A 72,089-nucleotide genomic window follows, 5' to 3' on the forward strand; every position below is an offset into this window, starting at 1 on the left:
TTCATCTCCTCTCAACAACAAAAACACTCATTTTAACTGGGAAAAAAAACAGAAGTCTATAAGAAGAAACAATAACGGCATTCATATGTTCCAGTTATCTTTAAACTTATATCATTATACCAAATTATGTGCAGCAGCTTGCAAAACCTCGGTAATATCATAACCGCTAAATAACCTTTGTAATAACTGATGATTCGATTTGTTCATAAGAAGAAAGAGTTGTAATTAAAAGCTCCAGAAACAGCAAGTAAAATGGACTTTGTGATGAAGTCAAAGGGAGAGTTTTAGAAAATAAGCACAATACATAAAATTAAAATTTAAGATGTGACATTAAACGGTCTTTACTGATTACCGTCTACCATTCTGTAAATACACTGCTTCAAAAATTAAAGGAACACTTTTTAATCAGCATATAGCTTCAATTCAATTAAACTTCTGTGATATTGATCGGGTCAGTTAAGTTGCAAAGGGGCTTGTTAATCAGTTTCAGCTGCTTTGGTGTTACTGAATTTAATAACAAGTGCACCAGAGTGGCAGCAATGAGTCAACCTACTCAATTCAATTAATAATTATTGATATAGCTCCAAATCACAATAACATTCAAGGTGCTTTATATTGTAAAGTAAAGACCCTACAATAACACAGAAGGGTTTTACAGCTTTTAAGTTTTTTGCCTTCCTCTTCTTCTTAAACTGTTTTTTCACTAGTTTTGTATTTGGCTGGGGTCAGTGTCACTATAGGGCAGGGATAGCTCAGTAGGTAGAGTGGTCGTCCCATGATCGGAAGGTTGAGGGTTCGAATCCACTGAACGGCTACCCTGAGGTACCCCTGAGCAAGATACCGTCCTTACACACTGCTCCCTGGGTGCCTGCTTAGTGGCTGCCCACTGAGTGAATGGGTCAAATGCAGAGAAAAACAAGTAATTTCCCCACGGGGATGAATAAAGTATACATTATTAGTATTATTACTGCTGGTAGTAGAGGTCAATATTTCAAGCCTTAAGCGGCTGCACAGAAATCAACACATGCCTTTGCCAGAAGGTTTTCTGTGTCTCCCAGCAGTCTCAAGAGCATGGAGGATTTTCCTGGAGACACACAGTTACTCTTATGTGTTTTGAAAGTCCCCCTTTGGTTGGCATACACTTGTGCATCTAAATGCATAATCACCACTTTCCATGTGTTTGCATCTGCACTGTACATATAAGCATAGATTTTTAGTACAACATGCAACTCAGTACTGTTGCTATCAGTAGCTAGATTAGACTTTATGGGAATATCTGGATATTGAGTTGATATAGACTTCAGAGGGACTTTTCTTAACAAAGACTCAAATTAATTAGTCTTTGTTTATATTCTTGTCTTATATTTTACCCCCCAAAAAACTTCATTGCAAAAAATTTGTGTACTAAATACTGAATAACAGAGTCTAAAAACACATTTTGTTTTGTTTTGGGGGTTTTTCTAAGCTTATAATGATGTGTTAGGCAAGAAAAGTATTGTCTATTATAATATTTGACTGAAAATAAAACCGCTTTGATGGAGCTTTACTTCAAATTGTAATTTAAATTGTAAATTTTTTTGTCCACGTTGACTTATGGTGTGCTGACAGTGTGTATGTTAGATTATTTTTTCTTCAACAGGAAGGTCAGTGTTAAGACTTTTTAAGTTATCAGTTGTAAAAATTAACATTAACAATTAACATCTTGTATCTTGTTGTTGTTACTTTTTCAATACCAGCTTTCCTGTTTTAATATAAATGTATCAGCCAAAGTTAGTTGTACTGCACTGTATGTGTGATGGTTCATGTGGAAATAAAATCAGCATTAAAAAAAACAAAAACATTATCTGTATGGGTTAAAGTGGGCCAGAAGGATCCAGAATAGTATTCCAGCACCTTCACTTGAGTGAGTTATTAAATTTGACTGGAAAGTTTAACCATATGACTTTGAAATTATTATACTTTTATTTTATTTATGTATTTTTTTTGCTGCTCCCTGGCGTTGCATCCAGTTAGTAAATATCTCCAAAGTGTCCTAAGTATTAAAAATAATGACCTCCCAGCGCCAAAACATCCCTTTTTCCTTCTCATTCACTGTGATGCATTTATGGTGCACATACGGTACCTCAGCATGTAGCTAGCTCTGCTGAAGAGCATAAACAGAGTGGCAAATCGCTGCATCCTGTGGTAGAACAGTGAACCAGACCCTCACCTACTGTGGGAGGGTTACTTGTCTTTGTTGCCTTTAAAATAATAAATGATTTGCCGTTAAACCACAACATCCACAACATGCTAATGCCGACGGAAGATGGTGTTAGATTAACATGATCTTTGATTCACTGAACTGCCAATACAAATCAGTCTGATAAAATGCATACCTAATTATTTAATTAGGTATGCAGCTCTTGAAGGACAACTGCCCAGCACAATACTGTAAGACTGACTAAAGATGTGGCTGTTGACCATATATACAGATATTTAGACCGTGAGACCATAACACCATCACAGAAACAGGAAAATGGATCTTCAAATACAATTTATGAAAATGTATATGAGACCAAAACTTTGTGAGTGGACCTGCTTTCTCAGGTAAGGAGTCTTTGTCAATTTGGTCATATTTGCCAAGAGAGAAAGCCTAAGAATATCATCATCAGGTACTGGCAAGACCCAAGAAGCAGACTTTGTGGTCAGTACTCAGTTAATTGAACTTTACTATCAAGTAGGGGCTAGTGAGTGTGGGGGGTAATGGGTGCTCTGTCACAGAGGAGGGTATAAACTAGAGTGGTCTTAATTGGCGGGGAAGCAGACTATGGGTGAGAAGCTAGGTTAGACAGGTGGAGTTTCTGTGGTTGCACAGGTGGTGCAAAAAGAGAGCAGATTTGTTGGAGATTTTACCGGCCTCAAGGCCAGTAGGCTGACTGAGCCGGCAGACCAAAGGATGGAGATTTTGGATGGAGATTTTTTGTTTTGTTTTGTTTTAATTTCTGGAACTTGTGTTTCAGCTTAAATAAAGACTTGTTTTAATTTGATTCCCTTTTCTTGCATCTTGCATTTGGGTAATCTTTATTACTGCATTGGTATTTGAAATATAACAATTTTTTAAATACAAATAAATAGTTTAATTACAAAAATATTTAATTTCATATTTTAAGTGTATCGTCCTTCAGAGGAAAAAAGTAGGTAGTTATTCAAAGGCCTTATACTTTGGTCATTGGACTTTTATCCAGCCACTTCAAGGGCTCATCTCTGCCATGTAAAATGACCCAGTAAAAGATATAAAAATCTCCTTCCAGATGATATATGTATGTTTATGATATATGTTTACATAAAGAAAAGTGCTAAAACCCCTTAAAATACCCTTAAATTACAAATTGTGTTTTCAAATCCAAATAGTTGCCAATTTTGTGACATACTGAACAATCAAAGAAGTGTTTCAGAAGAACACAACATCACATCATTTGATGGCTGTTGTTTATGTGCAAAATGTGAATTTGTAACATTTGCTGTCAAATAAATATAGTGGAGTAGATGTATTTTCTTCTGAGATCTGGTGAAATACATGACTTGAATTCATGTTTTAGCAACATTACAAACGTACGATTTGTTAATGTAACTCTTTCTTTAACAGTTCCTTTTGTAGGCTATTTGTTCTCTGTTAACTGTTGATCAGAACCAGGTTAGCTTCTTCACTCGCACAAGACTTTCTGCTTTCTGCCATTTTGTTCCCAGTAGAAAGGGGAAAACATCTAGATATGACTTCCCTCCAATGATAAGGAGGCTGCTGAGATGATGCTCCACTGCTCAGCTCTGTGAAAGTGACAAACAACCATTCACAGCCTACACAATAATGCGCTGAGATGTGCTTTAGAGAAGCTTTAGGTACAAAATGCAATTTGTTAGTGAAATTGACTGTACTACAAAGATACAGTTCTATAAATATAAACTTTCTATTCTATTTATCATATCTTTGACTTCAGAGACTTCTAGTGCAGGTGTAGGAAGACAAAATAAGGTCTAATGTGCTGGAAAATAAGAAAAAAATGTGAAAATATTCAGTGTTCTAAACTGCATGAAAAGATTGGTTTGTTAGGTCGTGTGGCATGTAAAGGTTAGGACCCAAAAGCAGGACACAGATGGCAGACTTACTAACAAAAAACAAGCCATTTTATTGAGGTTAATGTAGAAATTCAGGGCGTAAGAAAGTCCAAGAAGCAAATGAGAAACAAATCCAAAAGTCCGACAGCCATGAGGAGACAAATAGACAAGAAACTAGTGTGAAATTTAACAAATAGGACCCAAAACCTTCATAAAGAAAAATAATAAAAAAAAATACAGCTCACTTTGGTAGAAATGATGGATGGTAAAACAGAAATTATAATGAAAACCATGAAGTAAAACCAGACATGAACAACTCAATTTAACAAGAAATTCTCTTTCAGAATAATACAGACATAAACATTTCAAAGAATAATTAATAAAAATTATAAAAAAAATTTTTAAAAACCCCAAACAGAAATCCAAACTGTAATACAATCACAATCATTAACTGCAAAAGTCAAACATGTGGGACAATTAGCTTAAAACAGATTATAGACTAATAATAATAATAATAATAATAATAATAATAATAATAATAATAATAATAATAATAATAATAAACTTTGTTGAAATAATACCAAAACCATTTTAGAGAGAAACTCAACTGTTTCATATGAGCCGCCATTTTTCTAATTATACGATGAGATGAAACCTAAGAGAGAAAAGATGAGCGTGAGATCAGAATACCACAATTTCTTTTGCAAGTACAGAAAAGAGGAAGAACTGAAGTTTCTCACCATTCTGCCTCTTCTTCCCCTCCTCAAGACTCTTTATGATGTTAAGGAGCTCTTCATTTCTCTTTTCAAGCAGGCTTCTGTCTCTGTTCAAAGCAATGATTCTTTCTTGTAGTTCGCTACAAGAATTTTGGTTAAAATTTCCTGGTTTTAACTGGTTGTTGCCACATAACTTTTTTGTGTGGGGTGAGTCATTCCCCTCGACTAAAACAAAGAAAGACAAGCACTGAACAAATGAAGGCAGTTTGTGGATATTTTTTCTTTCTTTTGAATTTCATAGATAAGGAATGATGCTCACATGTGAGGCGTAAAGCAAGATTGAGAGTGGCTTGTATGACACACAGCACACCAAAGCTGAGGAAAAGCAGCTGAAGGAGTCGTCTCTCTGAAAAATCGAAATCATTTTTAGTATGTTGTAATATGTGAAGCCTATTCTGTTAAAACATATGCCATTCACTGCATTCATATCTATCTATCTATCTATCTATCTATCTATCTATCTATCTATCTATCTATCTATCTATCTATCTATCTATCTATCTATCTATCTATCTATCTATCTATCTATCTATCTATCTATCTATCTCTCTCTCTCTCTCTCTCTATATATATATATATATATATATATATATATATATATGTCATTACTGTCATTACCTTTATTATTGTCCATCCCGCATTTCCCATTGCATCTTTGCAGCTCATTTCTAGTCTCCATTTTCTCCATTACCTGCAACACTCTGAAGGCATCAACAGGAACAAAACTTCAGTGCTGTCTGATCATTGAACTGTTTGTCCTCTGTTGGTGTATTTCTTCAGCAATGATGGGTGAGGAAATATACTCATGCATTGTGGTTAACAGATTTGGAAATGGTAAAAATAGGGGAAGCAAACTGAAAGTCTAACAAATGATGAATCTAAGCCTTAAAGTATGTTGTCATGCTCAAGGGCACTTCAAATTGGGGAACAAAACTTTAACCCACCTGACGTATACATATCCTTTTCCACATAATGTCATATCTGCCATTAGGTTAATTTTTTTCACAATCACTGCTGACACTAAATTCTCTTCATCACGTCATCTTTGGCTGACAACTGTACATTGTTTGAATGACTGGGAAATGATAAATGGTTTTTCAACATATCTTACAAAAAACACGTTTAATATATGTGTCATGGTCCTGAGTCTGTGACCCAGCATTTGTGTTTGGACTTTTGGTTTATTTAATATTCTGAGGTTGAGATTCTGTTCCTTATGTTGGTTACTATAATTAACCCTCTGTTTAATATTTGTATTCTTAGGCCGCATTAGTTTTCCCATCTATTCTTTAGGTTCCCCCCCTGCTCCACGCCCCATGTGTAGTCATGTCTGGTTGTTTACATTTACAGTGTGTCCCTCGCTCTCTCTTTGGTTTGTAAGTCACATCTCAGTGCTTGTTCCCCTGTCTCATTAGTTATTGTCCAGCCATGTTCCTCAGGTGTTTCCTCTCTGCTCTGATTCACTCGTGTCTTTATATTGTGTGCATTTTCTTGTGTTTGTTGTCATGATCTCCCTCATCCCCCGCAGCTGTGTATTTGACTCATTAGTGTTCACTTGTTTAGTTCCTAGTGTTTCAGAGGTTTCCTGTTTGGGGCAATCGTAGGCTCAGTTCCCTAGTTTTCCTGTTTCCTCAGCCAAAGAGAGACAAGGCTTCCACCACTGCCGCTCTTCTCGTGCAGACCAACAACCTGCGACAAGAGTGTGTCTGCATCACTTTCCCCTCAAAAACTGCCAGGTATCACCACCTGAATAATCTAAGACTGTTTGTGTTTCTCATCCTTCATCCCTAAGTCTATTGCTTCACCTGTTCCTGCTCCCATGGTGGCTTGAACCCAGCCTTCCCCTGCACCTGTACCTGTTGCTCGGGTGAGGGTGGCTGGGACCCAGCCTGTCCTTGTCCATGATCCCAGAGTGGTTTAGACCCAGCCTTGCCCTGCGCCCACTCCAGTTCCCCAAGTGAAGGTGACTGTTCCAGTACCCAGAAAAGCTACAACTCAGCTTGTCCCTGCACCCGTACCAGTTCCTCGGGTGCAGGGAAAGCTAGTGTTCATCCATCAAATGCTCCTGTGCCTACTTCCAGCCGAGGCCCAGTCAACCTCAGCACCCGTACCAGTTCCTCAGACGGGGGTCACTGGCCTCCAGCAGGTTTCTCCACCCATACCAGCTCCTAGGATGAGGCCAGCCGAGGTCCAGTCCACTCTTGTACCCGTACCTGTTCTTGGGTGGGAGAGGCCTGTGTCCGGCAAGTTCCTCCTCCTTTCCCTGTTCCTAGGGTGACAGTGGCAGGACCCAGACTGTCCCTGCACCCATACCTGTTCCTCAGGTGGGGAAGGTAGACTTCAGTTCTGTGTTCTGTGGTGCCTACGTTTTCAACTTATTTACTCGCGTAAAACTGAAAAAGTACAGGCTCTGAAATGTACTCAAAGCAAGAAAGGAAAAAATAACTCTTTGTAAGAAGCTTTGTGCAAAGCTAAACAAACCCTTGTGCTATATTAATCTAATCTAAAAAAAATAGTATTAATAAATTAAAATACAACCTTTACATCAGTTTTAACTTGAATTCTAATTCAATCAGCTTGAATCAATTAAGTAGAAAATGAGCAAAAGAGAAAAATTAAAAAATACACTGAACAAAAATATAAACGCAACACTTTTGTTTTTGCTCCCATTCCCCATGGGATGGACGTAGAGACCTAAAATTCAGTCCAGATACACAATATAACCATCCCTCCCAAACAGTGGTCACAAATCAGTCCAAATGTGTGGTAGTGGGCACATCTGCCATATTGAGATAATCCATCCCACCTCACAGGTGTGCCACATCAGGATGCTGATCTGACATCATGAGTAGTGCACAGGTGTACCTCAGACTGCCCACAACAAAAGGCCACCCTGGAATGTGCAGTTTTGTCTCACAGCAAAATGCCACAGATGCCACAAGCAATGAGGGAGCGTGCAATTGGCATGCTGACAGCAGGAATGTCAACCAGATCTGTCGCCCGTGCATTGAATGTTCATTTCTCAACCATAAGCCGTCTCCACAGGCGTTTCAGAGAATATGGCAGCACATCCAACCGGCCTCACAACCGCAGACCTCGTGTAACCACACCAGCCCAGGACCTCCACATCCAGCAGGTTCACCTCCAAGATCGTCTGAGACCAGCCACCCAGACAGCTGCTGGAACAATTGGTTTGCACAACCAAACAATTTCTGCACAAACTGTCAGAAACCGTCTCAGGGACGCTCAACTGCATGCCCGTCGTCCTCATCGGGGTCTTGACCTGACTCCAGCTCGTCGCCGTAACAGACTTGTGTGGGCAAATGCTCACATCCGATGGCGTCTGGCACGTTGGAGAGGTGTGCGCTTCACGGATGAATCATGGTTCACATTGTTCAGGGCAGATGGCAGCTGAGAATGTCCCAGTTCTTGCATGGCCAGCATACTCACCGGACATGTCACCCATTGAGCATGTTCGGGATGTGCTTGACCGGCGTATACGACAGCGTGTACCAGTTCCCACGAATATCCAACAACCTCGCACAGCCATTGAAGTGGAGTGGACCAACATTCCACAGGCCACAATTGACAATCTGATAGACTCCATGCGACGATGTGTTGCACTGCATGAGGCAAATGGTGGTCACACCAGATACTGACCGGTTCTGGGTCCCCAGACCCCCAATAGCGCAAAAAACTGCACATTCCAGGGTGGCCTTTTGTTGTGGGCAGTCTGAGGTACACCTGTGCACTACTCATGATGTCAGATCAGCATCCTGATGTGGCACACCTGTGAGGTGGGATGGATTATCTCAATATGGCAGATGTGCCCACTACCACACATTTGGACTGATTTGTGACCACTGTTTGGGAGGGATGGTTATATTGTGTATCTGGAATGAATTTTAGGTCTCTACGTCCATCCCATGGGGAATGGGAGCAGTAACAAAGGTGTTGCGTTTATATTTTTGTTGAGTGTAGCTATATTTTCTGTTGGGTGAGTTTGACTGGCACTACTGTTTATGGTGTCATTATACTAAACAGTATGAAGGTGAATTAATCTTAGCATTATTTTAACTTCTGTAGTTTCACTTCAAATTCATCTCTGCTATACTTAATGTAACCTAACTCTGACCATGAGCACACCATCCACTGTGCACCACTCAAACACAATGCTTTATTTTAAATTCATCATATTAATGCAAGCTAACTAGATTATCCTGAACTATGGTGCATTTTCATGAAACCTTTAAATGACACATTAGCCTACCTCAGTTGGTTTCGCAGCAGCTTTATGAGCACTTAGATGTAAGATTTAAATTTCCAGTTTATTTCATTTCATTTAATTTCTTTATTTATTTCACACATGGTTCAACAGTGTTTCGTTTCCCACATACAGATCCTCCTTCCCATTAATATAACACTGCACCCATGGGTGAAAAGGAGCAGGAAGAAGAATAAATTCTTGTTAGCACCTGCCCCTTATGTGCAATCCAATTATTCTTACAAGAGGACGCCAGTAACCCCCAAAAATCCCTCTAACGTGTATTTTTATGTAACAATGCAAAACTAAACAACAAATCTGTATAATCAGCAATATACAGCACTAAATGGCAATGAAAATTTTTCCTTCCACATTTAGCCCAAATTACTTTCATGTTCTTCATATTGATTTATCCTTTTAAGTATATAACACATTTTAAAACGGTGCATGTTTGTACACCTCTTGAGATTATCTTGAAGAGAATTCCATATTCTTATACCCTTAACTGTAGGACACATTTGTCTTTGTGTGGTCCTAGCAAACTGATGCTTAAAGTCAAACTTCCTTCTACTGTCCCCACTTCCTGAACACAATACAAACACATACCACTTAGCAGAGGTTAAATCTAATCTCTTCCTCCTCTCCTACACTGTCTTTATCTTTCTCCATCACTGAGTGAAGTTAACTTTTATTTCTCTCCCTGTGAAATACAGCAGCTGTACTTTTAGCAAGCAACACACTGTGTAACAAACTGTAAACAGAAACTGTGTTCACCAATGTTTGTTGATTGGATATAAATGTTGCATTTGAAATTACTTGCTTTTCTCGCTCCTCTTCTGTAGTGCTAGATAGTTGATGAAGTACGCAACTATAACTTACAGACATGTGCACTCGTTCCAGTCTACTTTGACTCTGACTATGGTAAATGGGTTTGGCTCCTCCTTCTCTTTTATGCTACATACCAGCCTGTTTTGAAAATGTAGGCAGTAAAAAGTTCTCATATTTCTTTAACAAGGGAATAAAAGTAAAAAGTTGAATAGATTACTAAAAATTCTACTTAAGTACAGTATTAAAAGTATTTGTACTTCATTACTTCCCTCCTTTGCTGCAAATAAACCTCATAATTCAGAAATTATTGGTCATGCTTGGGAAAATAATTACTGGAAATCTTAATTAAAATGTTCAGGCACCTCTGATGGAGAGTTGTACTTCAAACTAATTTTTAATTTAAGCTTGTTAAGAAATATATATATTAAGAATAAACTCTGAAGAATAAACTGAGGAGCCGAACATTTAGAATGACAAATTAACTGATGACAAAACTTACAAAACCTAACATAATGCTCTGGAGGTTTCTTACACTATGAATGTGTTATGATTCATTGATTTTTTTAAAATTTGCATTCTGTAACAGCATACCAATTTTGTGCTTTTGGTGAAGTGAAGTATTAACCAGTTTGTAGCGCCGCTTGCTGTGTGGATAACAGTGTCTAGAGTAACTTTTAAGGTTAAAGATAATAATGAACCAAATAAAGGTCTCCATTATAAAAATTCAGGCAAATTATAAGATGCAAATAGATATATAGAAATATCTTTGTTTCTTCTGTTCACATAACTGTTTTAAAATAAATGTAGTTACAATCAAACTAACCAGACCGGCAGTAACACAGCCTTAAGAGACAAACATGAAAAAACAAATATTTTTCTTTTGAGTAAGTACAACAGATAAAGAAATAATGTTCTGATAATAGAATGTGTGACAGAAGTAAAGGATGTGGATGGTAAAGTGTCATTTTGATAAAGTACTGATTTTAAAAAAACAAACAATAAAAATGAAAAAACAAAAAGACAGGACATCTGCTGCTTGCTAGACACTTTTATATGCGTCTCTTCCTTCCTGTCCAAATGAGGTTAAAAGTGTGATGACATTTCTTGAAAAAAAAAAAAAAAAGACAAATGAGGAAGAAAGTATTTTCCTGTGTAAGCAACTTGAAAAACAATGCACAGTGACTAACGGTTGTGCAAGGTCACATCAATTTCTGTTAAACATGAAAGGCCATAGAGATGAATCTGGTATGGTTCCGGATATTAGAACCCTCAGCTCTCCAGCCAGGAGTGTTGGCTTGAACCGGATCACTGATGAAAGCGTTGAAGCTGCTGCATCTGTGTCAGGTAAGACACAAATGAAATTTTAGTGGTTTTTTTTACACTTTTTAGTGTGTGTAATGAATGTGTGTGTGTGTGTGTGTGTGTGTGTGTGTGTGTGTGTGTGTGTGTGTGTGTGTGTGTGGTCCTTTACAGGAGGAAAGCTGCATAAATGGATTGCTGGGAGCTTTTGTCTCTTATGTATCCTACAGGCTGCTCTCAATGTTTCCCTGCGTCTGGCTCTGCGTAAGATGGCTTTAATTATAACTTAAATACTCATGTTAATAAATGTTGTTATTGTGGAAACAGACAACAGAATGGTCTATCACCACTGTTGCCATCTTATGTATAAATGATGCATGATGTCCCTAAGCTAGTTTATTGTTACGGTTATTTAAAAGAATAGTTTTAAAGAAAAATGTTGTGTTGGGTGGTCATAATCTGATATTTTGCTAATCTCTACACTAGGTACTGATGTTACCTGTGAAAATCGAACTAATGTAGAAGACAGTTTGAAGAAGATCAACTTTGGTAAACATCATGGGGATAAAAGCCCTCTAATAGTCACAAATAAATGCTTATTAAATATTGTGCACACATAATTTGTCAGGTTTTATAAATGCCACATAATAATTCAATAAAGCTGCCAGAAATATGGATAAAATTTTACAGTGTGCAAATAAGCACGAACTATATACACTACCAATCAAAAGTTTGGACACACCTTCTCATTTAATGGTTTGTCTTTATTTTTACTACTTTCTACATTGTCGTCGTCATCATAGTTTATGTATATATCACCTTAAAAACGCGCAAGGCTTACCAAAGTGCTGAATAACAGAAATATAAGAGATACAATAGGAATAATAAATACAATAAAATAATAAACATTGTAAAAACAATAAAATATAAGTAAATACAAGTCAGAGTCAAAAGCCAGTGAATAAAAATGCGTTTTTAATCTGAATTTAAAAACCAGCACTGATGTTGATTGACTAATGTGAAGAGGAAGATTAGATTGTAGATACATACTGAAGATATCAAATATATGAAGCAAGATATATGGAAGAATGTAGGCAAGAAAAAAAATGATAAAGAACTTGATGTAAGTTTTAGATTGCTGAAAGAAGCCACCCTTTGCTTTGTTGACAGTGCTGCTAACCCTTGGCCTTCTCTTACTTAGCTTTATGATCACCTGAAATAGTTTTCACTTCACAGGTGTGCCTTGTTTGGGTTCATTTGTGGAATTTCTTACCTTCTTAATGGGGTTGCGACCATCAGTTATCTTGTGCAGAAGTCAGTTTGGTACACAACTGACAGCCTATTAGAATTCATGCTATAGCAAGGACCAATCAGCTAAGTAAAGAGAATCGACAGTCCATCATTACTTTAAGAACTGAAAATAAGTCAGTTATTAATTTGTTAAAACTTTGAATGTGTCCCCAAGTGCAGTCACAATACCATACCATACACTTTGCGTTTAGTCGGACCAGCATTTATTTTTCAACAGGACAATGACCCCAAGCACACCTCCAGGCTGTGTAAGGGCTATTTGACCAAGAAGGAGAGTGATGGAGTGCTGCCCCAGATGGCCTGGCCTCCACAGTCACCTGATCTGAACCCAGTCGAAGAGATGGACCGCAGAGTGAAGGCAAAGGGGCCAACAAGTGCTCAGCATCTTTGGTAACTCTGTTGGAAAACCATTTCAGGTGACTACCACATGAAGCTCATCGAGAGAATGCCAAGAGTGTGCAAGTTATCAAAGCAAAGGGTGGCTATTTTGAAAAATCAAAAATATATAACACATTTTGAGTTATTTAACCCTTTTTGTTTACTACATAATTCCATATGTGTTCATTCATAATTTTGATGCCTTCAGTGAGACTACAATGTAAATATTCATGAAAATACAGAAAAACCATTACATGAGAAGATGTGCCCAAACTTTTACCTGGTAGTGTATACTTTCATACATTTATGCAATACATTCAGTTTAAAATGATGTTTTTATCATGCTCTGCTTATGTTTCAAGTGTTGGTAAGCTCTCTAAAAATATCAGCTTTGCAGGATTCTATGAATAAGGAGCGAGAAGAGCAGGAGAGGCAACTCGATTATATTGGTGAATACACGTGTTTCCATTAGTTATCAGAAAACTGGCAATGTATGTAACAGCTCGTCTCTCTTATCTTATGGCAGCTTCACAGCTGAATTTCCTGACAAAAGAGAGAGAGGAGTTGAAGAGGAAGCTAGAGGACTTTGGTAAGTGTGAGCATGAAACTCATACTCATACTCATAACATGATCATATCGTTTTCTTGCTGCCAGGATTGCACAACCAGTTATTGGGTATAGGTGAAAATGCTCTTTATGATTTCCTTACTGTACTGCCTTATGCAGAATTTTCTGAATCGTTTTAGTCATTGCTGACATCACTGTTGGGTTTTGTTTAGTTTCTGTTCTTCTAAGTCACGTCTGTTTTTGTATTTCATCTTTCTATGTTCCCTGGTTTCCCTCCTATCTTCCCTCTGTGTCAGGTTCATTTTATTTTCCCACTTCTGTTGTTTCTACGTGTTGTGTTGTGTTTACTTCCCCATCTCATTATGTCAGTTGTGCCACCTATCCCCTCGTTATCAGGAAGATATATTGTGTCTGTCTCCCTCTGTCTATTGTGGCACCATCCCTCAGCTCTCACATCTGTGTGTACACTAGCTCTTTACCTCCCTCCTCCAGGTATCTTCTAGTGCTTTTGATCTTGTGTAGTTTGGGCTTTCATCAATAAATGTTCATTTTAAGTTTACTCCTTCCTTCTGTGTCTCTGCATTTTGGTTCCACAAATAACCAGCTCAAACAACAACACATGACAGGGGATATACCCATTCACAGCACTATACACTATATACACAATACCAAACAAACACATTCAAATGAAAACTATGTTGTATCTTTTAACATTTGACACTTATTTCACAGGTGTTATTTAGGTTTGTACAATACTGTAACTACAGTTCATTCTTTCTTCTCATGAAAGCTCACTATGCGCAACAAGGTTGGCTGTATTTCAACAGCAGTTTCTATTATATTTCTTCAATCACGAAAACTTGGCAAGACAGTAGAGATGACTGTTTGCAGAGAGGCGCAGTCTTGGCGATCATCAGCAACACAGAAGAACAGGTATGTTCATTTATGATATAATTAGATAACAGAGTGAAACATTTAAGTAAAACAAAAATGTGTGTGACATCATTTCAATGGTTGATTGCTGCATGTTTATGTTTATGTGTAAGGAATTCATAAGGCTGCAGCAGAAGGTAATGTGGATTGGACTGACTGACAGAGAGACAGAAGGAGTTTGGAAATGGGTGGATGAGACTCCATTGACGGCAAGGTTTCCACTTTAAAAATTTATCAAATTAAATAATTCCTCTATTTACATGTTTAGATTGTAAATATCATGAACTTGTTGATTTTAAGTTGTTTCTAATTTGCACGTGTTTGTGTTGCGATTTTGTCCTCTTTATCTTTCAGCTTCTGGTACTCTGGGGAACCCAACAATTTTAAACGCAGAAATGAAGATTGTGTAGTAATAAATCACTACTATGATTATGAAAACAACTGGAATGATGCTGCATGTGAAAACCTAAACTTTTGGCTCTGTGAAAAAGACATGTGAAACATGTGGGTTACAGTTTTGCTTTGTTCCTGCTAAATAGTTTTAATAAAATATCCTGCATTAAAAAAGTCTAAAATGTGAATGTTCCCCTTTAAGCCCTTTGTGAAACAGTAAAAGTAAAGATCTGTGTATTGTTATATCTCACTCAAGTGTTCATACAGGTTAATCAGGACTTAACAATTAACAGATCTTTGGGGCCTACTTTCCAGGCCACTAAATCTTAACCCAGTTAAATACCAAGTGCACAGATTATAGAGAAGAACTGCTGATAGCAGGTGTGTGATTTGTTTTTGACTGCAAAGCCACCCTGGCAAGTACATATTCAGTGGACGCAGGATTGACATACAGGGGACCCTGGTCCCCCAACTAAAATACTATGAAGTATGTTTATACAGTGTAGCCATGTCAAAAACTGTTTTTACAAATGAACTCATTCTCGCAGCTGGAAATACTCTGATTTAAGCCTTGCAGAAGCCAGAAAACATAAACTCACTGTAAATTAATTTGACAATTTTCTGCCATATTCTTATGTGGTGCAACTCGGACATTACATGGTTTTTATTAAAAGTTTAAACTTGGGAATATATTTTCCTCGATGTGGCCTCTAAGATAAAATGACTTTGAAACCTCTTGCATAGAGGAACCAGGGACCATAACAAAAACTGGCTCAACTAACAAACCATAACTTAAGATAGAACTACAGCAAAGCAGGAAGCTCTGTGCTTAAAACTGCAGATGCTGTCAAAAATGAAAGAAAGATAAGGAGGTTCGCTATATCCAACGAGGATGGATATACTTCAAACACAGTTTATATTACGTTTCATCTATTGAAAACACCTGGAATGACAGCAGAGAGGACTGTCTGCAGAGAGGGGCAGACCTGGTGATTATCATCAGCAGAGAGGAACAGGTACAGTATATAGGAGCAAAATCTGTTTCTGAGACACAAAGACAAAAGTGTCTCAGTATTTCTATATAAGAGAAAAGTCCTGGAATGATGTACCATGTGACAGTAAAAAAGTCTGGATTTGTGAAAAAAATGTAGAGATAATTTAACCCACCAGAAAAGATGTAAGATGTAAAATCATGACAAATATATGTAGTCATATAATATCACCATTGATTTCAGGTAGTCAGCTGATTTTAAGTGAAAGCAGAGAGGCAGAAGAAAAGACAACCAACATAATACTTTGTTTATAAAGTTGGTGTGCAGGCTGTTGTCTGTATATTATATAATCTTATATAAAGCTTCTCCAGCTTTTCTCAACATATTCCAGAAAAAAACCTGAGTGCCATAAACATGTGGACTGATCTGTGTGAGGGAGGAGGGAGGTAGTGACGTGGCATTTCAAACCATATAGTTTTATCCTTCCACACTGAGTAGTAAAATCTCCATCTTACTTACTTTTTTTTTTTTTTTTTAATTTAAGACAACTCAAATGACCAGAGCTGATCAGCTTTTTGAATGAAAAGTACTAGTAACTTACTTAAACTGAGTTCTAAAAACAAGTTGATAAAAACTCAGTCTACTTGATATTTTTAGTTAAACACATTATTAGATTTTACAGTGTGAAAAGAATTTAGATGATGTTCAAATTTTCATTTAAAAATATATATCTTTACCTAAATGTGAATGGATTTTGCCACAATTAAACAAATATGTAGGACTACTTTCTTCCATTTGCCTAATATCACTAAAATTAGAAACATCTGGTCTCAAAGTGACACTGAAAAATTCTATAGAGTCTAGTGTCCTACTTTAGATTTTTGCATTTTCTTTTTAGTGTTCTGACTATTTAGTAGGTTCTCGCCCCTGTGTCCTCTCCTTGTATCTGTGAGTTCCCTTGACTAGTTTCTCCTCCTTGTGTTTAATTTCCATTTTTTCCCCAGCCCGTTATGTCTGTGCTCTCCTCATGTTCTCTCTCCCCCTCTGCGTACTTCCTGTTTTACTTTGATAGTCTCCCATCAGTGTACGTCCTGTCGTGTTTTCTCCTGCCCTGTCTTGATAAGATTATCAGTGTCACCTGTGTTCCCCGTTTGCTCCCACATCCCTTGTTATCCTTCTGTGTATTCATGTCTGCGTCTCCCTCATTTCTGTCGCGTCCTCCCTCATAGCTGTGTGTGATTCTCCCCGTGTCTCCTAGTGCATATTATAATTAGTTTTTCCCAGTTTAATTTTGTATTGTTTATATTGCCTGTTTCCCAGCAATAAAGGTGTGCTTTTTAGTGATGGGCAGATGAAGCTTCATGAAGCACTGAAGCTTTTCATCCAATTGGTTCACCCCAGCGCAAAACTTCTTGAAGCTTCATTTGCTCTAGTAGGACATCTACTGGACGTAAAAATATTAGTTGGCATGAATTTGAAGAGTGTGGCCTTTTGCACACAGCCTGTAAATGTCAACAACAAAAGGAGTGTGTAAAACATGTATATTGTATTGATGGCAGTATACTGTGTATATTTATACTGCCAGTATGGAAAATGATCATTTGGAAATGCTTAAAATGGAAATGATCATTTACTGTGAGGTGAGGTGTGGTTGGGGTGTGGACAGTAGTTGTGCTTTTGTAACGTTGAGGTATGGACAGCTACACACTGAGGCGTCAGTCCTGCCTGTTCACATTTTATTCTGTAAAAACTAAATTTTCACTGCTTTTATGACCTTTTTAGTGGGGAGAACATAGCTAGGATTTAATGATTTAACAAATCTTATAAATCCTTTGTCCTCCACAATGCTAAATGGCTGGGAGTCCTCAATCACCATGCTAACCAGGTTTTCATCTATTTGAGATTGTTCTCCTGAGGAAAGACAATAAAGACAAAGCACAGATATAAATAACCACACACGTAACTTATTACAGTTGTATAATATTGTTTCATTTAGTAACATTACTGCATGCTATATTATCATGGCATTTGATGGCTCACCTGGTCTTGCTCCACAATCGGTGTTCCCCTTATTCTCATGCAAAGCTCTGTAGTGCCTAAGCATGGATGAGGTGTTGTTGTTATATCCCAGCTCCCTGGCACATAGCAAACACTTCACCTTGTACAAAAGTAAAGACAGCTTAACATAAATTGTATCGCACCATCAGTATTATGAAAATACATCTTCTGTAGAAATTTACATACCTTGTTGGGAGGAATAAGATCAAAATGTTCCCACACAGGGGAGGACATCCTCCTCTTCTTAGCTGCCTCCATTCTCTCCTGACTTTCTCTCCTCACTCTCATAAACCTCCAAACTGTCTCCAAACTCTCACTAACCGCAACTCTCCATCAAACACCTACATTTTTGAATGAAGTCTGAGGGGTTTGTATCGCTGTCATATCTCGCGGCAAAGTTCGAACCACTTCATAAACCAGTCATGTGGTACAGCCAGGCAGCGAGGCTTCGGACGTCATCATTTTCAGCTCCTCCCATAAATGAAGCAAGCCTCGATACGCGCATCGCGGAAACGCCCCCTCCATTACTCGACACAAGCTTCGAAGCCTCGATACAGAACGTCACATCACTAGTGCTTTTGAGTTTAAGTTCCGTTCCCGTGAGTTTGTGTTTGGTTCCAATTCCTGCTTGCCACACAGCCATAACGTGACAGTGGACACATTCCCAGAACTCTCAGTTATCCGTTATTTTTGGCTGTATTCATTTTCCCTTTAATTCTGACAAGCTTCCATTTTCCTGCCACTGATAAGTGCATGACACTGCTACCAGCATGCTTCTCCAGAGGAATGGCATCACAAAGGTAATTTCTTTTAAACGCTTCTAGATTCAGATCCAGATTAAGTTTTACAACTTCCAGTATGACTGTTATGTACTGGTTACTTAAAGTGGCTACTGTCCACTGCACTAGTCCCAAGGCTCTATTGGTCCGGCTTATAAAGTGCTTTTAACATACGGCAGGTTGTCTAAACTGTACAGGGGAATTCAGTTAGAGAGACCATTACGCTGCTGGTCACCTTTCTGACCGATAATCTCTTGTTTGATGGTTTGTTTGTTTTTTTGTTTGTTTGTTTGTGTTTTCGTTGATTCTATACTTCTTCCTTTTTTCTCCCATGATTGAAACCAGTGTGCTGTTAAGAATGTTCAAAGCTTTATAAAAAGATATATAAACCCTTGACCTGCTGTTTCCCACCTCAAAACAATAACAGAAGTCACAGAATTTCTCTCACCAATTTTAAGAAACTCACCAATTTTTCCAAGGATTTCCTTTTGCCGCAGATGCCCAAGCAAATTTTATATTTAACTGGTCATTTAATTACTGACCTTGAATTGCTTATACTGATGTAGCCAATGCTAAGGTAGCATGATGAGTGGTGATTTTGTCTGTGTGTGAATTAATCCTACTGTCTTTCCAGTTTTAATATCTTAATATATTCCAAATGACTGAAGACAAACGCTTGAACGTTAGACCAGTTTTACCATCATTGTAAGTAAGGTTTGATTTCTCTTTCACTGGATTTTATTTTTGAGTGACTGTATGTGTAAATAGTTGCCTGTGTATTATAGACAATTCATATTGAAAAAATACTTATATAAGATCAGAATCGACAGTATATAGAGATTATATAGATTTCCAGGTGGATATTACATTCAAAAGATCAAAAGATAAGTAAAGGAAAATTGAAATGAGATTATTGAGATGCACAAAGACACATTTATGCACCCTTCTATAACATTTAATCATTATTTTTAATGTAATGTGGAATTGTAAATAGATATCATCACTTAAATACATTTTGACACTTGGATCACTTATGTAAGAAATCCTTGACATTCACCACATGTTATAAAGACTTCATATATTTGTCACAGGAATTAGCTGCATCAGCTATCAGCTGCCATAAAGGGTAACTTTCAGCTTTTCTATTCTGCTATTGTCTCTTATTTACACGTTTCTTTTTTCCCCTCACAGGTTCTAATAGAGAGCACTGAAAATAACTAAAAGGCATCATAGACTGTTATGGAACTGCTCAATGTGACGTTTCCCCCTGTTTTTTCTGTGACTTTCATTTTGCATTCTGACCTTGCTTTGTAAAACAGGGTTGAAACTCCTTTTGCGGTTGTGCTGTATGTTGTGCCCAAAAGCCCGTAAAATATAAGCTGTTTTTACTCAGGTTTTAACATTCCAGCTTTTTAGTACAAAGTTCACATGATGTCCGGTTGTGCCAATAAGTAACTGTCCACAGAAATCACTGCGAGGTAGTGAGTAGATGTCCTGTACCTGCCTCCTGCACATTCTACCAAGGCAGCTGTCTCTTACTTGAAGTAAAGGGAGTAGTTGGGTACTGAAGTAAAGTCCAAAAAGGCCCAGATGGTCAAGTTCAGGAGGCCGACCATGCTAACAGCAGCGGGGCAGGTCCGGATACCGGCCACGCAGTAGGCAGTGGCGTGGAAACAAGTCCGGGGGCCGACCGTGCGGACGGCAACAGCGGCGTGGAAACAAGTCCGGAGGCCAGCCACGTGGAAGGCAGTGGCGGCGTTCAGGAGGGCGTTCAGGAGGGCATCCACGGTGGCGGAGATGCCCAACAAGCGGCCTGGCAGATGACCGACGATGTGGAGGTGGTAGTAGGGGACCTGAAGGCTGCATGGCCCCTGCAGCCCCAGGCGAAGCGGAGGCTGGACCAGACGAGGCGGAAGCGGAGGCTGGACCAGACGAAGCTGGTGCGGACGCTGAAGCAGAAGCTGGACCAGGCGATGCTGATGCTGAAGCTGAAGTTGGACCAGGCGACGCTGATGAGGATGAAGACACGGAGGCTGGACCAGACGAGGATGATGAGGATGCGGAGGCTGGACCAGGCGAGGCTGAAGCAGAAGCGGAGGCTGGACCAGGCGAGGCTGAAGCAGAAGCGGAGGCTGGACCAGGCGAGGCTGCAGCAGCTGATGAGGAGGCTGAAGCTGGACCAGGCGAAGCAGCTGATGAGGAGGCTGAAGCTGGACCAGGCGAAGCAGCTGATGAGGGGGCTGAAGCTGGACCAGGCGAAGCAGCTGATGAGGATGCTGAAGCAGAGGCCGGACCAGGCGATGCTGAAGCAGAAGCCGGACCAGGCGATGCTGAAGCAGAAGCCGGACCAGGCGATGCTGATGAGGATGCTGGAGCCGGACCAGGCGATGCTGATGAGAATGCTGGAGCCGGACCAGGCGATGCTGATGAGGATGCTGGAGCAGATGCTGGACCAGGCGATGAGGATGCTGAAGCAGATGCTGAAACCGGACCAGGCGAGGCCGAAGACACGGGGGCTGGACCAGGCGAGGCCGAAGACTCTGAGGCCGCAGCAGGCGAGGACGATGAAGCTGCAGCAGGCGAGGACGATGAAGCTGCAGCAGGCGAGGATGATGAAGCTGCAGCAGGCGAGGACGATGAAGCTGCAGCAGGCGAGGATGATGAAGCTGCAGCTGGTGATGAGACTGCAGCTGGTGATGAGACTGCAGCTGATGGCTGGACGGGCTCCTCGGGCCCCCCAGCTGACGAGGCAGAAGGCTGGACGGGCTCCTCGGGCCCCCCAGCTGACGAGGCAGGACGCTGGACGGGCTCCTCGGGCCCCCCAGCAAAAACAGTCTCAGAACCAGCAGGTGCGGAGACCTCTGGCAGGAACGCAACAGGACCAGCAGGCACACAGGCCTCTGGCAGGGACAGAACAGGACCAGCAGGCACACGGGCCTCTGGCAGGGACAGAACAGGACCAGCAGGCACACGGGCCTCTGGCAAACACATAGCGGCCTGCAGCTGCGCAGAGCATTGACCCTGCTCAGGCAGCGACAGCCGGGTGCAGTCCTCAGCTGGCTTCTTAAACTCCAGGGGTCCAGAGTCTGATGGGGGCTGAAACCCAGCCTCTGGGGAGGCCCTGGTGTGCATCTCAGTCTCAGAACTGGCCAGCCTTTGAGGAATGTTGACATTATTATTAGATTTGTCTCTCTGCTTGGAATGGATGGGCGAGGAATAGTGTCTTTCGGGTAGAATTGACTTGTATTGTTTTACAGGTGAAGCAACTGACACAGGATGCAGGGCTGGTGGCTGCTGAACAGGAGGCTGAACTGAAGGTGACTGACATAATGGTTGTGATGACAACGGTGGTGAAGTTGGAGACTGAACGGAGGATAAGACTGGAATCCTCAAGACTGGAACTGCTGTCAAGTGTTAAAGATGTTGCAGAGATAAAACAGAAAACTGTTGAAAATGATCAGTTTTAAAGTGTAATGTATTACATGGAAAGGAAGAAAGCATTTCCTATTTAAAAACTGAAGCAATGAAAATTGGGCTCCACTCTCCTTTCACTCATAAACAACCCAAAATGCTTGAACATCTTGAAGCAGCAGCAGGATACAAATTCACCATCGGAATAATGAAAAACATAATATAAAAACTAAAACAAAATAGTGCAAAACTGAGAAAGGATTACAATTTTTCAAACTGTAATGTAATTAATCTAAGTTTATTTACTGTATATCACCCTCTGATATAAAACATGTCATCTCAAGGCAGCTAAGACTTTAAAGCTAAGACTTTACAGTGTTATATAGAACGGTGTAACTAATGAAACAATAAGAAACACATGATTCTATATTTCCAATCATTTGAAGTATTGGCTCCATATCAAATATACAAGAGTCAAATAAAATAATGTCATATAATGTTTTACTCTAATGTAAATACTTGTCTTACTTTATAATTCCTTTACTGCAATTTTTAAAACTATGCCGATAAACTGCTGTAACTGAGGTTGCTTTTATTTTAAGCATTAGTATTAGTGGTGCAGTAGTTAGCATTGTCTGTGAAGGTTCTCAGTCATCCAGGTAATCGTAGTGAAAGGAGCTTGCAAAGAAAAGCGTCTGGACTTCTTTAAGTTACTTGAAGACGTTTCACCTCTCATCCGAGAAGCTTCTTCAATTCTAAGGTCAAATGGTGGAGAGATATAAACCTAGTGGGAGTATCCCCCCACAGAGGGACAAAAGGACCCCCTGATGATCCTCTAATCGCCTGAGCCAAGGTGTGAAACTGGGTGTGGGTCCCAATCAGCCAGAGTTTCGGGTGAGTTCATTGTGAAACCTGGCCCCACCTTATCATGCGAATTCCTGAAATCAGATGGCCCAGGATGTGAGTGGGCGTTAAGGCGTCTGGGAAGGGAACTCAAAACTGGATTATAGATGGCAGAGAGTTGGTGTCGTAAACCACCGCCTCTGTTCAAAGATGGTCGCTCACAGTGGACATAGATGGCTTCTTTCACTCCTCTTTCAAACCATCTGTCCTCTCTGTCCAAAATGTGAACATTGGCATCCTCGAAAGAGTGTCCTTTATCCTTAAGATGCAGATGGACGGCTGAGTCTTGTCCTGTGGAGGTGGCTCTTCTGTGTTGTGCCATGCACTTGTGAAGTGGCTGTTTGGTCTCTCCAATGTAGAGGTCTGGGCATTCCTCGCTGCACTGTACAGCATACACCACATTGTTAAGTCTGTGTTTTGGCGTTTTGTCTTTCGGGTGAACCAGTTTTTGTCTGAGCATGTTGCTGGGTCTGAAATGCACCGGGATGTCATGCTTGGAGAAAACTCTCCTGAGTTTTTCTGATACACCGGCTACATAGGGGATGACAATGTTGTTGCGTCTGTCCTTCTTATCCTCCCTCGCTGGTGTCTGATCTTCTTTTCTGTGCCTGTTTGCTGACTTTAAGAACGCCCATTTAGGATAGCCGCACGTTTTGAATGCTTCCTTTACATGTGTGTGTACCTTCTTTTTCCCTTCAGGCTTAGAGGGAACATGTTCTGCCCGGTGGTGTAGGGTCCTAATTACTCCAAGTTTGTGTTCCAGAGGGTGATGGGAGTCAAACAGGAGGTACTGGTCCGTGTGTGTGGGCTTCCGGTAAACTTCGATGTTGAGGTTGCCGTTCTCTTCAATGTGCACAGCGCAGTCCAAGAAAGGCAAACAGTTGTCCTTTGTGTCTTCCCTGGTGAACTTGATGTTTTTATCCACAGCGTTAATGTGCGCAGTGAAGGATTCCACTTCTTGTGTCTTGATTTTGACCCAGGTGTCGTCCACATATCTGTACCAGTGGCTGGGTACTCTTCCTTTGAAAGAGCCAAGAGCCTTCCTTTCCACTTCCTCCATGTAAAGGTTGGCTACAATAGGTGACACGGGGGAGCCCATGGCACAGCCATGTTTTTGTCTGTAAAAGCCTTCGTTGTATTTGAAATATGTAGTGGTGAGGCAGAGGTCTAACAGTGTGCAGATCTGATCGGGTGTGAAGTTGGTCCTGTCCTCCAAGGAGCTGTCTTCTTGTAGTCGTTTTCTGACAGTCTCCACTGCCTCCGTGGTGGGTATGCAAGTGAAGAGAGAGACTACATCAAAGGACACCATGGTTTCATCTGGATCCAGGGTAAGTTTCTGGACCTTGTCAGTGAAGTCGGTGGAGTTCTTGATGTGGTGTGGGGTGTTCCCCACGAGAGGAGCAAGGATGGTAGCAAGGTGTTTAGCAATGTTATAAGTGGCTGAGTTTATGCTACTGACTATGGGTCTGAGTGGGACAAGCTTCCTTGTGGATTTTAGGAAGTCCGTAAATGCAGGGTATGGCATCCCCCGGGTAAAGGCGGTGATATGTAAGGCGGTCAATGATTTTGTCCTTTTCAAAGTCTTGAAGGCAAGCTATAACTTTCTTTTTGTAGCTGCTTGTGGGGTCTCGCTTTAAGGCTTCGTAGGTATTGTTGTCACTGAGGAGAGTGGTGATCTTTGTATGGTAATCTGTAGTGTTTAGGACCACGGTGCATCTTCCCTCATCTTCCCCAAGCTCCTTTGACTACGATGACCTGGATGACTGAGAACCTTCACAGACATATTGCCGTACATTTTGGGAGGAACACCCTTCAACTGGTGCGGGAGTATGAAAGGGAATCAAGGAAACTAGCGGGTTATAGGAACCATCTCCGTTTCAACCTAAGATGTAGACAAAGCAGAGTTGTTCCTAAGAGCCTGCGCCTTGGATCCACTGTCAAGGGATACAGAGCAGACTTGATTCTACAGAGAGCACAAAATCACCTTTTAAGTGAAAGGATAAGACAGGTCCATTTCACTATAGATGCCCTCCAGATCAAGATCAGCCAGACTCTGCAGGAACTGGAAACCCTTCTACCCTCTCCAATCTTAGAAGAGGTTTACAAGTTTGTGGACAAGGCCCAGCGGGCCCAACACTCTAAAGGAAAAGAAAGACAACGCAGGAAATTTCACACCTTGCTTTCAAAAACACACACTCCTCATTCTGAACCTACACAACCCAGAGAAGAAAACACACCTGAAGACAGTCAGGAGAAATGGGTTAAGAACTTTTCAGACAGGAATCTCACTGAACCTGAAAAGAGAGTATTAGCCAAAGGACTCAATTTTGCCATTTCTCCACAGCAGTTGCCCATAGTGGACCTCATCACAGCCACAGAATCTGCCATACGGATTAATAAATTATCAAAGACAGAAGCAGAGCAAATCAGGATGAAAGTCTCAGCCACCCTCTCCAGTGCCAAAGTCCCTCCGTCCAACCTCACAATACAGGAAAAGAAGGCCGTCGTGTCCCTGAGCAAAGATCACAACATCACTGTTTCACCAGCTGATAAGGGAAGATGCACCGTGGTCCTAAACACTACAGATTACTATACAAAGATCACCACTCTCCTCAGTGACAACAATACCTACGAAGCCTTAAAGCGAGACCCCACAAGCAGCTACAAAAAGAAAGTTATAGCTTGCCTTCAAGACTTTGAAAAGGACAAAATCATTGACCGCCTTACATATCACCGCCTTTATCCGGGGGATGCCATACCCTGCATTTACGGACTTCCTAAAATCCACAAGGAAGCTTGTCCCACTCAGACCCATAGTCAGTAGCATAAACTCAGCCACTTATAACATTGCTAAACACCTTGCTACCATCCTTGCTCCTCTCGTGGGGAACACCCCACACCACATCAAGAACTCCACCGACTTCACTGACAAGGTCCAGAAACTTACCCTGGATCCAGATGAAAGCATGGTGTCCTTTGATGTAGTCTCTCTCTTCACTTGCATACCCACCACGGAGGCAGTGGAGACTGTCAGAAAACGACTACAAGAAGACAGCTCCTTGGAGGACAGGACCAACTTCACACCCGATCAGATCTGCACACTGTTAGACCTCTGCCTCACCACTACATATTTCAAATACAACGAAGGCTTTTACAGACAAAAACATGGCTGTGCCATGGGCTCCCCCGTGTCACCTATTGTAGCCAACCTTTACATGGAGGAAGTGGAAAGGAAGGCTCTTTGCTCTTTCAAAGGAAGAGTACCCAGCCACTGGTACAGATATGTGGACGACACCTGGGTCAAAATCAAGACACAAGAAGTGGAATCCTTCACTGCGCACATTAACGCTGTGGATAAAAACATCAAGTTCACCAGGGAAGACACAAAGGGCAACTGTTTGCCTTTCTTGGACTGCGCTGTGCACATTGAAGAGAACGGCAAACTCAACATCGAAGTTTACCGGAAGCCCACACACACGGACCAGTACCTCCTGTTTGACTCCCATCACCCTCTGGAACACAAACTTGGAGTAATTAGGACCCTACACCACTGGGCAGAACATGTTCCCTCTAAGCCTGAAGGGAAAAAGAAGGAACACACACATGTAAAGGAAGCATTCAAAACGTGCGGCTATCCTAAATGGGCGTTCTTAAAGTCAGCAAACAGGCACAGAAAAGAAGATCAGACACCAGCGAGGGAGGATAAGAAGGACAGACACAACAACATTGTCATCCCCTATGTAGCCGGTGTATCAAAAAAACTCAGGAGAGTTTTCTCCAAGCATGACATCCCGGTGCATTTCAGACCCAGCAACATGCTCAGACAAAAACTGGTTCACCCGAAAGACAAAACGCCAAAACACAGACTTAACAATGTGGTGTATGCTGTACAGTGCAGCGAGGAATGCCCAGACCTCTACATTGGAGAGACCAAACAGCCACTTCACAAGTGCATGGCACAACACAGAAGAGCCACCTCCACAGGACAAGACTCAGCCGTCCATCTGCATCTTAAGGATAAAGGACACTCTTTCGAGGATGCCAATGTTCACATTTTGGACAGAGAGGACAGATGGTTTGAAAGAGGAGTGAAAGAAGCCATCTATGTCCACTGTGAGCGACCATCTTTGAACAGAGGCGGTGGTTTACGACACCAACTCTCTGCCATCTATAATCCAGTTTTGAGTTCCCTTCCCAGACGCCTTAACGCCCACTCACATCCTGGGCCATCTGATTTCAGGAATTCGCATGATAAGGTGGGGCCAGGTTTCACAATGAACTCACCCGAAACTCTGGCTGATTGGGACCCACACCCAGTTTCACACCTTGGCTCAGGCGATTAGAGGATCATCGGGGGGTCCTTTTGTCCCTCTGTGGGGGGATACTCCCACTAGGTTTATATCTGGGACTCTCCACCATTTGACCTTAGAACTGAAGAAGCTTCTCGGATGAGAGGTGAAACGTCTTCAAGTAACTTAAAGAAGTCCAGACGCTTTTCTTTGCAATCTCCTTTGAGTAGTTAGCATTGTTGCCTCACAGCAAGAAGAGTTTGACTCCACCATCTGGCTGGGGTGTTTCTGTGTGGAGTTTGCATGTTCTCCCTGTGTTTGCATGGGTTCTCTCCTGGTACTCTGGCCTTCTCCCACAGTCCAAAGATATGGAATTACTGGGGTTAGCCTCTTGCCCTATGATAGCTTGGACAGGCTCCAGGCCCTGCCAGGATGGATGGATGAATTTAGTTTAATAACAAGAAGGATTCTTAATGCAACTCCACCAGCAGTTGGAGACTAGAACAAAGCCTGACCACATACAACTAAGAACAGAGGAAACATGCAGGGACATCCCAAACCAGCCTGCGACCCTAACATTTTCATAACTGTACTTAATGTGCTTTGTCTCAGTAAAATATCTGAACAAATGAAGCTAACTGAAATGAAAAGTTTGTCATCCTTTCCCATCCAACAATAACAATTGTTTATTTGTTCTCACAGACAATTCTGATACAAGAGCAGATGCACCAAAAAGGATGTGAAATACTTTTTTGTGAGTATGATGTTGAAAATGTTAAAAAAAAAAATTTCATTCTTGTTATCACTTTGGTCCCTGTAATTATTTAATTATTCAGTTATTTCTGTGTAAGAATTTATTTTTTTAACATTTTCAAACGGATTTCCAACATGGATGGGTGTACTTCAGGGGCAGTTTTTATTACATTTCTTCTATTAAAAAATCCTGGAACAACAGTAGAGAGGACTTTCAGCAACGAGACGCAGATCTGGTGATTATTAGCAGTTCCTGTTTGTTTATAAGTTGTTGATATGCATCTCTGATTTCGTGAAAAAAGCTGATTCTTTAGTTTCAGATGGCACAACGGGGAGCCCAACCGTTATAATGGCCGAGATGAAGACTGTGGAGAAATGAAGATCATTAAAGATGAAAACAAATGGAATGACAGAGTGAAAATTTTTGGATCTGTGAAAAGATTGTGGATCTGTAATTGGCTATCGGACTAGTATTTTAAGCTACAGGGAAAACGGCTTATCATTATGCATGCAAGTTCAAACAAATATGGACATTAAAATCAAATTCAAGAGATTAAAAAATTATTCTGACCATAGAAATTGCATAAACATAAGGATAATGGCTGTAAAGTATATTAATGCACAACCAATAACAGGAAATATGTTGCGTTGCCACATGTTTCCTGTTTTTGTGAACATCTCCCTTAATGCACTTTCCCAGCAGCCAACAAGAGTTAGCAGCACTGTGAAATTTCTTTTACAAAGAAGGACAAGTCAGGGACTTTGCTGTGTATTAATAAATTACTGCAACAGTGAAAACTGTTCAAGTGTGTGAACAAGAAAACCTCTGACTATGTAAAACTAACATGGTTATATTAAGATGCATTTACCAGTTTTAGCTAAAAAGTCATGTTTGTATATAGTTTGCAGATATCCAACTGAACTTTATTTCTCTGTAAGACAGTATTAGCGTACTACTACATACTAAATAATAACAATTGTAACAATATTTTGTTGCCAAGACAACAATGTGGCAGGCAGAGTACTTTGATGTGTTACTCATTAAGTAAACTTCTTGCTGTGGTTAGCACTGTAACCTCAGATAAATTTGGCAAAGCCGTTCTGAATCAGCCATTTTTACTAATAAACTGTATATCACATGAAAAGGACTGGATTTCAGTTTTCTTATAAAGAACTTTATATTATATAGCACAAACTTTTCATTCCTTTAGATCAGATTTATTGGTGATTTGTTTAAAAAAAATGCAGAAAATTTTTTATAGGTTACTATGTTGTTTAAACGTTTTCCTTTTGTTTTAATAATCCTGGATCATTGTGGAACTCAGCAACCTTTGTATGGAAGTGTGATTGGATGCTTGTATGTGTATGTCATATCTTATATATGACTATGAACTCTATGCAGGTCTGTACACCTTATAGACCAGGGGTGGGCAACTCCAGGCCTCGAGGGCCGGTGTCCCTGCAGATTTTAGATGTGTCCTTGAACCAACACAGCTTATTTAAATGGCTAAATTAGCTCCTCAACATGTCCTGAAGTTCTCCAGCGGCCTGGTAGCGAACTAATCATGTGATTCAGGTGTGTTGACCCAAGGTGAGATCTAAAACCTGCAGGACACCAGCCCTTGAGGCCTGGAATTGCCCACCCCTGTTACAGACTATAGGTTTAGACTATAGGTAACAGCTACGTGCTACTATTCAAATGCACTTAAATAACTGATCATTAGTTAGTGAGAGCACTTCTATAAAAACAGAGGTTTTGCCTCTACACCCACAACTGCAGTTTGGCCCACAACAACAACCTCATCATCAAGTTTGCTGATGACACCACGGTAGCCCCCTAAAATATAAGCTGTTTTTACTCAGGTTTTAACATTCCAGCTTTTTAGTATAATGTTCAAATGATGTCCAGTTGTGCCAATAAGTAACTGTCCACAGAAATCACTGCGAGGTAGTGAGTAGATGTCCTGTACCTGCCTCCTGCACATTCTACCAAGGCAGCTGTCTCTTACTTGAAGTAAAGGGAGTAGTTGAGTACAATAAAAACTAGTAAACTATCTCAGCATGCCGTCTCATATTTAAAAGTAGATATATATGAATGTTTTTATCTTAGTGGAAATTGGAAACTGAGTTGATCTGATAAGGGAGAAGGGGTAGATGTATTCTGTGTACAGGAAGCTGTGAGCTTAAACCTGCCGATGTTGTCATAAACGGAAGAAAGAAAGGTAGATAAGGTTATTGATTAGTTCTGCATTTTCTCACTATATGCCTTTGCCATACCACAGCAAAATAAGTTTGTTCTTAAATACGAATCTGACATGGATTGTGAAAATGGAGCTGATACTTCGACCGGTAGTAAGTAATTCAATTTATTTAGAAGATTTTCATGCTGTCAATGTCGTATGTTTTATTCTAGTTTCAAGTATGAGTTTGCACTGAAAACCCCACCTTGGTAGATATTCTTGGAATCAGGTGGAGGATTTTTTATTTTTTTAAACAAACGATTAGGGAATAAACTGCATTCAAAGTTTATTTTTTCAACCACTAACACAATTAAAATTATGTAATAATTTTATTTAATAATTATAAAATATTGAATAGTTTCTTCTTTTAAAGAACTCAATATCAGGGCTTTCTTCTTCTAAATTCAGCTAAAACTGAGGCCACCGGGGGACAAAAGTGGGCACGTCTGTTTTTTCTTTTCTAGAATTCTGAGATTAAAGTCAGAATTCTGACGTTTTTCTCAGAATTCTGGAAAAGAAAAAAAGATATGCCCACTTTTTTTTTCTGGTGTCCCTAATCCTCTTCCATACTAAACAGATTCTTACTCTGGATGGCATTATCTTGGCCTCCAGGAACACTGTGAGGAACCTTGGAGTCATTTTTGTCCTTCAGTGCAGGTATTAAACAAATACGTAGGGCTGATTTCTTCCATTTGCCTAATATCACTAAAATTAGAAACATCTGGTCTCAGAGTGACACTGAAAAACTAGTTCATGCGTTTACTACTTCTAGGCTGGACTACTGTAATTCATTATTATCAGGATATCCTAAAAACTTCCTGAAAAGCTTTTAGTTGATCCAAAATGCTGCAGCAACAGTACTGACAGGGACTAGAAAAAGAGAGCATATTTCTCATATATTGGCTTCCCTTCATTGGCTCCCTGTTTATTCCAGAATCTAATTCAAAATCCTTCTCCCCGCATACACGGTCTTAAATAATCAGACAAGAATAAATAGTGCCATAGGACCCCAGTAGAGCACTTCACTCTCAGACTGCAGGCTTACTTGTAGTTCCTAGAACAGGGGTCGGCAACCCTGAGCACGCATGCCACAGCTGGCACGCGAAGGGTTAACTGATGGCACGACCATAGCTGGACTGGCCATCGGGCATTTGCCTGGTATGCCTGATGGTCATTTTTCGTTTTTATGGGCCGATGATTTTTCGTTTTTTTTTTTCTTTCTTTTTTTTGTTACTTTCGAACAGTATAAACAATGACAGGTGGTGGATTGGCCAGATGCTGGCTGATGTGTAATAACTAGGGCTATCTCGATATCCTTTAGCTGGATGGCGATATACAATATATATCTTGATATTTCTTAAAAGCCATATAGTAGGAACAAAAAGAGAGTTCTCAGTCATGCTGTGTCCCAGATCTCACACAGGCACTTTTATTAACATACAGCGCAGATGTACATCAAAAAAATTGGTCAGAAATAAATTATCAGCAATTATTAAATAATAATGCTCCATAAATAAAGTAAAACAATGTTGTTTTTGTGCATAACAAAAAGCTCACAATTGTGCCGTCAAAATGTAAACTAAAAATACGCTGAGCATAATAACAAAGACAGACAGATTTCCCAGCTGCTTTGTTCCCAAGTTCTACTGCGCGACTGACAGCCTGGAGTTTGAAATCTGCTTCGTAACCGTGTCTCTTAACAGGTACCATTTGTGGTCCTAATACACACACACAATATGGTATTATTACGGTAATATTACTCTGCAAGGCTCCTGACTACCGCAGCTGTAATGCTCCCACAATCCATCAAGCAGTGCAGCTTCGCAGCTTACCAAAGTCGCACTAAAACAATTTTTGACAGATTGCTGCCTGCCGTGTACCACATAAAATCAGTTCGCGGTCAGTAAGCACAACCAGAATTCATAAAAAAGGCGCACTGTCGATTTTTGACAAAATGAAAAGATTTTAGTGTAAGGTTATAGTTGGAAAAATACAGTATACGAGTTTTGTAAGGTAGTTTGTATCGGGGCAGGAGGTTGGGAGACTTCGCGGTCTGGGATACAGCATACAGTTTCACACACTTTTTATTTTGCACTTTATGGCGCTGTTGTAAATGGTGAAAACACTAGTACTGCTAGCTGCACGCCACCAATGCGTTAACGGGCTAACTGCTAACGCTAACCGCAACGCTAACGTGTTGTCCTCTTTGATAGCTTCTGTGTCCATCTTGTCGTTGCCTGCAGGTGAAGCAATGGGGGAGGGGGAGTTGTGTTCAGTGAAGGAGAGAGGCGAGGCAGAGTAACTTTGCGTAGAGACAATAGTGGATGAAAGAGAGACAAACTTGCGGTTCCACAAGTATAATTATAACGTAACAAAGACTATATTTTCACATCTCATATCTCGTCTAAAAATATATCAATGTATTAAAAATCTCAATATTACGGAGCCCTGCAGGGGACATGGGAGAAAAAAAAATTAAGACGGACTTTTGCGAGATCTCGCAAAACTAACTCAGGATCTCGCAAAACTTTTGCGAGATCTCGCAAAACAAACTCGGGATCTTGCAAAACTTTTGTGAGATCTCGCAAAACAAACTCGGGATCTCGCAAAACAAACTCGGGATCTCACAAAACTTTTGAAAGATCTCGCAAAACAAACTCGGGATCTCGCAAAAGTTTTGCGAGATCTCGCAAAAGTTTTAGCCGCATACTTCGGACGCTGGCTTGAAGCCGACCGGGAGGTCAAGGCACGATGTGCCGGGAAAGCGGTGTTCCTCCCGGCTGTATTAAACCTCCCGTTAACTTCGAGCTAACGGGAAGAATGCGGCTAAAACTTTTGGGAGATCTCGCAAAAGTTTTGCGAGATCCCGAGTTTGTTTTGCGAGATCCCGAATTTGTTTTGCGAGATCCCAAATTTGTTTTGCGAGATCCCGAGTTTGTTTTGCGAGATCTCGCAAAAGTCCGTCTTGATTTTTTTTCCTCCCATGTCCCCTGCGGGGCTCTGTACAATATGTCACCCAGTCCGAATAATAACCACCTGATGGGTGGATGAGGGAAAGGGGAGGCAGGAGGAGGAAAGACCCGAGGCGGCCGCTGGCCCGAGTGTCAGGTGAACTTCAGGTAAGAAGTTATGACCTGCAGTCTATCTGGATCAGATATAAACCAAGTTTAGGTGTAGTCATAGCTGGACTGGCCATCGGGCATACCGGGCATTTGCCCGAAGGGCCGATGGTGATTTTTAGTTTTTATGGGCCGATGATTTTTTATTTTTTTCCGGTAACGGTACAAACAATGAAAGGTGGTGGATTGGTCAGATGCTGGCCGGTGTGTAAAAATAACTCAGTTGTTTGGTGGTGGTTATAGCGGAGCTTCCACAGATTCAGTAACATTAGCAAGTGGTGGAGGACAGCAGGTGGATGAGAGAAAGGGGAGGCAGGAGAAGGAGAGACCTGAGGCGGCCGCTGGCCCGAGTGTCAGGTGAACTGAACTTCAGGGAAGAAGTTATGACCTGCAGTCTATTTGGGTCAGATATAAACCAAGTTTAGGTGGAGTTTATTTTCGTTTTGCTGACTTTTTACCGTCAGTTACAATAACTTGTACTGCGTACTAGCTAGCATGACGGCGTTTCTATACATCTGGGTGGGTGTTATGATGTTACTGATAGTGAACTTTATTTTATTCATAAGGTTAGTTAGTAGAGTTGCCAACCGTCCCGTAAAAAGACGGAAATGTCCCGCATTCAGAGAAAATATTATGCGTTTCGTATTGAGCTGAAAAGGAACACAGTTTGTCCTGTACTTCAGCTAGGATGGAAAAAACACAAAGCTGGAATTATTCTGTTTTTACGCTGTCAGCTGCCTCTTCTTCGTTCATTCTTTCCCCTCCCTCTCCTGTTTCTACTTCAATGAATATGATCATGAAACTGATCAATGATCAGCTGATCAGCTTTTCTCTCTTGTTTATCGCCCACTTTGCGCCAGAAAGAGGAAACCAGCGGATGTCGCGTTAAACAACAGCAGCATGTTTAAGCTTGATCAGCTGTTGTTAGAATTTATTTAATATTAATTTCAAGTATCAGCTGATGTTTGCTGGAGCCACAGCTGTTAAGCTGCTGGTCATGATATCGGTTTGGATATGTGGTGAGAGATCTTTATGGTTTAGCACACCAGCTAATGCTCTTTTATCAGTCTGCTAATACACATCTGGTAAGAGATACAGATGCATAAAAAGTCACACCAAATGATTCCTGAACAGTTCTTACCCTACAAATGTAACCACACTGAACTGAAAACCACTAAACCCATTTGTACTTCCTCTTTATTTATCCCTTAATACATTTTTTATTCGGCAGCACGGTGGCACGGTGGTTAGCACTGTTGCCGCACAGCAAGAAGGTCCTGAGTTCAATTCCACCATCAGGCCAGGGTCTTTCTGTGTGGAGTTTGCATGTTCTCCCCGTGTTTGCGTGGGTTCTCTCCGGGTACTCCGGCTTCCTCCCACCGTCCAAAGACATGCAGCTTGTGGGGATAGGTTAATTGATTAATCCAAATTGTCACTAGGTGTGAATGTGCGAGTGAATGTGAGTGTGAATGGTTGTCTGTCCCTATGTGTTAGCCCTGCAACAGACTGGCGACCAGTCCAGGGTGTACCCCGCCTTTCGCCCGATGACAGCTGGGATAGGCTCCAGCGCCCCCCGCGACCCTGAAAAAGATAAGCGGAAGCGAATGGATGGACATTTTTTATTCTCATGTTGGTGTTTATAGTATTATTATTATGCATGAGTCCATATCCTGGCAGTGCACCATAATTTTCGTTGTACATTCTTATATAATGACAATAAATGTAATTTTCTTATCTGTTTGATACCTGCACACAGAAAGAAAACTCTGCAGACTGGTTGCTTTGAGCTTTGCACTTCTGTGTATTCTTCAAGCTACACTCAACATTTCACTGCGACTGGCTTTTTGTGAGTCAATTTACATTTTCTTTGTAATGTGACCATAAATTCACCATCTGAATAATATAAGAATAGAAATGACAGAGACCGTTACAGTTTGAAGAATTGCAATTAATTTAACTTGAATCAGGTTCATTCATGTGGCACTCTGGTGGTGTAGTTACTTAAGGAAATGTTTGCTCTTACAGACAGTTCTGATACAACAACAACACCAGATTGTGAGGCCATTATTAAAAACTTGACTAAAGAAGAAGACATTAAAATGAATGAATTAGGTGAGTGTAATGCTAAACAGTATTATCATTATTAACATTGCTGTTTGTTATTTTCTTGAGCATAATTTTGAAGGTTCAGTTTTACTGTCCTTTGCAGCTCGCTATATCCAACGAGGATGGATATACTTCAAACACAGTTTATATTACGTTTCATCTACTGAAAACACCTGGAATGACAGCAGAGAGGACTGTCTGCAGAGAGGGGCAGACTTGGTGATTATCAACAGCAGAGAGGAACAGGTACAGTATATAGGAGCAAAATCTGTTTCTGAGACACAAAGACAAAAGTGTAAAACTCAGATGTATTTTATATTATTGTTCATTTCTTTTTCTGTGAATAAGAACTTCATAAGAGAGTTTAAAAATCGGACATGGATTGGACTGACTGACGCAGAAAAAGAACAGACATGGAAATGGGTGGATGGGACTACACCTACCATCAGGTTTCACACTTTATATTTGTTGCATGACTCTTTCATAAATTATTATTGGTAACTTGCATTTTAAGATAAAGTGTAGGTGTAAAGTTTTGTTTGTTAGATCAGTATACCATGACTTCAGTGTCAGTATAAAATTGTTAGTCTTTTTTTGTATTTTTTGTGTTCAGCTTCTGGGACACCGACGAGCCTAACAGTTATGGAGGAAATGATGAAGATTGTGGAGAAATCTATTTCTATGAAAGAGAAAACTCCTGGAATGATACACCATGTGGCAGAAAAAATGTCTGGATTTGTGAAAAAAAATTATAGATAATTTAACCCACCAGAAAATATTAAGATGTAAAATCATGACAAATAAATGTAGTCATATAATATCACCATTCATTTCAGGTAGTCAGCTGATTTTAAGTGAAAGCAGAGAGGCAGAAGAAAAGACAACCAACATAATACTTTGTTTATAAAGTTGGTGTGCAGGCTGTTGTCTGTATGTCATATACATCTCTTGAGCTGAAGCTTCTCCAGCTTTGCTCAACATATTCCAGAAAAAACCAGAGTGCCATAAACATGTGGACTGATCTGTGTGAGGCAGGAGGGTGGTAGTGACGTGGCATTTCAAACCATATAGTTTTATCCTTCTGCACTGAGTAGTAAAATTTCCAGCTTACTTAGTTTTTCTAATTTAAGACAACTCAAATGACCTGAGTTTATCAGCTTTTTGAATGAAAAGTACTAGTAACTTACTTAAACTGAGTTCTAAAAACAAGTTGATAAAAACTCAGTCTACTTGATATTTTTAGTTAAACACAATATTAGATTTTACAGTGTGAAAAGAATTTAGATGATGTTCAAATTTTCATTTAAAAACAGTTACTGTCATGGTCCAGGGTCTGTGATGCAGGGTTTTGTATGGGCAGAAATCTGTGCCATCAGAAACTGAATTTGAATAAGTTCAATTTGAATTTGAATTGCTCAGATTGAATCTGAATTGTAACTTGAATAAATGCTTTTGAAAACTGAATTTGAATTAGTCTAATTTGAAATTGAATTTATGGTTTGAAAATGATCATCACTAAATTGAAATTGAATTTTATATTTTGAAAATTGATTGATTTGCTTTGAAACTGCATTTTATCCTTTAAAAATTCAGCTCTCGAATAATTTCAGTTTCACTTCTCACCATTCAGTTTCAGTTCTACAATTCAATTTCAGTTCCAAAATTCAGTTTTTTGGAACTTACATCCGGTTCCAGTTCAAGCGCAGATTAATAGAACTACGTTTTACTAGCGGACCGAAAGTGTTACCGACGGGAATTCGTCATGTCGAATGACCAGCGGATGAACTCTCAAGTTGTTCTTATACATGTAATACATTTATTACCAAGCGTCATGTTAACAAATGATAGCCGTACGGTAACTTTTATGCTTATTGTAGCTGCTAGCTAAAAACGCTAATTTAGCGTAGTTTGCCCTGAATTCAGCTTTGACAACAAATATGATCGACTGTTTCTAGTAGAATTCCAAAGTTGTCATCTTGTACCCTCTCAGAGTACCCCCTCTGTATGCTTGCAGAGACCCCTACAGTAGGGAAACATGCAAAACGGTGTCCAAACCTTTGTGTTTTAGCTTTATTTATGTCTTACACAGCATCCCAACTCTTTAGCTAACTTAATAACTTTAGCTAAAGTGAATAGTTAGTCTAATTCATTAGTGCAGCATTACTGGGTCACCTCTGTTTGAAGTGATATAGATAGATATATATCTATATATATATCTATATATCTATATATATATATATATATAGATATATATATATATATATATATATATATATGTGTGTATATATATATATATATTGTAACGATGGTTAAGTGTTATTGTACATGCAGTGACATGTTGGTGATCTCTGCACACTGTTGTTGTTCCTTTAAGATTCATGTTTGGTTGTGGTGTACAGGAAGGGGTGGGTGGGACCTGGTTGTTCTGTGTGTGTGTCAGGCTGAAGAGAGGTGGAGTTCGAGAGCGCTTCCCCCTGAGTTAACAACCCGCTGGCTTATGTGCCAAATAAACGGACAAACTGAGACCCCAACCGTCTGGTTCTTGTGAACGTTACATTGGTGTCAGAAGTGAAGAAAGAAAAAAGAACCCCAGAACGCCCGACACCCTGTTGCTGGCGACGCTTGCCGTTACGAGACGAGGATGTTGCCGGGCAGGATTAAGAAGGAGACGGAGGAGAGGGAGGTTCGTCCGCGCTCGCCCGCCCATGGAGTGAGGGAAACGGCGCTGCGGCTGTCTGCCGAGGCTGGATTTTCTCCAGGTTTGACTAGACTCGGGAACTGTTCGCACAGCGGCCGCGATTCCGGCGGGAAGGAGTCGACCTCGCTTGGCGCGCCATCACGTGATGTAAACAAACATGGCGGCGCCCAGCAAGCTGCAGCGAATATAAAAACGCCTAAGTTCAGCGGCAAGACGCCATGGGAAGTGTTTATCGCACAGTTCGAGCTGTTAGCTGTCGCAGCTGGCTGGTCTGAGGAACATAAAGCTCTCCAACTGGCTTTGTGTCTGTGTGAGGATGCAGCTGCATGCCTGCTGCTGCTGACCGAGGAGCAGAGGGGAGATTATAATGCTCTGGTCAGAGCACTTCAGAGGCGCTTCGGGCAGTATAACCAACCAGTGCTGCTGAGGTCGGAGTTCCACAACAGACGCAGATTGCCAGGCGAGCCCCTCCGCATTTTGGCCCATGAAATCGAGTGCCTTTGCCGGAGGGCGTATGACAGCATGCCACCATCAGTGCAAGCGGAGTTAGCTCGGGACCAGTTCCTGCAGGCCCTGAGCCCTAAAGAGCTCCGTATGCAAACTCAGCTTGCTCGGCCAGCCACACTCAGTGCAGCCCTGGAGCTAGCGTTGGAGAGGGAGATGCTTGCAGGATCCTCTGGGGGCGCTGATGACGCACACGTGGTGAGGGCTGTGTCAGCACCTGTGGAACAGATGGAGACGCCAGCGGGCTTGTGCAGTTTGGTGCAGGCGGCTTCGCTGCAGTCGCCTTCCCCTCGGGCTGGCCCACACCGCCGACCACAGAGCTGCTGGGGATGTGGACAACCCGGACACCTCATCAGGCAGTGCCCCAAGCTTGCAGCGGTTCAGGGAAACGCCCACGGGCCCGTGTAGGCGGGAGTACACGGGCCTGGGAGAACGACATCCCCACACCACCGCCACCTCCACCCGGTGCGGCCATCGCTGTGGGCTGGACCCAGGTTGGCGGCTTTTGCCATGTTCCAGTGACGATCGCGGGGGTGTCCTGTACGGCCCTGCTGGACACGGGGTCCAATGCAACGCTGGTCCGACCCGATATTGTCCCAACCGGAGCTGCTGTGCAACCGACTAATGTGCAACTTAAGACTGTGACCGGTGATCTGGCCCCAATGAGAGGGAGGGGAGTGTTCCAGTTCAAGGTGGGGGACCTCGGTGTGTCTTATGCTGCCTGGGTGGCTGACGTGCAGGACGCCTGCATCCTTGGGCTGGATTTTTTACGAGCCATTGGCGGTGTACTGGACTTAGGCAAAGGCTTCCTCGTAACCCCTGATGGGAAGAAGGTGCCGCTTATTCCTCCCCCGGTCTGCACAGCATCTGCCGCGGCGTCCACCTCCACCGCAGAGACCGCTGCAGACCCGCCAGCAGAACAGCGAGCGGAGGAGGAGGAGGAGAGGCTCTTAGCAGTGAAGAGTATCTGGTCAAAGAACTGTGAGGGGCTGACTCCACAGCAGCAAGAGAGTCTATGGCAGGTACTAAAAGAGTTTAGTGACATTTTTGCCCTGAAAGAAAGTGATGTTGGCTTGACACACTTGGTAGAGCACGTCATTGAGACCGGGGATGCCCAGCCTATTAAAGTGCGCCCACGCCGCCTGCCCCTGGCTCATCAGGAGGCTGCGGACAGAGAGTTGTGTGAAATGATGAAGGCGGGCATCATAGAGCCATCTGATAGCCCGTGGGCCTCCGCGGTGGTGATGGTGCCTAAGAAAAAAAGTCCTAGGATGCGTTTCTGTGTGGACTACAGACCACTCAACAAAGTGACGAAGAAGGACTCTTACCCCCTTCCCAGGATTGATGAGTCTCTCGACTTAGTAGCCGGGTCCTCCTGGTTCTCCACCCTGGACCTGCGGAGTGGCTACTGGCAGGTGCCACTGTCCCCGGAATCCAGACCGAAGACAGCCTTCTGCACTAACAGGGGACTATGGCAGTTCAAAGTCCTGAGCTTTGGTCTTTGCAATGCTCCTGCGACCTTCGAGAGGCTTATGGACAGTGTGCTGGCTGGCGTCCCACGGCAACGGTGTCTGGTTTACCTGGATGACCTTCTAGTGCACGGGAGCTCCTTTGATGCTGCCCTGGATGCCCTGAGACAAGTGTTGGAGAGGGTGGCAGCTGCAGGCCTGAAGCTGCACCCCGACAAGTGCCACTTCATGAGGAGGGAGGTGGAGTTTCTGGGCCACAAGCTGGGTCGTGAGGGCATCAGCACGTTGGAGGAAAAAATTCACACCATTACCGAGTGGCCCACACCAGCAGACCAGAAACAGCTCAAAAGCTTCCTAGGACTGGCGTCTTATTACAGGAGGTTTGTGAAGGGCTTTTCCTCCATAGCCGCACCACTCTTCCACCTGCTGCAGAAGGACCGTGACTTCATCTGGACCCGGGACTGTCAGCAGGCGTTCGACACCCTCCGCAGATCGCTGACAGAGTCTCCAGTCCTTGCCCCCCCTGACCCCGCCCTGCCTTTTGTCCTGGACACTGACGCAAGTAATGTGGGGCTGGGAGCGGTGTTGTCGCAGGTTGGGCCGGAAGGGGAGAAGGTGGTGGCGTACTTCAGCCGGGTCCTGAACAGGAGTGAGCGGCGCTACTGTGTCACACGACGAGAGCTGTTGGCTGTGGTGGCGGGGGTGAGACACTTTAAGTACTACCTGTGCGGCACAGCATTTGTTATCAGAACTGATCATGCTGCCCTTCAGTGGCTGATGTCTTTCAGGGAGCCAGAGGGACAGGTGGCTCGCTGGCTGGAGGAGCTCCAAGCCTTCAATTTCACTGTGGAGCACAGAGCAGGGACGCACCATTCTAACGCAGACGCCCTCTCTCGTCGCCCATGTGCTGCAGCTGGCTGCCGTTACTGTGAGAAGCGAGAGGAAATAGAGCGGGAACTCACGACAATAGACGGAGCAGCACAGCTCGCCTGCAGGGCTCTTCTGATGGTGGATGCAGCGGAGTGGAGGGCACGGCAGGAACAAGACACGGACCTGCTGCCGGTCCTGCAGTGGCTGGAGAAGGGGGAGCAACCCCTTTGGGATGAGGTCACTGGGTTTTCCATCTGTACCAGGGGGCTATGGGCCAAGTTTGCAGCTCTCAGGCTGAAGGAGGGGGTGTTGGAGCGTGCCTGGAAGGATCCTGCCACGGGGGAGGAGAGGTGGCAGGTTGTGGTGCCAAGGTCGCTGAGGTCAGCTGTGCTGGAAGCCTGCCATGGGAGCACTGGCTCCGGCCACTTTGGGGTCTCCAAGACTCTCCGCCGCCTTCGCCAGGGCTATTACTGGGGTCAACAGCGGAGGGACGTGGAGGACTTTTGCCGCAGCTGTGATGCATGTTCCTCACACAAAGGGCCACAGGACCAGTCCCGGGCTCAGCTTCAGCAGCAACCAGCAGGAGCCCCAATGGAGCGAGTAGCTGTGGACGTCATGGGCCCATTTCCTCGCACAGACAGAGGAAACCGCTATGTTCTTGTGGCCATGGACTATTTTACCAAGTGGCCGGAAGCATACGCCATCCCAGATCAGGAGGCTGAGACGGTCGCTGATGTATTAGTGGAGGGGATGTTCAGCCGCTTTGGAACAGCAGAGACCCTCCACAGTGACCAGGGGCGTAACTTTGAGTCCAAGGTATTTGCTGCCATGTGTGAACGCCTTGGGACTAAGAAAACCCGCACCACCCCACTTCACCCCCAAAGCGATGGGCTGGTGGAAAGGTTTAACAGGACGCTGGCCCAGCAGCTAGCCATCCTTACCTCAGAACACCAACGGGACTGGGATTACCATCTTCGCAGATGCCAACAGACTTAATAAACTGATCCGTAAGGCCAGCAATGTTGTGGGGATGGAGCTGGACTCCCTCAAGGTGGTGTCGGAGAGGCGGATGCTGTCCAAGATAAAGACAATGTTGGATAACACCTCCCACCCACTCCATGACATGTTGGTCAGTCACAGGAGCTCGTTCAGTGAGAGACTGAGATTACCGAAAAGCACCACTGAACGACACAGGAAATCATTCCTGCCTGTGGCCATCTCCCTGTACAACGCATCCACTTAACACACTGTTTGCTGCTACAACTACACATGTTTCTTTTCCAAATATTTATTTATAAGTGACTTATGTATGTATGTATGTATATATATGTATATATTGTACTATTCTTAGTTAGCGTATTGTCTGTCTTGTCTTAATGTTGGTTTAAAATGGAGCACTGTAACAAAAAATAATTTCCCCCAGGGATCAATAAAGTATTCTGATTCTGATTCTGATTCTGATTCTGATCTTCCCCTTACCCTCATGGCCTACAGGTCGGCAGTACAGGACTCCACCCAATGTACGCCTGCCCTGCTCATGTTAGGGAGAGAGCTGAGAACTCCTGCAGAGTTGGCTTTTGGGAAGCCCCCGGACGCGCCAGAGGCACCACCGGGCCGGGACTACGCAAGGAAGCTGCAGGACCGGCTGGATTCTGCACATTCCTATGCCCGAGAGCAGCTGGCGAAGGCAGGCCTGCGCCAAAAGAGGAATTACGACATCACCACTAAGGGGAGGCACTTCCATGCTGGGGAGCTGGTGTGGGTCTACAGCCCAAAGAGGAAGAAGGGACGGTGTCCTAAACTGGATAGCAGCTGGGTGGGGCCTTGCAGCGTCCTAGAGCGAGTAGGGGAGGTTGTTTACAGGGTGCAGTTGCCTCCTAGGGGGAGGATAGTAGCGCTGCACAGAGACCGGATGGCCCCCTACAGAGGGCAGTCCCTCCCCTCCTTTCCAGAGGGACGTGTACAGAGCGTCCGTGACCCTGCTCAGAGGGACCCCCGACCGGGGCTGCGTTCCCCTCCCTCGGACTCTCCACCCCAAAGCCCCGAAGCTCCGCGTCCACCTCAGGGGCTCAGGAGGTCAAGGAGGGAACGTAGGCTACCACCCCGCCTCAGAGACTGTGTCGTTCCCTCGGGGACGAGGAACTTATTGCTGGGGGGGCAGTGTAACGATGGTTAAGTGTTATTGTACAGTGACATGTTGGTGATCTCTGCACACTGTTGTTGTTCCTTTAAGATTCATGTTTGGTTGTGGTGTACAGGAAGGGGTGGGTGGGACCTGGTTGTTCTGTGTGTGTGCCAGGCTGAAGAGAGGTGGAGTTCGAGAGCGCTTCCCCCTGAGTTAACAACCCGCTGGCTTATGTGCCAAATAAACGGACAAACTGAGACCCCAACCGTCTGGTTCTTGTGAACGTTACAATATATATGTGTGTGTATATATATATATATATATATATATATATATATATATATATATATATATATATATATATATATATATATATATATATACACACACACACACACACACATACATATATCACTGACTTTCAGCTTGTTTTGTTTGTGGATATATGACTGACTTTAATTATTAAACATTCGCACATATATAAGTGACGACAGTTCACTCTTCGGCCGCTCCATCTTATTAGGGAAATTCCACATACATAAATGTAAATTTCAAAACTCAGCCCCATCATTTAATTTGTTTTTGATTGAAATTGAATATTACTTAAACTCTCTTAAATTAACTTCCAATAAAAAAGGTTTATCATTGATTGAAATTCATTCAGAAATGTTTAACGAATGAGCTGTCACAACTTTCAAGTACAAAGTTGTTATGAAGTCTGTCACATTCCCCCCCTTTTTTTCTTTTTTTTTCTCCTTTATTTATTTATCCTTCTTATTTCATTGTACTGTATATTGTTACTCTTATTTGCCTTTTATGTCTACTGTACAAACTGAACTGGAATGACTGTACGCTTTATGATTTCAATAAAGTTTGGGGAAAAAAAAAACCTCTTCGGCCGCTCCCTTCTTCTATTTTGCGGCAAAATTCTCCACACCCACCGCCGCGCTATGAATTGTGGCATATATGGGACCACGAAGCGTGCACCGGACCACACTTGATATTTGGGAAAATCGACGGCGCATTTGAAGTACACTTCGAATGGGACAGCCGTCGTCGCGTAGCGGTGACGTAACCGCACTTAAAATGCGTACTTCAAGCGTGCAGACCCTGAATTGGGACACAGCCTCAGAGTGTCTGTGTTTCGTGAGCTGAGTAGTTTCCATTTTAAACTTAATTTCAGTTGTGTTGTATCTTCTGCTAGTCGAACCTCGGATACAGGAGGAACAATGCGGTTTTCGTCCTGGTCGCGGAACACTGGACCAGCTCTTTGTCCTCTCGAGGATACTTGAGGGTGCATGGGAGTTTGCCCAACCAGTCTACATGTGTTTTGTGGACCTGGAGAAGGCATTCGACCGTGTCCCTCGGGGCGTCCTGTGGGAGGTGTTGCGCGAGTATGGGGTGTCTGGCCCATTGCTACGGGCCATTCAATCCCTATACAACCGTTGCAAGAGCTTGGTTCGCATTGCCGGCAATAAGTCGGACTCGTTCCCGGTGGGTGATGGGCTCCGCCAGGGCTGCCCTTTGTCTCCGGTTCTGTTCATAATTTTTATGGACAGGATTTCTAGGCGCAGCCAAGTGGCGGAGGGCTTTCGCTTTGGTGGCCTCAGAATCTCATCTCTGATTTTTGCGGATGATGTGGTTCTGTTGGCTTCATCGGGTGAGGGCCTCCAGCTCGCACTGGAGCGGTTCGCAGCCGAGTGTAACGCAGCGGGAATGAGGATCAGCACCTCCAAATCTGAGGCCATGGTTCTCAGCCGGAAAAGGGTGGAGTGCCCACTCCGGGTCGGGGATGAGTTCCTGCCCCAAGTGGAGGAGTTCAAGTATCTCGGGGTCTTGTTCGCGAGTGATGGGAGAAGGGAGCTGGAGATCGACAGACGGATTGGGGCTGCGGCTGCAGTAATGCGGACGCTGCACCGGTCCGTCGTGGTGAAGAGGGAGCTGAGTGTAAAAGCGAAGCTCTCAATTTACCGGTCGATCTACGTCCCTACCCTCACCTATGGCCACGAGCTGTGGGTAGTGACCGAAAGAACGAGATCGCGGATACAAGCGGCGGAAATGAGCTTCCTCCGAAGGGTGGCTGGCCTCTCCCTTAGAGATAGGGTGAGAAGTTCGGCCATCCGGGAGGGGCTTAGAGTAGAGCAGCTGCTGCTCCACATCGAAAGGAGCCAGCTGAGGTGGTTCGGGCATCTGGCAAGGATGCCCCCTGGGCGCCTCCTGGGCGAGGTGTTCCAGGCATGTCCCACCGGGAGGAGGCCCCGGGGCAGACCCAGGACACGCTGGAGAGATTATATCTCTCGGCTGGCCTGGGAACGCCTTGGTATTCCCCCGGACAAGCTGGAGGAGGTGGCTGGGGAGAGGGAGGTCTGGACCTCTTTGCTTAGGCTGCTACCCCCGCGACCCGACCGGATAAGCGGATGAAGATGGATGGATGGATGTATCTTCTGTTTTTGGGAGAGCTCAGCAATAAAGCTGTTTTTGGACTTAACTTTGTGCTTTTGGAGTCAGGCGTTTGGGTCCTAACCTGCCTGCCACACAGCAGATTGTGACAGTTACAGCTGTCTCATGCTGCCACAAAATGCCATTAGTTTTCAAATATGTCTGACTGCTCTGACTTTTTGTTCATCGATTTATTTATTTTTTTGATGAACAAATCATTTCTTGAAAAAGTCTTGATTTTATTTTGACAAAAAACATACACAACAGTTCAATAATACAATATCTGGTTATGTTTAATGCTCTACAGTAAAATATATTCTTAACAGCCATACACAGCATTACACCAAACAGTCATATGTATGTTTTACAACCAGAAACAAATGAATCGTGATGCATTAAGCCATACTGATGAAATAGTGGAATCGGGTAGTAACAACAGAGCAGAGGAATCAGAGGCCTGGCTGTGTGTTAGCTTAACTGGGTTCAAAGGTCAGTACTCAGGCACACACTTAATCTTCTTGGGTCCTTAACACAGTACCTGCTTGCAAAACAGGTGAGTTAATGCCAAGACAACTTCCAAGTGTGCCTTGCCAGGAGGGCAGAGAGGTACTGACGAGGACCCAGCCCTGAAATGAAGAAGCAAAAGAGGGAGAGACAGAAAAGGCAGGTCAGCATAGAGCAGGGGTGTCAAACGTATGGCCCGCGAGCCGGATTAGGCCCGCAAACAGGATTTTTTTTGTTTTTTAAAAAAAGGTATTATCCAGCCCGCGAGATAATCTTGTAAAGTTTAAATTTGGGAATATATTTTCCTCCATGTGGCCCCTGAGCTAAAATGAGTTTGACACCTCTTGCATAGAGGAACCAGCGACCATGACAAAAACTGACTCAACTGACAAACCTCAACTTAAGAAAGAAAGACAGCAAAGCAGGAAGCTGTGTGCTTAAACTACAGAAGTTGTCAAAAACAGAAGAAAGCTAGATAAGGAAGTTATGGATTAGTTCGGTATTTTCTCACTATATGCCTTTGCCATACCACAGCAAAATAAGTTTGTTCTTAAATACGAATCTGACATGGATTGTGAAAATGGAGCTGATACTTCGACCAGTAGTAAGTAATTCAATTTATTTAGAAGATTTTCATGCTGTCTGTCAGTGTCATATGATTTATTGTAGCCCTGAGTATGAGTTTGCATTGAAAACCCCACCTTGTTAGATTTTCTTGGAATCAGGTGGAAGATTTTTGTTTTTAACAAACGATTAGGGAATAAACTGCATTCAACGTATTTTTTTCAAACACTAACGCAATTAAATTTAATTTAATGAATTTATTTAATAATTATAAAATATTGAATAGTTTCTTCTTTTAAAGAACTAAGTATCAGTGCTTCCTTCTTCTAAATTCAGCTAAAACTTAGGTTATTGTACTCTTCCCAAAAATTCTTAGAAATATGGTCTCTAACCTATGAAAGAGGATTCAGGCCACCGGGGGGAAAGTTGCGAGTCTTTTTTTCTGTTTTTTCTAGAATAATGAGGAAAAAAAGGCATAATTCTGAAGTTTTTCTCAGAATTTGGAAAAGAAAAATAAAAAAGATATGCCCACTTTTTTTTTCCGGTGTCCCTAATCGTCTTCCATACTAAAAAGATTCTTACTCTGGATGGCATTATCTTGGCCTCCAGTAATGCTGTGAAGAACCTTGGAGTCATTTTTGTCCTTCAGTACAGGTATTAAACAAATGTGTAGGGCTGCTTTCTTCCATTTGCGCAACATCTCTAAAATTAGAAACATCTGGTCTCAGAGTGACACTGAAAAACTAGTTCATGCATTTACTACTTCTAGGCTGGACTACTGTAGTTCATTATTAACAGGATGTCCTGTAAACTTCCTGAAAAGCTTTCAGTTGATCATCCAAATGCTGCAGCAAGAGTACTGACAGGGACTAGAAAGAGAGAGCATATTTCTCATATATTGGCTTCTCGTCATTGGCTCCCTGTTTATTCCAGAATCTAATTCAAAATCCTTCTCCTCACATACACGGTCTTAAATAATCAGATAATCAGATAATAATAGATAGTGTCATATGACCCATTAGAGCTCTTCAGTCTCAGACTGCAGGCTTACTTGTTGTTCCTAGAATATTGAAAAGTAGAATGGGAGGGAGAGCCTTCATTTTCCAGGCCCCTCTTCAGTGGAACCAGCTTCCAGTTTGGATTCAGGAGACAGACACTATCTCTACTTTTAAAATTAGGCTTAAAACTTTCCTTTTTGATAAAGCATATAATTAGGGCTGGATTGTTGGGCACCAGGTATGCTCAGGCAAATGTTAAATATAGTCCAGGTGTCCTTAGCGGCCTCTACTGACAAACCAGGAAATAGACAGAGTCAATATTTCGGCCCGCTGGTCTCCTCCCTACAAGCCCCAGCTGTCAGCGTCCTTATTGACTTCCCCACCCTGCCCCCTGTGTTTCAGAATAACTGGTGTCACAACTGGTGATGTTCAATAACATGTGTCGTAGACTTGCTTTTTGGAAGCCGCTACTGACAAACCAGGAAATGAACGCAGTCAATATTTCATCTTTAAATATACATTTATGAGATGGTGTTTTTAAGCTGTGCTCTGTGCAATCTTTATGGTTTAGCACACCAGCTAATGCTCTTTTATCAGTCTGCTAATACACATCTGGTAAGAGATACAGATGCATAAAAAGTCACACCAAATGATTCCTGAACAGTTCTTACCCTACAAATGTAACCACACTGAACTCAAAAACCACTAAACCCATTTGTACTTCCTCTTTATTTATCCCTCAATACATTTGTTTATTCTCCTGTTGGTGTTTATAGTATTATTATTATGCATGAGTCCATATCCTGGCAGTGCAGCATAATTTTCGTTGTACATTCTTAATGACAATAAATGTAATTTTCTTATCTGTTTGATACCTGCACACAGAAAGAAAACTCTGCAGACTGGTTGCTTTGAGCTTTGCACTTCTGTGTATTCTTCAAGCTACACTCAACATTTCACTGCGGCTGGCTTTTTGTGAGTCAATTTACATTTTCTTTGTAATGTGACCATAAATTCACCATCTGAATAATATAAGAATAGAAATGACACAGAATTACCGTTACAGTTTGAAGAATTGTAATGAATTTAACTTGAATCAGGTTCATTCATGTGGCACTCTGGTGGTGTAGTTACTTAAGGAAATGTTTGCTCTTACAGACAGTTCTGATACAACAACAACACCAGATTGTGAGGCCATTATTAAAAACTTGACTAAAGAAGAAGACATTAAAATGAATGAATTAGGTGAGTGTAACGCTAAACAGTATTATCATTATTAACATTGCTGTTTGTTATTTTCTTGAGCATAATTTTGAAGGTTCAGTTTTACTGTCCTTTGCAGCTTGCTATATCCAACAAGGATGGATATACTTCAAACACAGTTTATATTACGTTTCATCTACTAAAAACACCTGGAATGACAGCAGAGAGGACTGTCTGCAGAGAGGGGCAGACCTGGTGATTATCAACAGCAGAGAGGAACAGGTACAGTATATAGGAGCAAAATCTGTTTCTGAGACACAAAGACAAAAGTGTAAAACTCAGATGTATTTAATGTTATTCTTTATTTCTTTTTCTGTGAATAAGAACTTCATAAGAGAGTTTAAAAAACGGACATGGATTGGATTGACTGACGCCGAAAAAGAACAGACATGGAAATGGGTGGATGGGACTACACCTACCATCAGGTTTCACACTTTATGTTTGTTGCATGACTCTTTCATAAATTATTATTGGTAACTTGCATTTTAAGATAAAGTGTAGGTGTAAAGTTTTGTTTGTTAGATCAGTATACCATGACTTCAGTGTCAGTATAAAATGGTTAGTCTTTTTTTCTGTTTTTGTGTTCAGCTTCTGGGACACTGGCGAGCCTAACAGTCTTGTTGTAGATGAAGATTGTGGAGAAATCTATTTCTATGAAAGAGAAAACTCCTGGAATGATACACCGTGTGACACAAAAAAAGTCTGGATTTGTGAAAAAAATTTATAGATAATTAAACCCACCAGAAAATATTAAGATGTAAAATCATGACAAATAAATGTAGTCATATAATATCACCATTGATTTCAGGTTTTCAGCTGATTTTAAGTGAAAGCAGAGAGGCAGAAGAAAAGACAACCAACATAATACTTTGTTTATAAAGTTGGTGTGCAGGCTGTTGTCTGTATGTCATACATAGAAAAATATTTAAATACTGTTCAAATTATGTGATTATCTTCTTTTTATACATATAAAATATACCTCTGTCCCACTGTGTCTTTGTACAACACATGTACAAAGACTCTTCATACATGTGTTGGCAGCACTGATCTACTTTAAGCAAACATAATCATGTGTGTTTGCAAATAATATCAAAAATACTTTATTCATTACATTATAACAGCAAGAACTGTTTCTCGAGTTATGTGTGACAACATGAGCCTGGTTACTGGAAAACAAGTAAATGACTTCAATAGTTTGGAAACTAAATGAGAAAAATGCAAATACCCATGTGGAAGATTGTCACAGTTACCATTTTTTAAGGGTGCCAGAAAAAAACCAAATTATTTGTAGAAAGAATGATGTGAAGTTGTCTGACTGCTTGTATTCAGTGCCATTTTGTTATTACCACATATACTTCATTAAAAGGCCTGGAATCGCTTTTTCTTATTAAAAAACCCATTGCCATTTTAGATGCGACATCTGTTTATGTTTAATGATCTACAGAATTATGAAAACAGCACACATTTGTTTGTTTGTTTGTTTGTTTGTTTGTTCATTTATTTCAAACATGCAAACAATATACAGGTAGATTTAATAAAGAAGATAAGAGAGAGAGAAAAATACTACCGGTAAACAAAAGTCAATACATTTCAATATTGCTACCGTTCTAATTCATTTACATGTTGAAAGGGAGTGGGAAGAAGTACACACTTATTTAATCGCACCCCTTTGCCATAAGATATCAGTTAACATTTAGTCAGCTTCCTTACTGATATAATCTGTAATAAAAATAGTGAACAGATTTCTGATATAATATATACTATAATATCACATCATGATTTTTTTTAAATAGAGATATTTTTTGGATTGGATTTATATAGCGCTTTTCAAGGCACCCAAAGCGCTTTACAATACCACTATTCATTCACTCTCACATTCATACACTGGTGGAGGCAAGCTACGGTTGTAGCCACAGCTGCCCTGGGGCAGACTGACAGAAGCGAGGCTGCCATATCGCGCCATCGGCCCCTCTGGCCAACACCAGTAGGCAAGTAGGGTAAAGTGTCTTGCCCAAGGACACAACGACCAGGACAGAGAGCCCAGGGATCGAACCGGCGACCTTCCGGTTACAGATGTGATTTCCAACCCGCTGAGCCACGGTCGCCCACAGATATTCACTTAATTTCAATATTTCCCTTGTCTTTATAGTTCGAGAATATCAAATTTTTATATCTCCTTTTGAACTGTTTTATGTTTGGACATTGCTTTAATTCCATATTCAAACTGTTCCACAGTTTCACTCCATGCACAGTAACACAAAAGCTTTTTCTTGTAGTACGCACCTTCCCTGTTTTGAAGTTACAAAAACCCCTTAAATTATAACTTCTTTCAAAAAAGGATACTCTGAATATTACCTGGCAGTTCTTTATTTTTTGCTTTGAATAGAATTTGTGCTGTTTGGAATTTCACTAGATCGACAATTTTCAATATTTCAGACTGCAAAAATCGTGAGTTTGTATGTTCCCTTATAACCTGCACTGTGGATGATTCGAACTGCTCTTTTTGAAGAGTAAAAAGTGAAGGCAATGTGGTTTTATAGTTGTTGCCCCAGACTTCTGCACAATAGTTTATGTATGGTGAAATCAGCGAACAGTAGAGAATATGAAGTGATGTTCTGTCTAATACCTGCTTTGCCTTGTTTAGTATTGCAATGCTTTGTTATACTTTGGAATGAATGTATCTTACGTGAGGCCTCCAGTTAAGTTTTTCATCTATTATTACCCCCAGAAATTTATTTTCACTGACTCTTTCAATATCAACACCATTTATTTGAATCTTAGCATTAGTATTTAAACTACTATTTCCAAATGACATACGTTTAGATTTATTCAAATTTAATGATAATTTGTTTTTATCAAGCCAGAACTTCACTTTACTTATTTCATTAGTCATATCCTCCAATAAATTCTGCACATCATCACCAGAGCAGAAGATGTTTGTATCGTCAGCAAAGAGTATTAATACTTTGGACACTTTACACCACAAGCAATGTCCATACATAAGGAGAATGAATGGATGAAGGGCATCTGGTATATTCATTGCTCACTCCTAAGTCACTTATAAGTACACCTCTGATGTTGACATCTGTACTGTTTGTGCCACATCATCACTTCTAGAACTGGTTGTTCTTTATCCTAAAGATAGTCTTAGGGTGTATGTTTGTCATGTCAAGTTTCAGATCTCAACATCACTGATGCTGAAATCTGCAACTTGACCATTACTTGCACCATTATTTAAACACTGAATTGTACAAAAGTGTTCAAAAAGTGATAACTGTAATCATAAGTCAAATAAACTGCCATTGTTACATCCTTTTGAGTGTAGTATTGTTGGCAACAGTAGGAAGGAAAAATTCCCTTTTAACAGGAAAAAACCTCCAACAGTACCAGGCTCAGGGAGGGGCGACCATCTGTCGCCACCAGTTGGGGTGAGGGGAGAAAAACAGGACAAAATACTTGCTCTGAAAGAGAGCCAGAGATTAATAATAACTAATAATTAAATACAGAGAAGTGTATAAACACATAGTGGGTTGGAAAAGTGACTAAAGAAGAAACACTAAATGCATCATGGGAATTCCCCAGCAGCCTACACCTATTGCAGCATAAATAAGGGAGGTATCAGGGTCACCTGATCCAGCTCTGACTATATGCTTTAGCAAAAAGTAAAGTTTAAAGCCTAATCTAAAAAGTAGAGATAGTGTCTGTCTCCTGAATCCAAACTGGAAGCTGGTTCCACAGAAAAGGGGCCTGAAAATCAAAGGCTCTCCCTCCCATTCTACTTTGAAAAACTCTACGAACAACAAGTAGGCCTAAAGTCTGACAGTGAAGTGCTCTAATAGCGTGACATGTTACTATAAGGTCATTAAGATAAGATGAGCCCTGATTATAAAAGACCTTGTACGTGAGGAACAGGATTTTGAATTTGATTCTGGATTTAACAGGGAGTCAATGAAGGGAAGCCAACACAGGATAAATATGCTCTCTCTTTCTATTCCCGGTCAGTACTCTTGCTGCAGCAGTTTGGATCAAATCAAACACTTTTCAGGAAGTTTATAGGACATCCTGATAATGATGAATTACAGTAGTCGAACATAGAAGAAGTAAATGCATGAACCAGTTTTTCAGCGTCACTCTGAGACAGGATGTTTCTAATTTTATAGATATTGTGCAAATGGAAGAAAGAGCCCTACATATTTGTTGAATGACTTCAAAATTCCTCACAGTGTTAATGCTGAAAACAAAGATACATTTAAATATAAAGATTGTTTTTAATACTTGGATGAAGAAACTTTGCAGCCATGAGTAAATAAACAACCCGGTTACTTATCGTCTTCAGCTTCCAACAGCTATGAAAGTCCATCCCGTTTTTCACATGAAGGAGATTGTCCTGGCCTGGCTTTTTATAGCAGATAACCTTAAAAATATTCTGCAATTTTGCATAGTTTTAAGAAGTTTAAATGTCTTCAGTATTGAACAGCAGAAATTAGTCTTTCTTGTCCGAGGTCATTAAGTAAAAAAAGAAAAAAAAAGACAGCGGCCAACAGTGCTGTAAATAACGGTAGACTGGTGGATAATAAGCGAATGGATAATGCAGAAAACAGATTTGAGATGGGAAACTGTTCTTGAAGTACACAGAGAGAGAGCAAGAGAGAGAGCTGTGCATGAAGGGTGATTTTTATTGTGGTGGAGGCAAAACAGCAAAAGTAAGAGGGAACTCATGACGATGTTTATCAAATGTGAAGAGTAGTTTGCTGCTGATTCAGTGAATTTTGGTTGGAGAGAGACAAAACCTGCAGCTCAGAATCTAGCGTAAAAAAACACATAAACACAGCACGGACCCGACGCATCAGAATCAGTGAGCTGTCGGCTTTCAGCCCCAAAAGCCATGTACGTGCCGCCGGGTGAGAAAGCCGAGAAAGAGAAAGCTGATTCTGATGCGTTGGGTCCGTGCTCTGTGTTTACGTCTTTGTGTGGAATCCGTGTACCTGCTCTCATTTACTGTTTGGTGGTTGTTGAAAAAGTTTTCTGAGCTTTAACCTGAGATTATGGCGTTTCTGGCAAAACACATTTATGTTTAAAAGTCGATTCAGGATTTAACTAATCGATATCACTTTATTCAAGCTACTCTTTCCCTCCGCCCGCCCTGCACTTTCAAATGTACACACGGACTACATGAATATCTAGACCACGACCACTCAGAGAGCGCCCGCCCCTGACTGTCTCTGATTGGTTTAGACCACAACAGGGGCACAATGTGTGTCTGCTGTTGACCACACGGAAACTTTCAGAGTTGCAGAGTATTTTTTATTTTATTTATTTTTTGCTACTTGAACAGTTGGTCGCACCGGTGCGACATAAGATTTTTTTTAGTCGCACCATTGAAAAATTTGGTCGCACTCTAAAGCCCTGTATATATATTTTTAATATATAGCGCAAAATCACAACAACGGTCGCCTATTGTACAGTAGATCGTACAATAATAGATACAGAGAAAAACCCAACAAGCACTTTGGCGACAGTGGGAAGGAAAAACTCCCTTTTAACAGGAAGAAACCTCCGACAGAACCAGGCTCAGGGAGGGGCGGCCATCTGCTGCGACCGGTTGGGGTTAGAGAAGGAAAACAGTATGAGATGCGTAAGGGACATTATTACTGAAACGCTCTCACACACACTTCTATAGCAGATAACCACCTTAAAAATATTCTGCCGAAGAACAAAAACTGAAGAAAACCATGAATCAACATAAACATTAATGACATAAGAAGACTTTATGGACAGGAGAGGAATTTTATTTTTATTTCAACCTTGTGTTCATTCGAGTCCCATCCACCCATTTCCTTGTCCCCTGTCTCTGAGTCAGTCAGTCCAATCCACAAACACTTCTTGAACTGGTTCACAAAGTTCTTTTCCAGAAAGAAAGAAATGAAATGTACACATGCAGAACTTAAAGTGATGCATCAGTGTATCCTCTGTTTTAGTCTTTGTTCTACACACATTTGTATTAGGTTTGCACACACACACCTGTTCCTCTCGGTTCTTAATAATCATCAGGTCTGAACCTTTTTGAAGACAGTCTTGTCTGCTTTCTTGCCAGGATTTCTGCTCTGAAGAAACTTGGTACAAACTATCACTGAAGGCCACCCAATTTTCTCTGCAATCTGTTTAAGAAAAACAGAATAATGGATTGGATTTATATAGCGCTTTTCAAGGCACCCAAAGCGCTTTACAATTCCATTATCCATTATTCATTCACTCTCAGATTCACAGACTGCTGGAGGCAAGCTACAGTTTAATAGAATAAGAATAATAATTTGTGCTTGCTTTGTGATAGGTAGCATACATAAAATAAGTAACGAGCCTTTAAAGGCGGCTCATAACTGGGAGAAGAAATCAGTGGTACAAATTCAAAGCACTTCAATTAATATATACGATGGCCCCTAGAGACAAAACACGTACAAACTCCAAAACACTTGCAAACTCCAAAACACATGCAAACTCCAAAACACTTGCAAACTCCAAAACACTTGCAAACCCCAAAACACATGCAAATTCCAAAACACAACGGAAGTGCTCCAGGAAGCTAGGGGCAGTGTTGAGCTTTTGTTACCTAGAAACTACACAAGCCAGGAAGTACCAATGACCGGATTTGGGCTGTATCCCAATTCAGGGTCTGCAACCTTAAAGGCCGCATTTTAAGGCCGATTACGTCACAGCGACACGATGAAGGGTGTCCCAATTCAAAGGCTGCTCGAAATGCGGCCCTCAAATGCGGCCTTAATTTCCCTGAATTTTAAGGATGGGTCGGTGTAGCCTTCATGGCCCAACATATCCCAGATTTCATAGCGCGGCGGTGGTGTGGATAATTTTGCCGAGAAAAACGGCGGAAGCGGAGCCGCCGAAGAGTAAACTTTCAGAAGTAAGTACTGAATATTATGTCACTTATTTATGCGCAAATGTTTTTATAATGAAGAACATTAAAACATTACTGTTGGCCGCATGTCGGGAAAGTTATGTGACATTAGCGATTTTTGTACTAACTTGGTTTTAAAGCCTTTACTTCAAAATATATGCTGTTCAATAGTTGACTTTAATCTTACAGAGAATGTGATGATTTTATGGATAATTAAAGTCAGTCATATATCCACAAACACAACAAGCTGAAAGTCAGTGATGCTGCTTGGTTTGCAGTCCTGAATATCACGGCACAAGCAGGATTCACTGCACTGTTAATGTTAGCTATGTTATATTGCTGCCTCTGTTCGGTGGTGTCGAGCCAAACGGACTTTAACGTGTGTTTGAACGAGCTGACGGTTCACTCGTTAAGCTGAAAGAAAGATGCTTTAATCACAGGAGTCACACATGTATCCACTGTACCATCTGGGAACTCTTCTTGTTTCGTAATAACACAATCCTTCTTTTGTGCTGTTTTGTAGCAGTGTATACACCTGAGACTGTCATCTGTCTGTCTGTCCTGCACTCTCTCTCTTTTTCTTTCTCTCTGATTGTGTAATAAAAGTATGAACATTCATTTATAAGTCACACTTGTGTTTGAATCCTGCAGCTTATCACACATTTGATTTCCATGTGTGACAACTGCAAGTGTCCAGAGTGAGGACAGACTGAGGGACCCACTGCTGCACATCATCTGTGAGGCTTTGCACCCCTGATGATCCACCAGGACAAACTCAGCAGTGTGTGGAAGAGGAAGAGCCAGCAGCAGCTGACAGATGGAAAGAATAGACAGACTGTTCCCTGTTTTTGAAGGACTGCTAGGAAAGTTTAACATAACTAATTGTCTGTCCTGAATCAGTCTTATTAGGTAATGTTCAAATAATTTGATCATTCCAGTGTTTTCAGTGTGGGAGAAAGTACTCAGGGCCTTCAAGTTACACACTATGAAAGGCAGCAACAAGTTTAATATTCAGAAACCTAAAGTATGTATCAGCAGCAGAATGGAGCTAAAAATAAATGTTTGTTCCAGTTCTATGAAGCTTTGAGTATTTTGGATCAGTAGCACTGCTGTGTTTGTTGCATCATATTGCTGTAATTGTTTATATGCTTTATATATTCTGAGGCAAGTTGATCTATAGTGTTACATCACATTCTATAAGGATGTTATGTGTTTGTATACTTTCTGCCCAGTTTGACCCATTTAGCAGAAGTCAGCCTGTTTAAGGCTCTGATATCTATTCTGTATGACTTACAGCTACAGCAGTTATGACATGGTCTGATTTTCTCACCCAATAAAGGAATATTTCATATATCAGTCTACTCTTCATTTTATCAGAAACAGTTATCACAGCTCGTACATTTTCTTTTTATAAATATATGTAAGCAATGAGCCAAATTTAGTAATGCCAACATACTGAAGGAACAACATTTGTCTCTTATATATGATACACCTATATATGCACTGTCAAAGATACTTGTCTTTGAGTGAAGATTTAAGGTGATAAGACATATAAATAACTGCAACTTGAATCTGTACTGAGGCTCAGTATTTGACACAGAGTTCATGTTCACTGCTGTAATAGCCAATAATGATTAATATAATAACTATAATATTGGCCATATTATATTTACATTACCAAAGTGATATGACTTTAGTCTCATGAACAACATTAGCTAATTGTTATTTACTAACTAATCTTAAATGACTGTTCAGTACAGAAATGAAGCCCAAAAATCATGTTTTACTGTCCTGTGGTCTCAGCCTCAGATACTTATCAAATCACACAAAGCTCTTGTAGAAACAAACAAACAAATGAACAAAATATGTTCTCCTTCATTTCTGTCAAACAAAGTTGTATGACACAATCCAGCGGTTAGTATCATGGTTGCTAGGCAACCTGGGAAGCGCGACGGAGACTACACCATCCCATACAGACACACTTGCCGTTTATTTTGCAAATCGAGCTCAACACTGCCCAGCGTCCTGGAGCACTTCCATTGTGTTCTGGAATTTGCAAGTGTTTTGGATTTTGCAAGTGTTTTGGATTTTGCAAGTGTTTTGGATTTTGCATGTGTTTTGGAGCTTGCAAGTGTTTTGGAGTTTGCAAGTGTTTTGGATTTTGCAAGTGTTTTGGATTTTGCAAGTGTTTTGGAGTTTGCAAGTGTTTTGGAGTTTGCAAGTGTTTTGGAGTTTGCAAGTGTTTTGGAGTTTGCATGTGTTTTGGAGTTTGCATGTGTTTTGGAGTTTGCAAGTGTTTTGGAGTTTGCATGTGTTTTGGAGTTTGCAAGTGTTTTGGAGTTTGCAAGTGTTTTGGAGTTTGTACGTGTTTTGTCTCTAGGGGCCATCGTATATATTAATTGAAGTGCTTTGAATTTGTACCACTGATTTCTTCTCCCAGTTATGAGCCGCCTTTAAAGGCTCGTTACTTATTTTATGTATGCTACCTATCACAAAGCAAGCACAAATTATTATTCTTATTCTATTAAACTGTAGCTTGCCTCCAGCAGTCTGTGAATCTGAGAGTGAATGAATAATGGATAATGGAATTGTAAAGCGCTTTGGGTGCCTTGAAAAGCGCTATATAAATCCAATCCATTATTCTGTTTTTCTTAAACAGATTGCAGAGAAAATTGGGTGGCCTTCAGTGATAGTTTGTACCAAGTTTCTTCAGAGCAGAAATCCTGGCAAGAAAGCAGACAAGACTGTCTTCAAAAAGGTTCAGACCTGATGATTATTAAGAACCGAGAGGAACAGGTGTGTGTGTGCAAACCTAATACAAATGTGTGTAGAACAAAGACTAAAACAGAGGATTTTTGGATTTTGGATTTTGCAAGTGTTTTGGAGTTTGTACGTGCTTTGTCTCTAGGGGCCACCGTAAATATATACTGCACATATATGTACACATAAGTGCATATATATATATATATATATATATATATATATATATATATATATATATGTATATATATATATATATATATATATATACACACACACACACACACACACATACACACACACACACACACACACACAGAAAGAGAGAGAGAGAGCATAAACCCTGCAAACATAGAGAGAACATGATGCAAACTCCACACACTCCACACAAACCCAGGATTCTTGCCTCACCATGCTTTTTAAAAAGCTAAATTTGTTAAAATGTTACAGAGCCAAAAATGCTGTTAGAGATAAATCGGCCATCAAGCATTAAGATATAATTACACTGAAGCTTTCTCTGAAGGTCATCTCTGTTTGTGGTCATGTCTTCCAATCTTTTCTGGAGCTGGTCTCTCTCTTTAACCAGATTGTTGTGACTGGCCTGTAATTGGTCTTGTTTGGTTGTCAAGTTGTTGAAAATGTTCTCTAAATGCTTTCTCTCGCCGGTCACATTGTCAACAGGCTGGTGTAGCACCGCTTTCTCCATTTCCCAATGAGATTTGCTTTGGGTGGCTGTGGTGGACACATCATCATGAAATAAATGCATCACCTTTGAGGATTTTAGCATGCTAATTACATTTCTTTTGTACTCACAAAGACAAACCACATTTATGAGTCCAATCAGGAGGAAAACACACAGCAGACCCAGAAGAATCACAGCAGCTCTGCAGGAACTCTTCTTTACAAATTCAGCACCTGAAGATAGAAGTCAGTATTTGTTATATGTCTAAACATTTTATTATAACACCAATTTGGAGGCTTTGGGGTTAGGGTTTTTCCCGCTGTAAGCATCCACTGGGGTAACGGGGGTGTTGGGGCTTAACAGGTTCTCATTACTTTATTATTATAGCACTATGTCTGTGAAGGTTCTCAGTCATCCAGGTGATCGTAGTCAAAGGAGCTTGCAAATTATAGCACTAGAGATTATAGCACTGGGAATAAGGGAAGGATTATGGATGAGCACCATGATGAAAACTTGTGGCAGTATATATACAGTACTCTGAAAAAGGTATAAAATGTAACTGATCGTTGTCTCGTCGTTACTGTCATGAATGGTAAATGGCCTGTATTTGTATAGCGCTTTTACTAGTCCCGCCTAGGGACCCCAAAGCGCTTTACACACCCAGTCATCCACCCATTCACACACTGGTGGAGGCAAGCTACAGTTGTAGACTGACAGAAGCGAGGCTGCCATATCGCGCCATCGGCCCTTCTGGCCAACACCAGTAGGCGGTAGGTGAAGGAAGTGTCTTGCCCAAGGACACAACGACCGAGACTGTCCGAGCCGAGGCTCGAACCGGCAACCTTCCGATTACAAGGCGAACTCCCAACTCTTGAGTCACGGTCGCCCGTGGCCCGTCTACACCTTCTCCATGCTGTGTCTCCTGCTCCGTGTTCAGGAGAACTTCTACTTCCCAGTCCTGCTCTCCTAGTCTATGCTTCCTAGATTTAGTTTCCTAAGATTAGTTAGTTCCAGTTTGAGATTATTGGTTTGTTTTGGTAAAGTTTACTTCTGACAAAGGATGTTCCAGCAAATAAAGCTGTGCTTTCAGATAACTTCCTGTTTCTCAATCCTGCATTTGAGTCCACATCCTGCCTGCACACAGCGGTAGCCTCGACACATAACACTTGTTTAATCAGCTACTATCTCGCCTATAGACTTTTTAATGTCTACAGTCTCAGATCAACACACTATCAGTGCCCTTCGGCACTATTAGCAGCAGGAGCAGCAGTAACCCCTTAACTGCAACATTGCACCCCATCACGTAAAACATAGGCTACTTTTGCACTTTCAGACGTCTCTGCATGGCCCTGTGCATCAGAGCCACTTCTGCCAACAATTGCCAATTTAGGCCCAGTTACAGACACGTGAGTAGATCACACCCTGTGTCCACGTGGGGTTCGGCCTTGCAAATTCTGGTTGGTTGGTTTTAAAAAATTAGGCGAGGAAAAAAATCTACTTTTTCTGTGTTCCAGCCTCAGTAACTTTGACACAGTAACATCTGCTGTAATATTTATCCAATGAAATCTCAGAAGTATTAGCTTTATTTTGATACCAAGATTGTTTAGATGGGGTTTGTAATTGTAGAGAAATACTCCGTTCATTTTGGTCATGTCTTTTTCGAGCAGGAAATGACAGTGGTATGTGAGATTCGAATGACAACAAGGTTGAAAGGAAAATTAAATTCCTCTCTTGTTCAGAAAGTCTTGTTATGTCATGTACATTAACTAGCTTAATTTGATTAATATCTTGGTAATGAAAGTATAAATACTGACTGAACTGTTGAGTTTAACTCTTATAATATTACCTCTTTTTCAGCTACTGGAAAAATGGTGAGCTAAATGATGAGAAAAAAGACAACTGTGGACAGATAGATACTTACAACTCTTACAACAGCTGGAATGATGCATCATCAACATCTGATAATTTGTTTTGTTGTCAGTGACACAAATGCTGTTAGTCACAAAGTATTTGATTGCATTATTATTTCTCTTCTAAACTCCTTCCAGTCAGGCAAATGCCAGCAATGGCGTAAAATTAAACCAACATTGAAACTAATACAAACATTATTAAACAATAAAAACTAAACTGAAAAAAAAAACCCACACATTCTGGAAAATCAGCTAAGAGCAGACCAGGATTAAACAAAAATGTATGTCTCAATCAAAATTAACAGCCAAAAAGGATTTCAAAACCACAGTAACTCTACAGTAAACCAGACTCCAGATTACGTTCCCTGAAATTGGTCTTTTGTTTTCTTGAGACAATTTGTATGAAATTCTCTGTTCTATTTTTAGTTTGGTTTATGCACAAAACCTCAGCAACATGTACATTGTAATATCTATAGATATGTTTGTGTTCTTTACCTGAGGGTGTAGGTCCGAAACAAAAAGGAGCACAAGAGTCCAATCACACAAGAAAACAGTCCAAGAACACAGGAAAACAGATCAAAAACAAAACCAAACTAGAGCTCAACAAGAGTCCATGAAAAGTTCAGGGGGCCGACCGTGTACACGGCAACGGCGGCGACGGGCAAACAGTTCTGGAGGCCGACCGTGCACACGGCAACGGCGGGGACAGGCAAACAGTTCTGGAGGCCGACCGTGCACACGGCAACGGCGGGGACGGGCAAACAGTTCTGGAGGCCGACCGTGCACACGGCAACGGCGGCGACGGGCAAACAGTTCTGGAGGCCGACCGTGCACACGGCAACGGCGGCGGAGGCAAAACCAATCAGGAGGCCAACCACTTGGAAGGTAGTGGCGGCCACTGAGCAGGTCCGGAGTTCGGCCGCGATGCCAGCGGCGACCACGAACGCTTTCTGGAGGCCATCCCCGAAGGCCATGATGCCAACTTAGAGGCCCGGAAGACGGCCGGCAGAGGCGAGGCGGAACGGGTTGAGCTGGCCCTGACGGCGGTGTGGCAACCGCAGGACCAGACGAGGCAGGACCAGACGAGGCTGGACCAGGCGTGGATGAAGACACGGAGGCTGGACCAGGCGTGGATGAAGGCAGCGGGACGGCTGCGGAACCTGACGGCAGCGACGCTGCAGGCAGTGATGCGAATGGTGATGATGTAGAAGTCGCGGGGGATGACTCAGCAGACGACAGCTGAACAGACTTCCCCAGACCATCAGCAGAGGTGAGGATGTGCTGGGCGGGTGGCTCGGGCCCTCCAGCAGACGTGGCATGAGGCTGGACGGGCGACTCGGGCCCTCCAGCTGACGTGGCATGAGGCTGGACGGGCAACTCGGGCCCTCCAGCTGACGTGGCATGAGGCTGGACGGGCGAATCGGGCCCTCCAGCTGACGAGGCATGAGGCTGGACGGGCGACTCGGGCCCTCCAGCTGACGTTGCATGAGGCTGGCTGGGTTCTCCCGAACCCCCAGCAGACGAAACATGAGGCTGGCTGGGTTCTCCCGAACCCCCAGCAGACGAAACATGAGGCTGGCTGGGTTCTCCCGAACCCCCAGCAGACGAAACATAAGGCTGGCTGGGTTCTCCCGAACCCCCAGCAGACGAAACTTGAGGCTGGCTGGGTTCTCCCGAACCCCCAGCAGACGAAACATGAGGCTGGACGGACTCCTCTGGCCCTCCAGCTGGAGCAGATTCAGGGCCAGAGGCAATAGGGACCCCTGACTGAGGGTGAAGATGAGAGGCTGACTTAGCAGATGACAAAGCTAATGATTCCTCCACTAACTGCGCTACTGACTGGGCTATGGACTGTAACAAGGTTTGGAGAAGGTCTGATTGTGGTAGAGCCTGAGCTATGGGTAGCGGGGGTGAAGACTGAGCTACGGGTGACTGAATTTGAGATGAAAGCGGTGGAGTAGGTGACAGGGCTACAGACGGCTGCTGAGCAGGGGACACTGGAAACTGAGCTACAGACGGCTGCTGAGCAGGGGACACAGGAAACTGAGCTGAAGGTGGCTGCTGATCAGAAAACTGAGCTGAAGGTGGCTGCTGATCAGAAAACTGAGCTGAAGGTGGCTGCTGATCAGCTAACTGAGCTGAAGGTGGCTGCTGATCAGCTAACTGAGCTGAAGGTGTGGAAATGAAAACTGCACCAGTCCGTACAACAGGTGAGAATGGAAGTGTGGTTGGATGATGATGGTGAGGGTTGCATTTCTTCTTTAAAGGTGGATCGAACGACTTGGCAATGAACCTTGGCAAAACATATTGCTGACGTCGAGAGCACCAAGTGGCGAGGGCCTCCAGGAGAGCAGCAGAATCCTCCTTCCCCGGGCCGCCCATGCCAAACAGTTCAAAACAAAAACTGGCCCTCAGAGCTGTTACTATTGTTTTTAATCCGTTAATGTCCAGAAAGGTTATGGCGAAGGTAGGGGATGACAAGAAGTTGTCTAGAAACACTACCTCTGGAAGCCTCTTGTAGTTATCCACAGCATGAATTATGCGCCAGCAATAATCCCACAGCTGAGCGAGGTACTTTCCCTCTGAGGCAAAAGGTGAGTCCGCTGGATCCATCTTGTGGTCGCGTCATTCTGTCAGGGCTCTGTGTGCAGGCGGATGGAGAGGAGGATCAGGACTGTCTAGCCTTCGGTTAGCCATTCCGGGTGTCTCTCGTCAACTAGTAGCTGGTTCATTTGTGCTGCCAGACGCTCATGGAGGTGTGAACCATGTCATGGCCTGGTGCTGTCCAACTCTTCATATTGGAGACACTTGAATGTCTGCTATTGTGATGGTTACTGGACCCTGTTCAGAGAGGTTGCTGTGGTCTGCCCTCAGCCCTCCAATAGCCACTGAGCATTGCCATTATGGGTTGTGCCCTTCTCCCATATGCTCTTCCAGTATTGCTCCATCTCCAGCCTTGGTAGTGCTGTTCTCATGTTGTTCTCCTGCCACTGAGAGTACACCTTGGCTGATTCTGTAGAGAACAGCTGGATTATTCTCCTGCCTTCAATCTCTCTGGTGTACCTCTTTAAGCGGCTGGCAAGGGCTGTGAGCCATTGCTTGGCAGTTTTCAAGGCCTCAGGTATGGACAGCTTGCTGTACTTCTCAGGCACCTTCTTTGTCCCACCTTTCTGCAGCTCTGACAGTTGGCTAACCTCCCTCTGTGCTACTTTGTTCTTCCAGTATTGCTCCGTCTCTAGCCTTGGTGGTGCTTTTCTCATATTTTTCCCCTGTCACTGAGAGAACTTCATTAAACAATTCAGAGAGTTCACATGGATCAGACTGAGTGACTCAGAAGAAGAGGGGACCTGGAAGTGGGTGAACGGGACTTTACTGAACAGAAGGTTCATAAATTCTCTTTATAATTTAAAGTTATAATCGCTAATAATGTGTCAATATTGACCAATCATGACCAGTCATAAAACTGTTCCACAAAGTAGTTGCATTTTGCATAAGTAATGTTGGTCATGTTGTATAAACAGTTTAAAGATGAGTGTAGCTGAAATGCATTCACAAATCAATAAATATGTTTTTATCATAGTAAGTAATTACTCAACCTTCAGTGAATTGTATTCTGTGATTGAATGTTTCATGATATGTTGCAGCATCTGCAGGTATACAGAGACTTGAGTTCAGTGTATCGGACAATATCTAAGATTTAAACAGTTAATCATTATCATTATTCATATTTAATCATATCATATTTATTCAATATTTTATCGTTATTTGATTTATTTAGTGGTTACTGTTTTACTGATGCAGGTTGAACTTCAAGCTACAGCTAATTTGAGGACCTCGTTCCTGTTTGTTCACAAGTTGTTGATATGCATCTCTGATTTCTTGTTCAAAGCTGATTCTTTAGTTTCAGATGGCACAATGGAGAGCTCAACAGCTACAATGGCCCAGATGAAGACTTTGGAAAAATGAAGATCGTTAAAGATGAAAACAAATGGAAAAAACATATGGATCTGTGAAAAGATTGTGGATCTGTAATTGGCTGTCGCACTAGTATTTTAAGCCACAGGGAAAACGGCTTATCATTATGCATGCAAGTTCAAACACACATGGACTTAAACCTTTATTAATGCACAACTAATAACAGGAAATATGTTGCTTTGCCACATGTTTCCTGTTTTTGTGAACATCTCCCTTCACAGCAACCAACAAGAGTTAGCAGCACTGTGAAATTTATTTTACAAAGAAGGACAAATCAGATACTTTGCTGTGTATTAATAAATTACTGCAACAGTGAAAACTGCTCAAGTGTGTAAAAAGAAAACTTCTGACTATGTAAAAGTAACAGTCAGCAAATATCCGACTGAACTTTATTTCTCTGTAAGACAGTATTAGCGTACTACTACCTACTAAATAATAACAATTGTAACAATATTTTGTTGCCAAGACAACAATGTGGCAGGCAGAGTACTTTGATGTGTTACTCATTAAGTAAACTTCTTGCTGTGGTTAGCACTGTAACCTCAGATAAATTTGGCAAAGCCGTTCTGAATCAGCCATTTTACTAATAAACTGTATATCACATGAAAAGGACTGGATTTCAGTTTTCTTATAAAGAACTTTATATTGTATAGCACAAAATTGTCATTCCATTTGATCAGATTTATTGGCAATTTGTTTATAAAAATTAAATATGCCGAAAAATTTTTTAGAGGTGGCTATGTTGTTTAAACATTTTCCTTTTGTTTTAATAATCCTGGATCATTGTGGAACTCAGCAACCTTTGTATGGAAGTGTGATTGGATGCTTGTATGTGTATGTCATATCTTATATATGAATATGAACTCTATGCAGGTCTGTACACCTTATAGACTATAGACTATAGTCTCCACTCACAGGCTGAGGACCGGCTCCCCATAGGACAGTGTGCTGAGCCCCCTCCTGTATTGCCTCTACACCTACGACTGCAGTTTGGCCCACAACAACAACAACCTCATCATCAAGTTTGCTGATGACACCTCGGTAGTCGAACTCATGTCAAGGGGAGAGAAAAAGGGAGACAGAGAGGAAGTCTTAAAGTTGGCAGCATGGTGTTCAGAGAACAACCTGGCACTGAACACCAAGAAAACCAAAGAGAACATTGTCAACTTCAAGAGGCACAGCACTGACATAGCCCCCTATTCATCAACGGTGACTGTGTGGAGAGGGTCCACACCTTCCGGTTTCTCCATGTCCTTATCTCCACTGACATCTCCTGAACAGACAGCATAACAGCGGTGGTCAAGGCCCAGCAGCAGCTGCACTTCTGCTGATCTTCTACTGCTCATCCATTGAGAGCCTGCTGACATACTGCATCACAGTATGGTACGGCAGCTGCACTAAGCTGAATAGAGTGAGGTTTCAGAGAGTACTCAAGGCAGCACAGAAGATCATCGGCTGCCCTCTCCCCTCCCTGATGGACATTTATTCTTCCCGGTGCCTCCGCAGAGCAGCAAATGTTGTCAAAGACAGTTCCCACCCTGGTTTTGACCTGTTCAACCTGCTTCCCTCAGGGAAGAGCTACAGGTGCATCAGCACAAAGACGGACAGATGCAAAAATAGTTTCTTCCCAAACGCCATAACCACCCTGAACTCACACATGCACTGACAACACAGTTTCACCCCCCAATCCAAGGACTTTCCTCTATACACAGAATACACATCTACCATCACCACTGTGCAATACTTAATTTACATGCAATGTCCCACACTGTAAATGTATAAGGTTATGTCTTTATTTATTTTTCCCCCCAATTTGTATAATTGTACATTTTATTTATTTATTTTTGAATACTGTTCATATGTAAATAGTCACCCACCTTTTCCCACATGTCTGCATTGAGTATGAGATGCCCTGTATCTTATTGTACATGTGTATAGTGGCAATAAAAGGCATTCTATTCTAAAGCTGGGTCATGTAAAGGACATGGATGCAGAGCTCAGCAGAAAATCTGCAACAGAATTGCTGAAAAAGAAAAATTATGGTGTTGCAACACCCCACTCAAGGTCTAGACCTCAACCGGAAAAAAATGCTGTGGTAGAAACTTTACAGAGCTGTGCTGAAATTAATGCCCACAAACCTTAAGGAACTGAAGCCACAGTGTAAAGAAAAGTGGGCCAAAGATCCTCCACAATGATGTGAAAGACTGATAAAGTCCTACAGAGATGTACTACTTTATGTTATTGCGAAAAGCAGATCTAATAGTTACTGAATCAGAGGGTTCATTGGTTTCTGTGGTGGTAAGTAAGCAGGGGCAAATATGTAGCAAAAGGGTCAGTATTTTGAGGAACAGGAGGTTGTTTTTTCAGTGTTAAAAAAGGGAAACAGGAAAAAGAGAAATCAGTTTGTGGATGAGTTCAAAATATCATTATATGAGTACATTCCTTAATTTTATCCTGATAAAATAAAGAACAGCCTGAGATGGACTATGAAAATGTACCTGATACATCAGCAAGAAGTAAGTATCTTAAAGATTGTTTATTTGTTTCATTTCAGCTCGGTGTAAGTACGCGCTCCACCATCGTCCACCATCGTGGGCAGTGTCAGAAACAGGTGAAGGGTTTTGTTCAAAAACAAACAGATCCAACCAACTGTGTGGAGTTTCTTTTCATCTGCTGGCAGTAATATGAAAATACTTTTTAGACATTTGAGTCTTTTTGCTGTTTAATAAAGATGATTTTGTGTTTGTCTATTTGATTTCTGCACACAGAAAGAAAACTCTGCAGACTAGTTGTTCTGAGCTTTGGACTTCTGTTTATTCTTCAAGTTATTCTCAGCATTTCCCTGCGACTGGCTCTTCGTGAGTTCACTTACATTTTATCTGTAATGTAAAATTCATCATTTGAATAGTGTACGAACAGAAGTTAGAAATAATTACCATTACCATCGGAAAAACTGCAACTAACTCCACTTAATTCAAGTTTATTTTTACAGCACTCTATTATAACATCACAGTCTAATTACTTTGTCAGCAGTTTACTTAATGAGGCCAAAACCTCATATTATTATATAAGACTGGAATAATTTATAAAATAATTACAAAACACTTACAGCTGTCTGTCCACTCCTTTAATAAAGAAACGTGGCCCTCTAACACATACTATCACATCACTGTATAATTTCTTCACTACAAACTGTCTTGGCCTCCATCCATCTGTGGAATAACTGAATAAACTAAATATATCTAAATGCATCCTTTAACATAATGTTTTATTTCACATCAGACCAGGCCACTAAAAATGAGACTAAAGAAGAAGAGTCACTGAGGAGGAAGCTGAATATTTTCGGCAAGTATGATGCTGGAAATTAAGAGTCAAATCTTAAATATTAGCCCATTTTACTAATAGTATTATCATTAGTGAAGTAGATGAAACCGTTTTCTTTTATCTTTTTATGTTTACATTTTGAACAGATCTCAATACAGAACAAGGATGGGTATACTTCAGGGGTGATTTTTATTACATTTCTCATATTAAAAAGTCCTGGAGTGACAGCAGAGAGGACTGTTTGCAAAGAGGTGCAGACCTGGTGATTATCAGCAGCACAGAGGAACAGGTACAGACTGTAATTCTGAAATCTGCAAGAGTTGAAACAAAGTTTTAAGAACTGCAAGATTGCTAAGATTTATTTTCTTGATTCTTTTACTGGGAACAAGAACTTCATAAGGCTGTTCAGGCGTAACACGTGGATCGGACTGAGTGACACAGAGGAAGAGGGGACGTGGAAGTGGGTGGACGGGAGTTTGCTGAACAGCAGGTCCATACATTTTTAATTTTTAATAATAAATACTGATAATTTATAAATCAATCCTAATCTCAATAAAACTCCACAAAGCAGTAGTAATCACTCATAATAAAATCCTCCATCCATCAGCAGCAGCACTTTATTCATCCTCACTGTGTGTTGTGTAAATATACTTGAAGTAAATGTATTATAGTTCAAAATTGGTATGATATCAAAATATTCTTCTATTAGAATAGAATAGAACAGAACAGAATATATTTTAGTTTCACATGTAAATATAACTAAAATAACAACTATAAAAAAAACACATAAAAACTTTGTAGACATAAAAAACGAAGACGTAAAGTTGTCATGAATATTTCAATATCCACACAATGTTTATGCTCAAAAAGAAGTAGGAAGAAGTTTGCATTTATTTGTTCCCACCTCCTTATTTAAAATTCCATAATTTGCAAATCAGAATTCACAGTTTGGCTTATTATCCCACAATATACACGTTTAACTGCATAGAAGTCTACACTCATATAAAATACTCACATAAAAGAATTAAAGTTCAAAAACCAAAACATTTTTACATTTGCCAAACACCCCGTCATTAACACGCCACTAAAGCTGTGTGCTTTGTCCACATAATCTCTTTTATATTTGTTTTTAAACTGAGTTATGTTTGGGCATTGCTTCATATAGAATTACATCGATGTGACAGTTATCTTAATGAAAACTTTAAGTTTGGGTTACTCTCGCCTTGATCTATATAAGATGTCACACTAAAATGTTTTAGATCATCAAACAAATTTAAATTTTAGACAATGATAACACAAGTAAACACAGAATACAGTTTCTAAATGAGGGTGTTTATTAAGGGGGGAAGAATGCCAAACCTACACGGCCCTGTGTGAAAAAGTAATTTCATCCCTGTTTGTGGATAATGGCTCTCACTGTGGTTTGCAAGAGTCTCAAAGCCTTTGTAAACCTTTCCAGACAGATAGCTGTTAGTGACTTTGTTTCTCAGGTGTAACATGTAGGTTGGACAAAAATGCAAAACAGGAAACTAGGCAGGGGGTAAACACTTTTTTACACCTCTGTAAGCTATAGGATAAGTACTCACTATTCAGTGGGTGGATATCTGTGACTAAATATCTCTTAATGTGCAGTGGTATCTCATTTTGTGTAACTTGGGTTTTGTAATACGCACACACTTTGTTTTTATCACTATCTGCTTATTACTTTATTCAATTTTATTCAATTTTATTTATATACCACCAAATCACAACAGCAGGTGCATCAATGTGCTTTAGGATTAGGATTAGGGTTAGGATACCGTGTGTGTAGGACTTAAAGTCAGAGCTAATTTGAAGACTTTCTCCTTTGTTTATAAGTTGCTGAAATGCAAATCTTCATTTCAGCAACTTGGCTGAAAGGCAACTTTCTTTAGTTTCAGATACTGGCGAACCGGGGAGCCCAACAGCCTTGGAGACGAAGACTGTGGCGTGATGGCAGCCAATGACGAAGAAAACTGCTGGAATGACGCAAACTGCAGAGATGAAAACTTTTGGATCTGTGAAAAAAAGGTGGAACAGTGATCAGTAGCAGGAAAATTGTTCCATCACATACAGATGTTAACATGTTTGTCTCGACTGCTGGCTTGCTAGGTTGTGGAAAATCCTTTGAATTGATAATTTGTGAGTCTTTTATATCTGCTTTTAAATTTCTTAGGGAGACCTCTAAAGGGAAGTCTGCAGAGCATGTAGATGAAACCCTATTTATAAATTGCTGTTAAACATTAAGTTCCTGTTATTATTGTATACTTACTAACACATACATAGAGTTCCACTAGCTGATGCAATTTTTAAAATAATTCAAATGTTGAGAGAATACCAATATAATAGATGAGATTTTCTTTTATATTACATTTAAAGTTCCGAAGTTCTCACTTTGTTGTTTGAATAAACTCAGTTTTCTGGTTTTAACATTTTGTTTAATCAGGGTATGCTGTTGTAGGCTATTAAAGAACACTTCTTTGTTTCTGTTCCATAACAGAAGCTATAAATGCTACTAAGCCATCTTTCACATAACAACGCTAAGCCCTGAGATCATATTACTGTAAATACAACAAGACAAAAGTCTCTGTACAAAAACAAACATCCTTGATTTGTGAGCATTAAGATATTGAAACATATTTTTCTCTCTATCTGCATGTAGCTTAACTTAATTTGAGTGTGTGAAGGAAAACTGTGCATTAAAGTGAACTTCCTTATATTAATGTTTCTCATTTCTGATGCAAAAGAAAAAGCCAAGAATAACAACATATACAAGAGCATTGGTGAATTTTACAAAGTATGCGCGTCAGCAGCCACTTTGTAACTTTGTATCTATCCTACTTGAGCAGTCAAGGCTTTTTGTTCACACACACACACATTCATACAGCTCTTTTTCTGTCGAACCAGTTTCTATTTAACACACATGAAAGCATGTTCCATATCTTGCTCAAGGACACTTTGACATGCAAACTGGAGTAGTTAATCAGAGCAGTTAATCCTGGAATATCTAGGATGGACAAAATTTCACAAACTGACTTGTTGTAATGGTGGCCATCTGGTTACAGCCAGATGGATAAAATCATGCTAAAAAGCCTCTATTGATCATATTAACTATGTATCACTCACACCGGAAAAAGAGAAGTATTGCAACATATTTTTGCATGTGAGATGTACACTTTCAAAACAGGACAGATGTACAGATGATACTCATCCTGTTCCTGTTCAGATGCTGCAATGATAAAAACCTGATGAAGCACGCATTAAGGAGCGATATCTATGACAGCTCTGTAGCGTTCTTATTTAGATATCATGCGCAAGTTCCTAAATGATCTTTAGTCAACACATCTGCTGTTTATTCTTAAGATTTAAAAAAAGAAAAGAAAAAACTTCACACCCAGTACACCTCTCACATCCGAATGAAATGTAACTGACATGAAATTAGAAGTGAGAACTTCTTTCTTTTTATCTTCTTCAGTGTCCCATCCCACAAGGCTCAGTTCAACTGTGCGGTATTTACCTTTTGGTGGTTCAGTCTTTAGTTATTTAAAGCAGAATGTAAAGTGTTATGTTAAGGCACTAACATGA

General features: G+C 41.5%; 2 protein-coding genes, 2 long non-coding RNA genes and 1 pseudogene across 6 annotated transcripts; 3 read left to right on the forward strand and 2 right to left on the reverse strand.

Annotated features, from left to right (window-relative positions):
- Positions 1-4,152: 4,152 nt before the first annotated feature.
- Positions 4,153-10,023, reverse strand: LOC143419195 (uncharacterized). 2 transcript variants are annotated; one of them, XR_013099171.1, is made up of 5 exons: positions 9,949-10,023; positions 5,487-5,569; positions 5,128-5,214; positions 4,833-5,033; positions 4,153-4,747 (listed from the first exon to the last, which is right to left on the reverse strand). It is a non-coding gene; the product is annotated as an uncharacterized LOC143419195 (long non-coding RNA). The 2 variants fall into 2 exon arrangements; XR_013099170.1 differs by lacking the exon at positions 9,949-10,023 and having other exon boundaries at positions 5,487-5,610.
- A 1,135-nt stretch (positions 10,024-11,158) lies between these two features.
- Positions 11,159-15,002, forward strand: LOC101468610 (uncharacterized). The gene is made up of 8 exons (XM_012918478.3): positions 11,159-11,304; positions 11,434-11,523; positions 11,746-11,808; positions 13,338-13,397; positions 13,475-13,537; positions 14,306-14,448; positions 14,562-14,662; positions 14,803-15,002. Exons 1-8 carry the CDS (start codon positions 11,181-11,183, stop codon positions 14,945-14,947), a joined length of 789 nt encoding a protein of 262 aa, XP_012773932.1. The 5' UTR covers positions 11,159-11,180; the 3' UTR covers positions 14,948-15,002.
- A 3,264-nt stretch (positions 15,003-18,266) lies between these two features.
- Positions 18,267-35,435, forward strand: LOC143419196 (uncharacterized). 2 transcript variants are annotated; one of them, XR_013099173.1, is made up of 3 exons: positions 18,267-18,691; positions 35,142-35,231; positions 35,411-35,435. It is a non-coding gene; the product is annotated as an uncharacterized LOC143419196 (long non-coding RNA). The 2 variants fall into 2 exon arrangements; XR_013099172.1 differs by lacking the exons at positions 35,142-35,231; positions 35,411-35,435 and adding exons at positions 21,928-21,987; positions 27,976-28,087.
- Positions 35,436-54,719: 19,284 nt separating this feature from the next.
- On the reverse strand, positions 54,720-59,301 carry LOC143419103 (C-type lectin domain family 4 member A-like; annotated as a pseudogene).
- An 8,244-nt stretch (positions 59,302-67,545) lies between these two features.
- Positions 67,546-71,221, forward strand: LOC101468126 (C-type lectin domain family 4 member M). The gene is made up of 6 exons (XM_004539223.2): positions 67,546-67,678; positions 67,931-68,020; positions 68,445-68,507; positions 68,633-68,775; positions 68,876-68,976; positions 70,400-71,221. The coding sequence occupies exons 1-6, from the start codon at positions 67,642-67,644 to the stop codon at positions 70,545-70,547; spliced, it is 582 nt and encodes a 193-aa protein (XP_004539280.1). The 5' UTR covers positions 67,546-67,641; the 3' UTR covers positions 70,548-71,221.
- The last annotated feature ends 868 nt before the right edge of the window (positions 71,222-72,089 follow it).

This window comes from Maylandia zebra, linkage group LG6 (assembly GCF_041146795.1).
Source record: "Maylandia zebra isolate NMK-2024a linkage group LG6, Mzebra_GT3a, whole genome shotgun sequence".
Classification (NCBI taxonomy): Eukaryota; Metazoa; Chordata; class Actinopteri; order Cichliformes; family Cichlidae; genus Maylandia; species Maylandia zebra.

Coding starts and splice junctions, on each gene's coding strand:
- LOC101468610 (XM_012918478.3), top strand. CDS start 11,181: ATGAAAGGCCATAGAGATGAATCTGGTATGGTTCCGGATATTAGAACC. Junction 11,305..11,433: donor AGCTGCTGCATCTGTGTCAG/GTAAGACACAAA, acceptor GGTCCTTTACAG/GAGGAAAGCTGCATAAATGG. Junction 13,538..14,305: donor GAGGAAGCTAGAGGACTTTG/GTAAGTGTGAGC, acceptor TTCTCATGAAAG/CTCACTATGCGCAACAAGGT.
- LOC101468126 (XM_004539223.2), top strand. CDS start 67,642: ATGGACTATGAAAATGTACCTGATACATCAGCAAGAA. Junction 68,508..68,632: donor GAGGAAGCTGAATATTTTCG/GCAAGTATGATG, acceptor CATTTTGAACAG/ATCTCAATACAGAACAAGGA. Junction 68,776..68,875: donor TCAGCAGCACAGAGGAACAG/GTACAGACTGTA, acceptor ACTGGGAACAAG/AACTTCATAAGGCTGTTCAG.